Source organism: Nerophis ophidion, linkage group LG16, assembly GCF_033978795.1.
Source record: "Nerophis ophidion isolate RoL-2023_Sa linkage group LG16, RoL_Noph_v1.0, whole genome shotgun sequence".
In the NCBI taxonomy this organism is placed as follows: Eukaryota; Metazoa; Chordata; class Actinopteri; order Syngnathiformes; family Syngnathidae; genus Nerophis; species Nerophis ophidion.
Window position 1 is genome coordinate 8,971,172 of NC_084626.1, and position 72,089 is coordinate 9,043,260.

General features: G+C 40.5%; 1 protein-coding gene and 1 long non-coding RNA gene across 2 annotated transcripts in view; one reads left to right on the plus strand and one right to left on the minus strand.

Annotated features, from left to right (window-relative positions):
- Positions 1 to 982: 982 nt before the first annotated feature.
- Positions 983 to 29,186, minus strand: oxtra (oxytocin receptor a). The gene is made up of 2 exons (XM_061922694.1): positions 28,033 to 29,186; positions 983 to 1,659 (listed from the first exon to the last, which is right to left on the minus strand). The coding sequence occupies exons 1-2, from the start codon at positions 29,003 to 29,005 to the stop codon at positions 1,406 to 1,408; spliced, it is 1,227 nt and encodes a 408-aa protein (XP_061778678.1). The 5' UTR covers positions 29,006 to 29,186; the 3' UTR covers positions 983 to 1,405.
- A 28,597-nt stretch (positions 29,187 to 57,783) lies between these two features.
- LOC133535636 (uncharacterized) overlaps positions 57,784 to 72,089 on the plus strand; it is a 15,838-nt gene continuing 1,532 nt past the window's right edge. Inside the window, exons 1-3 of the long non-coding RNA XR_009802267.1 lie at positions 57,784 to 57,835; positions 57,931 to 58,085; positions 62,312 to 62,405. This is a non-coding gene — a long non-coding RNA (uncharacterized LOC133535636). The remainder of the gene's footprint in view (positions 57,836 to 57,930; positions 58,086 to 62,311; positions 62,406 to 72,089) is intronic.

The window sequence follows — 72,089 nt, forward strand, 5'->3', positions numbered from 1 at the left end:
TCCGTCCCAATGCAATCACGTTTTTTTTTTAACTTGATTTTTTTTTTTTTTTTTTTCCTAGTCCGTCGCTATCAATATCCTCAAACACGAATCTTTCATCCTCGCTCGAATTAATGGGGAAATTGTCGTTTTCTCGGTCCGAAAAGCTCGTTTTGTTGGAGGCTCCCATTAAAAACAATGTGAGGATGTGAGGAGTCCTCAACGGGTGACGTCATCGTCTGCGACTTCCGGTAGAGGCAGGGCATTTCTCTTAGCGACCAAAAGTTGCGAACTTTATCATAGATGTTCTCTACTAAATCCTTTCAGCAAAAATATGGCAATATCGCAAAATGATCAAGTATGACACATAGAATGGACCAGCAATCCCCGTTTAAATAAGAAAATCTCATTTCAGTAGGTCTTTAATGAGCTCTAAGGTGTGGTGGGTGGGTGATTAGTTGTGGGGTCAAGGTGGACTTTTTTAAGGTAAACTGACAACTCTTTGAGAGTCATAATTATTGCTGATTCACATGTGTGCAAATACTTATGAACCCCAGTAACATACAACTAAATCATTAAAAAAATCATACAATGTTATTTCCGGATTATTCTTAGATGACGTCTCTAACAGTGGAAATACATCTATGATGAACATATATATATATATATATATATATATATATATATATATATATATATATATATATATATATATATATACATATGTATATATATATATATATATATATATATATATACATATGTATATATATATATATATATATATATTTATATATATATATATATATATATATACATATGTACACAAATATGTGTGTGTATACATATATATATACTGTACACATATATACATATATATGTATATATATTCTTAAGATAATCTTTTTCCCCGATCATCATTGCAGCTTCCCTTAGATTGCCTGTGTGGCTTATATCTAATAGCTGTAGCAGTTATTTGTAGACTGGATGTTTCTGCTCAGCCTTATGTGGTCAAACAACCTGAGATGCACTTTATTGTCTTCATCATATTTTCCATTGCCAGTGACAGACTTCATATGTTTACATATATACAGTACAGTATATGTATGTTTACATGGTTGCAAGAAAGCACTTGAGAGGCGATGATCACACATAAACAATTACCTTACAACGGAATAAGCAATGTCATGAAATTACTTAATTTACCCAAGGATGTTTTATGATGCCAAAGTGATGCATCCAATTATTACATCCAATAAGGATAAAAATGTGTGCAGCTGTACCTAATGTTGTGTCTGTATACACTTTGTACATCAAAGATCAGGAAAAATCATCAAGAGAAATGCTGGCTCGGTCCACAGTTACTTAGAAAATACCTATTACTGTACATGCCATCATTGTGTCCAATGTGCAGCCTCAGAGGAAGTCATGTGCTGGACGTCTGTGTGATGCTCCTCTGGCTGCTCGTGCTCTTGATGACAAAGGTAGACGAGTTGCTCTTGTGACTGGAGTCCAAGTCGTGCTCGCAGCGGCACCGCGAGGACTTGAGGTAGCGCGCAGAGCAGCAGAAGAAGTTCTGCCTAAAGTCTTGAAAGAGGTGACCCGCGAAGCACATGTAGATCCAAGGGTTGCAGCAGCTGTTGAGGCTGGCCAGCAGCATGGAGATGATGAACGGCATGGCTGTGGGACGACACAGGTCGGATAAGTTTAAAGGGGAACATTATCACCAAACCTATGCAAGCGTCAATATATACCTTGATGTTGCAGAAAAAAGACCATGTATTTTTTTAACCGATTTCCGAACCCTAAATGGGTGAATTTTGGCAAATTAAACGCCTTTCTGTTTATCGGTCTTTTAGCGATGACGTCAGAATGTGACGTCACCGAGGTAACACACCCGCCATATTCATTTTCACATTACAAACACCGGGTCTCAGCTCTGTTATTTTCCGTTTTTTCAACTATTTTTTGGAACCTTGGAGACATCATGCCTCGTCGGTGTGTTGTCGGAGGGTGTAACAACACTAACAGGGAGGGATTCAAGTTGCACCACTGGCAAGAAATCTGCCGCCAGACCCCCATTTAATGTGCCAGAGTGTCTTCACATTTGACCGGCGATGCTAAAACAGACATGGCACAGAGATGTATGGATAACCTGCAGATGCATTTGCAACGATAAAGTCAACAAAATCACAAAGGTGAGTTTTGTTGATGTTGTTGATTTATGTGCTAATCAGACATATTTGGTCACGGCATGACTGCCAGCTAATCGATGCTAACATACTACGCTAATCGATGCTAACATGCTATTTACGCTAGCTGTATGTACATTTGAAACTAGATACCCACATTTAATGCGAAACAAACACTTACCAATCGACGGATTTAAGTTGCTCCAGTGTCACAAGATGCGAAAGTCCTGATCGTTTGGTCTGCACATTTTACCGGCGATGCTAATAAGGCAGCCATGCTATGGGCCACTTTATTAGGTACACCCACGCTATGGCCGAATAGCGTCAATAGCTACTCGCACAATAGCTTCAATTTCTTCTTCAATTTCGTTTTCGCTATCTGCCTCCATACTCCGACCCTCTGTTTCAATACATGCGTAATCTGTTGAATCGCTTAAGCCGCTAAAATCCGAGTCTGAATCCGAGCTAATCTCGCTATATCTTGCTGTGGTAACCGCCATGTTGTTTGTATTGGCAGCACTGTATGACGTCACAGGGAAATGGATAGTGGTTTCGAAGATAGCGAAAACAAGGCACTTAAAAGCTTTATTTCGGGATATTCCGGGACCGGTAAAATTTTGAAAGAAAATTCAAAAAATACAACAAGCCACTGGGAACTGATTTTTATTGTTTTTAACCCTTTTGAAATTGTGATAATGTTCCCCTTTAACTATAAGACGTGTTTACAAAACTTGGAGAAGAAAAATTGTCATTAAAAAATACCATTGGGAATAATGAGAGGTGATCTGTTCCAGGTTTAAACTGTGGCTGTCATCAAGCACTTTGACTTTTCACATGACGCTATTTGTGTATCAAGAACCAAGTGGGTAAAAAATTCAACAAATATTTAAAACATTTTAAAAATGTATCATTAGTCAATTCAATGGATAATAATGAAAGCACTAATTAATTCAATTGTGAAATAATACAATTTTGAAATAATTAATGAAGTAATGCAAAGTGTAATTACCGTATTTCCTTGAATTGCCGCCAGGGCGATCAATTAATTTAAAACCTCTTCTCAATCCTGCGTTTACCAAAGGCATGCGGTAAAAGTAAGCATGCGCTAATTATTCTAAAACCTCTTCTCACTCCTGCGCTTACCAAAGGCCTGCAGTAAAAGTAAGCATGCGCTAATTAATTTAAAACCTCTTCTCACTCCGGCACTTACCAAAGGCGTGTAGTAAAAAATTGAGTGTGATGTAAGCTTGGACCTTAAATCCTACTGAATAGCTCTTAGTCTTCTTCCTTTTATGCGATTTCAAATTACCAGTATTGAAATCAGACTCCTCCATTTTGAAAATGATGACAGGGGAAGTGTCACTCGTGACATCACGAGTTTGACCAGGCGGTAATACTGAGCATGCGCTAATTATTTTGCGAAGCGAGTTTGACCCGGCAGTAATTCAAGGCAGGCGCATACTATATGCCCTGCGGCAATTCAAGGAGATATGGTAATATTATTTAAATTATGACATTTTTAACTCATTTAATGACACATTTAATTACACATTTATGTATTTCATTCCAATTATAATGCATTAATGACAGAAAGTAAATAAAATACTTAAATACCTAAGTAAGTATAGTTTAAATGTATTTTTTTTTTAATTTGTCCAGTTTGGCCGTCCATTTTTTGAAAGAAGTGTGACAAAACAATGATAATGATAATAACAAATGTAATAATACTAATGATAATGATGTATCTGTGTTCTGTCTGTCTATATGCAATGGCGGAAATTCAAAATATTTGACTATTAAGGCTCAACGTTTAGAATAAACTATATATTTTTTAATCCATACCATAACCATTTTTGGGGAAACCTGAACAATTCAGAGGTCGCCCAGTATCCTGGAATGAGTTACATTCCTTATATGTGAAGACTCTTCTTCGGCATTGTAATGCCGGTGTGGTTTTCCCGTGGATGCGTCGAAGCAGAACACAGCATAGGTAAGATAAAGGGTATTTAATAACAAAAGTCTATGAACAAAAATACTGGTGTAAAGAGAAAAAGTAAACAAAAGACGCTAGCGTGAAAGCTAGGATAAAACAAGGAAAACTAGAACTTGGTACGAGGACACAAAAGAGTAAACAAAACATTTAGCATGAAAGCTAGACAATAAAGTGGCTTGGCGTGAGAGCTAGCGAGAAAATACATACGAATGATGAGAGTCGTCACTGATGCGCGTGGGCAAATTAGGATCCGAGAATGAGTGAACAGAAAAGGTGAGCTTAAATAGGAGGGTGATAATTATTAGCAGGTGTGCGGGGCGAGACTAGCAGGTGGACTGATGTGTAACCATAGTGATGGATAAAAACAGGAAATAAACGGGTCAGACAGAGAATGAAAAAACAAACACGTGAAGATCTGAGCAGCAGATCGCAACAGTATTCCCCCCCAACAAAAGACAGATACCAGATGTCTTAAAAAACAAACAAAACTTGAACCCCCTCCCCAAAACCAGAAAGTTCACAAACGAAGGGAGGGCGGAGGGAGGCCACGGTGGAGGGTCGCCAGATCGCATGTCCCCGAATCCACCGAGGACACATCATGTGGCGGCGGCGGGTGGAACGCTGCTGCCGAAAAAGTTTTGGCGGGCGACCTCGAAAAGGCCACATTAGTGGCCGCCTCGCAGGATGAGGTGCCCGGCGAGGCGGACGACCCGGGCACGGCCACATCCGTGGCCGACATGGAGGAGGGAGTATCTGGCGAGGAGGATGACCTCGCAGAGGCCACGCCCGTGGTCGACGTGGTGGACGACGCCTCAGCACCGAAATCCCAGCAGGCGAGGGTACGGGGACTGCAGCCAAAGCAGGCCCGAGTGCAGCTGGCGAGGATGATGCGGGTGCTGCAGCCGAAGAAGGCGTCGGAGGCGGCCTGGGAGCCGCAGGAGTCGTCGGAGGCGGCCTGGGAGCCGCAGGAGTCGTCGGAGGCGGCCTGGGAGCCGCAGGAGTCGTCGGAGGCGGCCTGGGAGCCGCAGGAGTCGTCGGAGGCGGCCTGGGAGCCGCAGGAGTCGTCGGTGGTGCTGGTGTGGGCTCCAGCCCCGTCGTCGACGCTGGTGTGGGCTCCAGCCCCGTCGTCGACGCTGGTGTGGGCTCCAGCCCCGTCGTCGGCGCTGGTGTGGGCTCCAGCCCCGCCGTCGGCGCTGGTGTGGGCTCCAGCCCCGCCGTCGGCGCTGGTGTGGGCTCCAGCCCCGCCGTCGGCGCTGGTGTGGGCTCCAGCCCCGTCGTCGGCGCTGGTGTGGGCTCCAGCCCCGTCGTCGGCGGTGCTTGGCGGCGCGGAGCTGGCACCGGTGCTTGGCGGCACGGAGCTGGCACCGGTACCTGTCGTGGTGCTGGTACCGGAGTGGGCTCCAGCTTAGGAACTGGTGCTGGCGTGAGAACCAGTTTAGAGTCTGAAACTGGCGTGAGAACAAGGCTAGAAACATTTTCTGGTGTGAAAACCAGGTCAGAGTCATGTGCTGGTGTGAGAACCAGACTGGGAGCAGGTGTCGGCTTCAGCCGAGGAGCAGGTGTCGGCTTCAGCCGAGGAGCAGGTGTCGGCTTCAGCCGAGGAGCAGGTGTCGGCTTCAGCCGAGGAGCAGGTGTCGGCTTCAGCCGAGGAGCAGGCACAGGGGTCTGCCGAGGAGAACTAGGGGACTGGCTGTGAGCAGGACTAGGACTATGATGAGTGATAAGACAAACACTAGGACTCGGGCAAGGACTTGAGAGAGGACCAGGACTTACAATCACACTAGTGCTTTGAGAAGGGCTTGGGCAACGACCAGGACTTACAGTCATACCAGGGCTTGGGCAAGAACTAGGACAAACGGTCAAACTAGGGCTTGGGCAAGGACTGGGACTAACAATCAAACTGGTGCTCGGGCAAGGACTAGGACAAAGACTAGGACTTACAGTAACACTGGGGCTCGGACAAGAACTTGGGTAAGGACTAGGGTTCGGACTAAGACCACGAGGGGAATCAGTACTAATATTACAAAGGCAAGAAACAAGACTCGGGACCGGACTCGAAACAGGACTCGGACTACGGATCAGTCTACGAGTGGAACTAGGACTACGACGACTACGAGAAAGACTAGGACTACAACTAGAATCAGAACGGAAACTCGGACCAGGACTTGGACTACGACTCAGTCTACAAGTCGGTCTACGAGTAGGACTAGAGCATGGGCTACGAAGAAGGCTGGGACTCGAACTCTGAGAGAGACTGTGACTAAAACTAGAACTAGGGCACGGACGGAACACAGGTGGAGGAGGTCTAAGAGGGCGTGACTTGACCGGGGAGAACACCGGTGGAGGAGGTCTAGGAGGCCGTAGTGGCTTAACAGGTTTAACAGGGGTGAACACCGGTGGTGGAGGTCTAGGAGGCTTAGTAGTAATACTGGCCCTCCCCTCGAGACCCGGATTCCAGACGGGGTCCCGTTGGATAGAGGCTGACCGTAAGGGCGGGCGGTGGGAGGTTTGGAGGAGGGCAGACTCCACCCCATTAGTCTGTATGAGGAGAGGATTGTTCTGAGCAGCAAGAAATTTCTCCTCCAGCTCCAGTTCAATCAAAACTCTCCTGTACCACTCGTCCATCCAGGCAGGACTATATTTTTCTAGGTCAGTTTCAAAATCAGGTGACGTAGGGGTAGGACGTGAAATAGGCTGAGATGTGGGCGGGGCCAAAGTAATGGGAGGCTGATCTTGACAATTAACAATATACTGAGGGTGACTAGAATCAATATAAATGTCCTGATACTGTGTGAAAGTATTATTACTGTCCAAGTTTTTGGAAAATGGCTGAGATATATCGTCCACAATAAAAAAATCTTCTGAAAAAATGTCATCAACAGAGGCCGGTGTTGCGTCACCGGTGGGCGTTCCCCAAATGACGTCATCGCTTGTGTCAGAAAAAGTGTCATGGCAGCTTAAGGAATGATTTGAAAAAAAACAAGCAGGATTACCGGTAATGACGGGTGAATCCTGGACGGGGTGAAACTTGCTGTGTCCATGGGGAGGAATAAGTGGTGCTGGAACATTACTGCCGCGCGGGGGACCTCTCCACTGGACCCCCCGCTTCTTCGGGGCAGCGCGAACGGCTTCGGAGGAGACTTCAGGCCCACAGTCGAGTCTTTCCTGCTCCCAAGCCACGAGCTCCAACCACAACCCTAAGTCGAAGGGTTCCTCCCGTGGTTTCGACGCGGAAAAACAACTTGATGCTCGGATCCTACTGTGAAGACTCTTCTTCGGCATTGTAATGCCGGTGTGGTTTTCCCGTGGATGCGTCGAAGCAGAACACAGCATAGGTAAGATAAAGGGTATTTAATAACAAAAGTCTATGAACAAAAATACTGGTGTAAAGAGAAAAAGTAAACAAAAGACGCTAGCGTGAAAGCTAGGATAAAACAAGGAAAACTAGAACTTGGTACGAGGACACAAAAGAGTAAACAAAACATTTAGCATGAAAGCTAGACAATAAAGTGGCTTGGCGTGAGAGCTAGCGAGAAAATACATACGAATGATGAGAGTCGTCACTGATGCGCGTGGGCAAATTAGGATCCGAGAATGAGTGAACAGAAAAGGTGAGCTTAAATAGGAGGGTGATAATTATTAGCAGGTGTGCGGGGCGAGACTAGCAGGTGGACTGATGTGTAACCATAGTGATGGATAAAAACAGGAAATAAACGGGTCAGACAGAGAATGAAAAAACAAACACGTGAAGATCTGAGCAGCAGATCGCAACATTATATTTAATACTGAGAAGTGACAATGCTTATTTTAAATAAATACCCTTCTTGAAAAAAATACAACGTATTTATTTTCCATATTTTTGGATTAAACAGTTCAAAGGTGAACCAGACTTTTGGCACTGGTCTAGTTGATCTTATATTTAATACAGAGCAGGGATTCCAATGCAAAATTAATGTGTATTAAAACACTTCTCATTGTACTTTTTTATTAATTATCTCAGTCACACAGGAACTTTTTTTTTTAATTCAAACCATTTTGAGGTCAACCATAACCAGTTTTATTAAACCTAAAATATGATACAGAGCAATGTTTCAAATCCACGATGATGTATGAGCACACTTCTCTTTTAATACTTAACTTGTTTTCATTTTGTCTCTCTTCCAGTTTCTGTCAGTTCTAGTTCGTCAATGGTTGAACAGTGTTGTGGGGGGGACCATTTATGCAAATATTTCCTGCTTGGCAACAAAGCGGTTGAGTAAATCTGAGAAGGAGAAAGCGAAGGAATGCTGCTTTTGCTGTATTATTTAATATGTAATTGTAGATTATTGCTAAGATGTATTTTCATTATGTCTGAATGAATTTGCATTGTCGTTTTCCTGAAATGTCAGATAAAAAACATAATAACAGCAAAGCATAATGGCATGTTTATCAAATACGTTTTGTGGATGCCAAGTAAACAGTTGTTGTTAGGTGATTATTGGGCTTTATTAGGGTTGTCTCAATACCAATATTTTGGTACCAGTACAGGTACCAAAATACAAAAAATGGCATTATTGGCTTTATTTTCACAAAAAAACACTTAACATAAGTTTCTTATTGCGTTTAAAGAACAATTCCGTCCTTAAAAAATAGTGGACATACAAGACAATTTCTCTTTTAATAGTAAGTAAGCAAAGAAAGGCTCCTAGTTAGTCTGCTGATGTATGCAGTAATATATGGTGCCATTTCTCATTCTATTATTTTGTCAAAATCCACTTGTTCATTTACTGTTAATATCTGGTAATTTTCTGTTTTAACATGTTCTATCTACACTTCTGTTAAAATGTAATAATCACTTATTCTTTGGATGTTTGGATACTTTTCATTAGTTTTAGATGACACCACAAATGTAGGTATCAATCCGATACCAATCAGTTACAGGATCACACATTGGTCATATTCAAAGTCCCCATGTGTCCTGGGACGTATTTACTGAGTTTATAAATATAACATGAATTTTAAAATAAGGAAAGAAGATTTTGGGACAATAAAAAATATTGATGTAATCATAGTAGTATCGAGTAGATATGCTACTGCACATTACACCTTTATTGTCAGTTTTAGCTCAAACTGCGTCCATCCTCACTTTTCTGTCTACAAACTGTGTCTGCTTGTAAGTACTCTGTAATTGTGCACTGCCGAACATGCTCCTCTGCACTTAAACCCGTCATAACGTGACGGACACCATCATGCCCGCTAAATAAATTAATAAATAAATCAACCGAGAACCGGTACTTTTCAAACGGATTATAGTACCGTTTTTGATTCATTAGTATCGCGATACTATACGAGTACCGGTATACCGTACAACTCTAATGCCTATTGAACACTGAATGCAGATCAATACCAGCCAGTTTGAGTCACCAGGCTCAGCAGGGGAATGTTTTTTCACACCTTGTGTTTCTGATAGCTTTCACTTCGTAGTCAAAGCGTCTAAATGTGAAATCCACGCTAAATGCGTCGATTTCGCCATGCAATTACTGCCATTAAAAATAATGATAATGATTTTGAAGACGACGATGATGGTGATGATCATAATGATGATAATGAGGATGATGAAGCCGAGCCAAAGAGCAAATGAGATGTTGCGCCAGAAAAGGGCAGAAGGAGGCCATTTTAACACTTGACAATTGGACAGGCTGGAGAAGGAAATTGCAAAAAGGGAGTCAAGTGGAGCTGTGTGAAGCATCGCTGAAAAAGAACATCCGCTTTGCCAAAGCTTGCATTTGTCATACTCAGTGGACACAAGTATCGGGATGCACGGCCGCACACAAAGTGAAAATGTGGATATTTCCTAAAACGTGGCTGATGGGGCGAACAGTTTTGAGTGCCCAAACTAAACTGCATGAGAACAATGCTGCAAGTTGGAACGAGAAAACTTTAGCCAGTAAGTTAACCTAGCTATCAACAGGAGGGATATCCTTTTTGTAGCCCATAAGAACATTGTTGGCATGAAAAGTTAATGTTTGCTTTATGTTTTTGGTAAAAACTTGACTAAAATAATGTTTTTTAATAATGTAATAATGTATGTCTTACACATGGGTGTCCCAATACAACTTTTCACTATACCGATACCGATAATTGAGCACATTGGGTATTGGCCAATACCAGGATTGATCCGATATCATATCAGCACACATCATGCATCCTTTTATTAGTTTGAAGATGAATGTTAGAATAGGCTTGAATTAATCAAACAGAAAACAATGGTAGGTATGAAAAACACTAACATATTTTTAGTAACAACCCTTGGCTACTTTGTATATGTAAGTAATTTGTATGTGTTAGTCATGTGTATGTGTAAGTAACTCTGTATGTGTAAGTAACTTTGCATGTGTAAGTAACTTGTATGTGTAAGTAATTTGTATGTTTAAATAATATCTATGTGCAATTAACTTGTATGTGTAAGTAATTTGTATGTGTAAGTGACTTGTATGTGGAAGTAAATTGAATGGGTAACTAACTTGTATGTGAAAGTAATTTGTATGGGTAAGTAACTTTGTATGTGTAAGTAACTTGTATGTGGAAGTAATTTGTATGTGTAAGTAACTTATATGTGGAAGTAACTTGTATGCGTATGTAATGTGTAGGTAAATAACTTTGTATGTGTAAGTAATTGTTATGAGTAAGTAATTTGTATGTGTAAATAACTATGTACAGTATGTGTAAGTAACCTCTATTTGTAAGTAATTTGTATGTGTAAGTAATTTGTATGTGTAAGTAATTTGTATATGTAAGTAACTTGTGTGCGTATGTAATGTGTAGGTAAGTAACTTTATATAGGTAAGTAACTTGTATGCGTATGTAATGTGTAGGTAAGTAACTTTGTATGTGTAAGTAATTGTTATGTGTAAGTAACTTGTATGTGTAAATAACTATGTATGTGTAAGTAACTTGTATGTGTAAGTAATTTGTATGTGTAAATAACTTCTATGTGCAATTAACCTGTATGTGTAAGTAATTGTTATGTGTAAGTAACTTGTACGTATAAATAACTATGTATGTGTAAGTAACTTGTATGTGTAAGTCATTTGTATGTGTAAGTAATTTGTATAGGTAAGTAACTTGTATGCGTATGTAATGTGTAGGAAAGTAACTTTGTATGTGTAAGTAACTTGTATGTGTAAGTAACGAGTATGTGTAAATAACTATGTATGTGTAAGTGAAGTGAAGTGAAGTGAAGTGAAGTATATTTATATAGCGCTTTTTCTCAAAGTGACTCAAAGCGCTTCACACAGTGAAACCCAATATCTAATTTTTACATTTAAACCAGTGTGGGTGTCACTGGGAGCAGGTGGGTAAAGTGTATTGCCCAAGGACACAACGGCAGTGACTAGGATTGTGCAAGCGGGGATCGAACCTACAACCCTCAAGTTGCTGGCACGACCGCTCTACCATTCGAGCTATACCCTGTATGTGTAAGTAATTTGTATGTGTAAATAATGTCTATGTGCAAGTAACCTGTACGTGTAAGTAATTTGTATGGGTAAGTAACTTGTACGCGTAAGTAACTTGTATGTGTAAGTAATTCTTATAGGTAAGTAACTTGAATGCTTATGTAATGCGTAGGTAAGTAATCTTGTATGTGTAAGTAACTTTTATGTGTAAGTAACTTGTATGTGTAAGTAATTTGTGTGTGTAAGTAACTTGTTTGTGTAACTGATGTGGAGGCGTAAGTAACTTTGTATGTGTAAGTAACTTGTATGTGTAAGTAATTTGTATGTGTAAGTAACTTTATGTGTAATTAATTTGTATGTGTAAATAACTTGTATGTGTAAGTAATTTGCATGTGTAAGTAATGTGTATGTGTAAGAAACTTGTATGTGTAAGTAATTTGTATGTGTAAATAACTTGTATGTGTAAGTAATTTGCATGTGTAAGTAATGTGTATGTGTAAGAAACTTGTATTTGTAAATAACATGTATGTGTAAGTAGGGCTGGGCAATATGGCCTTTTATTAATATCTCGAAATGTTTAGGCAATGTCACGATACAGGATATACATCTCGATATTTTGGCTTAGCCTTGAATGGACTCTTGATGCATATAATCACAGCAGTATGATGATTCTATGTGTCTACATTAAAACATTCTTGTTCATACTGCATTAATATATGCTCATTGTAAACTTTCATGCAGAGATGGAAATCACAACTAAGTCAATTGACCAAAACTGTATTTATTAAACAGTTATTAAGCAGTGGCACAGCAAACATTCATGTAATTTCAAAACAGAAAGTGCAAGATTGCCAAACATTTTAAAACAAGCTAATAGTGCACTTTTGTGCATGATGTCACTAAGATGACATATCAAAACTACACTAAATTAAGTGCACTTTTTTGTACAGAACGCCACTGCAATTGATTAAAACAAATAAAGTGCACTTTTCTGCATGATGTCACACAATATGTTTCAATAACTGTCAAATAAAAATGAGCTGCATAATAGGAAATCAAATTGTGTATGTCCTTCGCTATGTGGTAGGTTACTGCGGACGTTATCTCCTTCTGTTGTTGACTATTTGTTTCATACGGTGTTAATCTAGAAATGGGTGCTTGGGCATTTTGTTGGTGTGGCACAGGCCACAAATGATGACCTGCGGAGTTTCAAGCACTCTTCCTACTCTAGCGGGTGACTTTTCAAATAGAATAGAATAGAATAGAATAGAATAGAATAGAATAGAATAGAATAGAAAGTACTTTATTGATCCCTGTGATCAATAAAGTACTACTAATGATGCTGCATTAGTAGTAATGCTACTTTTTGTAGCCATAATACTTGACATATTACGGTTGTCTGTTCAACATCTTCCCAGTTGAAGCCAAACCACCGCCAGATGATGGACACCGTTCTGTTTTTCTTGGGAATTAATTATTCTTCCTTCATTTGTTACCAGATTCGCATTTTATTTCTCTCATATTACCACTAGGTAATAAGTCTTAGCATGGAGGCAAGCATAAACAGAACCATTACAGAAGTCGTTAGATGTTGTATCAAGACAAATTAGAAGCAGGGAACAAAAAACAGTAAGCTACAAACATCTAATGAAAATATAGCCTACCGCTACGCTGCAAAGATACGACACGACAGGTAGCAACGACAAGAGCGACATGTGGCAACGACAATAATCCAGCAACAGGCGGGAGGACAAAAACAGACTCAAATAGAAGTGGGCTGATTGACACCAGGTGTGGCCAGGTGCCAATCAGCCGCAGCTGAGGGGAAAACAGAACACATGGAGACAAAACGGAAGCCGAACCAAAATAAGAGTGCTGACAGGAACTAAGGACAGGAAATACTAAACACACAGAGGAAAAACTAAAACCCAAACAAACTGTCAGGGCCAAGCCTGACATAACACCTACGATATAGTCATTTTCTGTATCGCACAGACAAACCCGCTATTTATCGAATATATTCGATATACTCGATACATTTTCTTATGTATAAGTAATTTGCATTTGTAAGTAATGTGTATGTGTAAGTAATTTGTATGTATCTCCAAGTAACTTGTATGTGTAAGTAACCTATATCTATAAGTAACCTGTATGTGTAAGTTACTTGTATGTGACATGCTCAGTGGCCTCGTGGTTAGAGTGTCTGCCCTGAGGTCGTGAGTTCAAACCCCGGCGGAGTCATACCAAAGACTATAAAAATGGGACCTATTACCTCCCTGCTTGGTACTCAGCATCAGAGGTTGGAATTGGGGGTTAAATCCTCCACTTCCCAGGCGGTGAGGATGATGGGTCAAATGCAGAGGATAATTTCACCACATCTAGTGTGTGTGTGACAATCAATGGTACTTTAACTTTAACTTTAAGTATGTCTGCAAGCAACATGGGAAAATATTAACCGGCCCCTCAATTGCAACCTGGAAATATCAAATAATTTTTTTAAATTCGGATTTTTAGCACGGTGGAAGAGGGGATAGTGCGTCTGCCTCACAGTAAAAAGGTCTTGAGTAGTCCTGGGTTCAATCCCGGGCTCGGGATCTTTCCACTGAGGGACCTGTTTTTGTTTGTTTATTCATGGTGTGCACTTCTGCCCCATCCCCTTTTGTTACACTTTTTGGACTCTTTAAATTTTCCCTTTTTGTAATTCTACCTGGCCTCCCGTCTCTGCATCCTGGGGTCACCTCTTTGACCCTTTTCCTAAAATCTTTCACTTTTCAAATTGAACTACTAACAAAAATCAAGTAGTCTGCCTGACTGAGATGCACATGTATGAATTATTATGCCGAATAGACAGTTGTGTGCTAACAAATTATGAGTAACAAAACAAACAGGAACAGAGTCGGTGTGTGTCTGCTCTAGTTGACATTAGTGTGCGTCTAATGCATGCTGATCTCCGCACACAGGCGGCTCTCTGGTCTATTTATTTACACAAACAGCAGCACGTGTGTCTGACACTTGTGTGCATTTTCTGAGCGTCGTTCACGTGGACAAACGCCATCAGCCTCCTTCTTGCAATCGTGTAGAATAATGGTCAAATTAAATTAAAAGGCTGCCTAAAGACGTGGCGACACAGTCAAGAATGGCAGTCGCTCGCTCAGAAGCTTTCTGTGAAGAAGAGGATTTTCTACAATAAAGCTTGTTTGTTTACCACCACTGTGTTCTTCCTTTTGTTTTAACTCCATTCTATAGGTTCTTTTAGGCACAGGAAAATCAATTATTTAGAACACCATAAGCTTTTTGTGCTTCTAAAATACCCCTGACGCATAATTCAATGCCTTATTTTTGTTTGTTTTTTACTTTATAAAATGGATTTATTCAATGTTTGGCATAGCCAGACCGGAGCAGGAGGGGACAGAAAGATGAAAAACAAAGGGGGGAAATGCAAAAGCAAGAAGGGGATAAGACAGACAACAACAAAAACAAGAACAGAACAGTAAATTAAATCAGCAAATATGATGTATGATACGAAAAATGATAGCAAAGAACAAGTTAGTGAAGTAGACAGTAATACCACAGATTGACAATGAACTTCATTGCACTATAAATGGAACACGAAAAATACCAATAGAAATAAAAATATTGATAATTAGATATTTTTTGTCGATATCCGATATTCCGATACTGTCCATCTTAATTACCGATTCCGATATCAACCAATACCGATATATACTGTCGTAGAATTAACAAATTATTATTCCTAATTTTGTTGTGATGCCCCGCTGGATGCATTAAACAATGTGACAAGGTTTTCCAAAATAAATCAACTCAAGTTATGGAAAAAAATGCCAAATTGGCACTACCATATTTATTATTGCAGTCACAAAGTACATTATTTTTTTTGACATTGGTAAAAAAAGCAGCATGGAATTTGGGACATGCTGTCCCTGAGAGAGCATGAGGAGGTTGAGGTGTGCGGGGTTGGGAGGGGGCGGGGTTGAGGTGGGGGAAGAGGGGGCTTTCGGGGGTGTATATTGTAGCGCCCTGGAAGAGTTAGTGCTGCAAAGGGTTCTGGGTATTTGTTCTGTTGTGTTTATGTTGTGTTACAGTGTGGATGTTCTCCCAACATGTGTTTGTCATTGTTGTTTGGTGTGGCTTCACAGTGTGGCGCATATTAGTAACAGTGTTTAAGTTGTTTATACGGCCACTCTCAGTGTGACCTGTATGGCTGTTGACCAAGTATGATTTGCATTCACTTGTGTGTGTGAATAGCTGTAGATAGTATATGATTGGGCTGGCACGCAAAGGCAGTGCCTTTAAGGCTTATTAGCGCTCCGTTGTTCTCCCTACGTCCGTGTACCACTCCATACAGTGGCGTTTCAAAAAGTCATACATTTTACTTTTTGAAGCCGATACCGATAATTTCGGATATTACATTTTAAAGCATTTATCGGCCATTAATATCGGCAATCCGATATTATCGGACATTTTTATTGATACTGAATAATAATAATAACAATAATTACCTCAATTATCAACGATGCAATTGTTTCAAATTCAACAACACATAAATGTAATGCAAACTTGAAACACAAAAGAATCAGATAAATGGAGGGGGAGAAAGAGAAGCAGACCATATAAACCTCTTAGATTGTTATAGTAAAAATAGTATAAGCTTCATCAGTGTGCCGTGTTTTACCCGGTCTCCACTAGGGGAACAATGTTAATATGTTTGAAGAAACGTGATTGCAAGCAAAAGTGTATGTATGCCTACTGTATTTGCTTTTGTACGTGCAGTATATGTATATGTATATTTGTACCTTTAATGTGCGTGTGGATGTATGTACCGGGCTTCTTATTTAACTAGGAACTAAATATTAGAAACAGCCCATCTCGGTGAGATGCCACATTTTATAAGTCAATCAAAAGTCAATATTATTGTCTTTGACAGCATCTCTCTTTTATTGGACCTGATTTAATGTTCTTTTCAATTCATGAATGAGTGGAATTAAAGTACCGTATTTTTTGGAGTATAAGTCGCTCTGGAGTACAAGTCGCACCTGCCGAAAATGCATAATAAAGAAGGAAAAAACAATTATAAGTCGCACGAGTATAAGTCGCATTTTTGGGGGAATTTATTTGATAAAACCCAACACCAAGAATAGACATTTGAAAGGCAATTCCTAATCGCTAAATCCCATGAAATCTTATACGTGTAGTCTCTTACGTGAATGAGCTAAATAATATTATTTGATACATTATGATAATGTGTTAATAATTTCCCACATAAGTCGCTCCTGAGTATAAGTCGCACCCCTGGCCAAACTATGAAAAAACTGCAACTTATAGTCCGAAAAATATGGTATCTACTTATTTAATCACTAACCTCATTAAATAGACTTCCAAATGAAACAAGACAAAATGAGACAAAATAATACAAACGAAACAAAACAAAACCGAATAAAAGGAGACACAACAAAACAAAATGAAACAAAAAAAAACCCAAAGGAAACGAAACTCAACAAAAAACAAAAACAAACAAAACAAGACAAAAAAAAAAAACGGAAAAAAAAAAAACAACAACAAGGCAAACCAAAAGAAAATTGGACAAAACAAAAAAAGAATGACACAAACAAAACAAAAAACAAAACCAGACAAAACTAAACAAAAACAAACAAATGGGACAGCGTGTGTTTTGGTCACTGAAGGATTAGTAATCTTCATTTGTCAAAAATTACCAACTTTGTTGTCCGTTACCAAGTCTGACAATGACTAGAACACACTTGTATCTGTTTCCTGGAAGAAGTAACCAGAAGTCGGAATTGTGCTGTTTTGGAAACGGAAGTAAATACGCTGAGGAAAGAAGTTCCGCTAATGCATAAAATGACCAAAATACTGTAAATATTGTACATATTACATCTTGTTATGAATGTGTCTCCTACTGCACTTGCAGTGTGTATAAAACATTGATGGAGGTTTTTGAAGTTATTTTAGAGGGCTTTGAACGGTGACTCCCATTAGATGCATTTTGCAAGCCTTTTTTTTTATAATCTTTAGGATTCTAAAAAAACCATATGTGTCTTGTCTCTCAGAATGATTGTGAACGATAGGCAAAATTCCCCCCCAAAAATGCAGTTCCCCATTAAAATGCAAAAAAAAGAAAATAAAAGAAATAAAGCGTGTTTTTCGTCCTATTAGCTGACATTTACACTAAACCACAACGCCAGGTAGAGGGCCAGTAAACACGGGCCTGCGGGTCATGAGTTCAAGATCCCTGACGGTTTCGGACACCCCTGTCCTAAAGCATCCCAATTTAAGTAGGCATGGCCTATATGCGTGTCGGATACAGATCGACAACCATGAGGACGTACAGTTCACAATGTCCGTTTCTGCAGCTTTATTGCTGTTAAATGTCAACGAGGCACTCCATCGCGGCCCCGCGGGACACACATAAAGCTTTGTGGGCGCGTGGTGGCGCACACTAATTTGATTAATGATTAGCCGTATGACACCTTACAGTGTGACAAGGGACATAATAGAAGCTTGGGGAGCGCCTTGTGCATTTTAAAAGGGACAAGCTTTCCATTTGACATATTTAATATATGCACATTTTTGATGTATGTAAGGTATAATAGCTGTTTGACGGAGGCAGGATGCCTATGGTGGTGCTTCCAAACCACACTTAACCAAGCACGCCTATGGGACTTTCATGTCAAGGCAGAATTTTGTATCATTGGATCTAGAAAAAACAGTAGCTTTACTACTCTCTCCAGCAATAACCTTTATGAACAGTTCCAGTTCGGTTTTACGCCCTCACCTCAGTACAGAAACAGCTCTTGTCAAAATTACAAATGACCTTGTATTGGCAGCTGACTCGGGACTCAAATCCATTCTCATCCCCCTTGATCTGAGCGCCCTATTTGACACCATTTGTCATTCCATGGTGGAAGACGGGTTAGTGCGTCTGCCTCACTATACGAAAGTCCTGGGTTCGATCCTGCGCTCGGGATCTGTCTGTGTGGAGTTTGCATGTTCTCCCCGTGACTGCGTGGGTTCCCGCCGGGTACTCCAGCTTCCTCCCACCTCCAAAGAAATGCACCTGGGGATAGGTTGATTGGCAAGACTAAATTGGCCCTCGTGTGTTAATTTTTGTTTGTCTGTCTGTGTTGGCCCTGCGATAAGATAGCGGTTTGTCAAGGGTGTACACTGCCTTCCTCCCGAATGCAGCTGAGATAGGCTCTGCGTGTCCCGAACACGATAGAAAATGGATGGATGGATGGATTCCACCCTCCTTCACCGGCTAGGTTTATCAGACACACTCCTAGCCTGGTTTCCTATCTTTCTGAGTACGAATGTACTCAGTTCATCCAGTTAAAATCATTCTCATCTCATTCATCCCCCCTATCTCCAGATGTAACCTAGGGCTCGGCCCTATACTTTTCATCAACTACCTGCTTCTCCTTGGTCAGATCTCTCTCTGGGAATTCAATCGATCGCAACTGGACTGTTTGGCTTGTCTTAGGAAGACGTTTGGCCTCTCATTTGAGTAGGCTTCATCAGTTTATGCCCATTGGTCAGATCTAGTGTCAGACTTAGATTATTTCTAATATTTTGCTAAACTACCGGTAATAAAACACAATATTCATTCTTTACACATGCAAAGCTTTTCTTTTCGTCACTCACACCAGGCCATACAACATGCCTTGCTGCGATGACTCATACAGCCTTCCTGTTGATGGCACTCTAAGCCGCAGTTGCCACTTCCTTCTGAGAAGAGTCCAATTTTAATAAAATCCAGAAGAAATATTGGTCCATTAATACTTGGGAATTTAGTTGTCATGCGCTTTGTTAGAGAACATGAAGTTGTGTACAAACGGCAACATTGAACAGTTTGTCTTTCAAGAATTTAGAGACAGTAAAATGGCATTCACCTGCAAAAGGTAATTTTGCATTTCAGCTTCATCCTGCAATTATAGTTTTTAGCTGAAATTTCTTTAGTCAGTCTCTCCGGGATTTTACGACGCAATTTATGCAAACTCACCCAATCTTGCGGCTTTGCAACTTTGTTGAATTCCTGCAATTTCCTCTTATATTTGGCCAATCGAATTTATCCCAGCAGGACTCAAATGCAACACACCTGTCGAACCCAGTGCTTCTCAAATAGTGGTGAGGTGTCACGGCGGTAGCTTTACAGTATTAGCATATTTTTTATTCTTAAACACAAGCCTCCAGCTAGGTGACATCACTGCTTGAACTAATGAACAGACTCAACCAGGAAATGTATGAGTACACATATGACCCTTCAGTTTAGCATTAATGAGGTTATAAATCAATCAATCAATCAATGTTTATTTATATAGCCCTAAATCCAAGATGGCGCTGCTGTAGTGGCTGCTGTTGGCGGGAGCTCTGTGCTCTTGTGTCATCCTTTTTGTGTTTCCCTCTTGTTTTCATGTGTTATTATATTTTTTTGCCTTTTGGGACTGTGTGACAAGGGGGGGCACTTTCGTGACCTCTGTGGTGCTTTTTTGTGGACTTCTGGATCTGCCTCCCGGGAGCCTTTTGGCCATGGGACCAGCTGCTGGGTCTCTGCCACACCAGAGTCGATTTGGAGGGACTGGAGGAAATGCGGATGAGGGGACAGGGCTGCGGAGCTAGCACTGAGCGCTGGGACGGAGAGGCTTCTTGGTGTCTTGGCTGGGTGAGCAGGTGTCGGATACCTCAGTCACCTTGGACGTATCCTCGCTCATCCATTCGGACTTGACACTGGCCGAGAGTGGAGTCGGCTCTCTTGGTTGCTTTGTTGGGTCTGCTTCTGTCTCTGGCCATGCTCCCTCCACCCCAGCGGACGATGGTGTGGAACACCGCAGAGGCCACCACAGTCGATATGTTTCTTTTACTTTTTATTCATAGCTGTAGCATGTAGAAGTGTCTAGTTGTATCCGCTTTTTTAATGTCTTTAATGTCCTCTGTGTTCTTTGATGTTTGATGTTTCCCTCTTACATGTGTGTAAGAGGGATGTGTACTATGGCTATGAGTTGCTTTTTTCCCTTGGCCTCAGTCTGCACCCCTCTCCAGGGGCTCAGGCTTAGACCGATTTTTTAATTTTGTTTTAATCTTCTATTTTTTTTCTCCCCCCCCCTTTGTTTACCTTTATCGCACCTTTTTTGTAAGGGGCGCTGGAAGCCGGCAGACCCGTCAGCGATCCTGTTCTGTCTCCCTGTAATGTTTGTCTGATCTTGAATGGGATTGTGCTGAAAATTTAAATTTTCCTGAAGGAACTCTCCTGACGGAATAAATAAAGTACTATCTGATCTAATCTAATCACTAGTGTCTCAAAGGGCTGCACAAACCGCAACACAAACCACTACGACATCCTCGGTAGGCCCACATAAGGGCAAGGAAAACTCACACACAGTGGGACGTCGGTGACAATGATGACTAAAAGAACCTTGGAGAGGACCACATATGTGGGCAACCCCCCACCCCCTCTAGGGGACCGAAAACAATGGATGCCGAGCGGGTCTAACATGATACTGTGAAAGTTCAATCCATAGTGGATCCAACACAGCCGCGAAAGTCCCGTCCACAGCGGAGCCAGCAGGAAACCATCCTAAGCGGAGGCGGATCAGCAGCGCAGAGATGTTCCCAGCCGATACACAGGCGAGCGGTCAGTGATTAACCTGCGACAAAACTTGGTTCTCTGGTCCAATACCAGCAATGTGTCCTCATCGTTGAACTGACGGTCCGTTGGGAAATTGCCATTATTAAGGCATACGAAAAGAAAAGGCTTGCAAAGCAGAGGAGCTAGGCTGGAGCGTAAGGATGCGTCCAGTAGAGGTGGGCTTTAGAGGCTTTGTAGCCAGCTCCACTTCAGGGCTCCTAAAGGAGATGTGTATCAGAGATCAAGCCCAACAGAAGGCAATCAAAGGACTTGCCATTGTCACCAAAAGCAGCAGCTACTGGCTGTGGCTAAAATTTAAAGACACTGATACAAAATGACCGCATGGAGCCGCCGAACAACACATACCCAGGCCTGATCAACGTGTGGTGAGTCAGCCTCGGACAAGGGTGTATTGTGATAAAGGGCCAAAACACCAACTGATGGTGTGTTTGGCGACCCCTAGTGGTCAGTGCAAATCACACTCAAGAATATTTCCAACCCCCTTTAAGTAGTATTGTGCTGATTTCATCAAGCATCGTAGTCTTATCAAGCAATCAGTTCAGGGGGTGTGTGAACATACTTTTGTCTTCTCGCTAGGGCGTGATAGAAAATAATTGAGAACCACTGATTTACACGGAGGACAAGTAGTACACAGACTTTGATCCTGTACTAAAGTATTAAAGGTATATCAGGTGTTACGTATATATATATATATATATATATATATATATATATATATATATATATATATATATATATATATATATATTTGTATTTACACAAACATCATGATACAAAAATGGATAAGTATGTTTTGTTCCAAATAGGTTCCTATGTTAAGTTAACATTATATGGCTTTATCCTCTCGTAAAAATGCATTCTGTGGTGGCAGGGATTATTTTTCCCATGGCATGTGTGGTTCCCCTTATTGGTTGGGCTAAACATTATTGCATAAATTAAATACAGATATCTTTAAAGTTTAATCATTGGACCAACTTTTATAGTGGGGAGTTCATGATAAGGTGTCAGGGTGGGGCGTGAGAAAACACCACAAGTTTTCAGCTAGGTGGAATGTGAGTGCCAGCAACTACAAACCTTGTTTCCATATGAGTTGGGAAATTGTGTTAGATGTAAATATAAATGGAATACAATGATTTGAAAATCATTTTCAACCCATATTCAGTTGAATATGCTACAAATACAACATATTTTTTGTAAATAATCATCCATCCATCCATTCTCTACCGCTTATTCCCTTTTTAATCATTTACTTTAGAATTTGATGCCAGCAACACGTGACAAAGAAGTTGGGAAAGGTGGGAATAAATACTGATAAAGTTGAGGAATGCTCATCAAACACTTATTTGGAACATCCCACAGGTGTGCAGGCTAATTGGGAACAGGTGGGTGCTGATGGAGATAGATATATTTTTAAATCATAGTCATATTTTAGAACCGCTAAGTATTGGCCATGCATAGACCTTGAAGGTTGGAATGTAGCGAGAAGTCAAAACACTCTTCTTATCTCAAATGTCCCAGGCTTAGGAGGAGGGAGAGAGGAGAAGAAGTGGGGCGAGTGAGAGGGGGTAAGAGGCGAAACTTCCGTAGTATGGTCAGATCAACTAGGGCGATGTGAATTGAATGTGTCGTGCATAGATTTGGTCTCCCAAAGCTTTGGTAATAAAATATCAAGATAAGTTACTCTGTTTCAGGGTTAATTTAAAACCATCTTATGTCTCATCTAACGAATGTGGGGGGTGACCGGCAGAAGACCGGATCAAAACACAACAGTGCCATGATTGGGTATAAAAACAGCTTCCCAAAAAAATGCTCAGTCTTTCACAAGAAAGGATGGGGCAAGGTACAACCCTTTGTCCACAACTGCGTGAGCAAATAGTCAAAAAGTTTAAGAACAACATTTCTCAAAGTGAAATTGCAAGAAATTTAGGGATTTCGACATCTACATTCCATAATATCATCAAAATGTTCAGAGAATCTGTCCGGAAAACCAACATTGAATGACCGTGACCTTCGAGCCCTCAGATGGCACCGTATCAAAAACCGACATCAATCTCTAAAGGATATCACCACATGGGCTCAGAAACACTTCAGAAAACTACTGTCACTAAATACAGTTCATCACTACATCTGTAAGTGCAAGTTAAAGCACTACTATGCATTTATCAACAACATCCAGAAACGCCGCCGACTTCTCTGGGCCTGAGATCATCTAAGATGGACTGATGCAAAGTGGAAAAGTGCTCTGTGGTCTGACAAGTCCACATTTCAAATTGCTTTTGGAAATATTCGACATCGTGTCAACCGGATCAAAGGGGAAGCGAACCATCCAGACTGTTATTGACGCAAAGTTCAAAAGCCAGCTCCTGTGATGGTATGGGGGTGCTTTTCCCAACTCATATGGAAACAGGGTTTGTATAGATAAATATATAAATATTTTCAGGTTCTTAATTATATTACAATTTAGTGGGACGTGAAAAAAGTTGTGTACCCAGAATAATAACTAAGAGGCACTGGTCTAACCAATCAATTGTCGCCCTGCATCTTCACTTCCTTGTTTACATTGACAGAGAGGCATTTGTTCACTCATTCATTACCGTATTTTTTTAGCTGTAAGGCGTACTTAAAAGCCTTTCATTTTCTCAAAACTCGACAGTGCGCCTTATATCCCGGTGCGCATAATGTACGGAATAATTTTGGTTATGCTTACCGACCTCGAAGCTATTTTATTTGGTACATGGTAAATGAAAAGTGTGACCAGTAGATGGCAGTCACTTTGGTTAGCATTTGGGAGAGTGACCGTGCCAGCAACCTGAGGGTTTCTGGTTCAATGCCCACCTTCTACCAACCTCGTCACGTTCGTTGTGTCCTTGAGCAAGATACTTCACCCTTGCTCCTGATACATTATTTTAATGGAATAAAATAATGTTGATCAGTAGTTGGGAAGCAGTAGGACAAACCAGCAGTAAAATTGATCATTTTTAACCAACTATTGGGTGAAGGAGCGCTAAATCGCACAACCCAATAGTTGGTTTAGGAATAACCCAACATAGTAGTGAGCATACCTCAGTTTTTGTGTTAAATAAAGTCAACCCAATGGTTGGGTTATGAACCAACCAACATGGAGTTACCATAACTCAACTTTTGGGTTAAATAATTGAAAGCAAAAGTTGGGTTGTAAAAATAACCCAAAATGTTGAGTTTAAATAACCCAAATAAGGGGTTTGTCCTTTTCTGAACCAGAAGTTAGGTTAAAATTGGGTTATTTTTTTAAACCAATATTTTTTACTATGCGCTTAATTTGTGGACCCCAATTTGTAAAAGGTATGTCTGGTTTGTGTGCTTAGATGTTGTGTTGTGCTAGCTCGTAGCATATAGCCTACCATGTTTACCTTTTTGTAAATGACTTCACTGAAGTAAAAAAAGACCAACCTTGTGTGCTTATTGGAGGACAGATGTTAACTAACTGTCCAAGTACACATGCTGCAGGACTGCTTGTATCAAAAGTGCTTTTATCAGAAATTTTAGATGCTAGACATTATATTCAGATACTTGTGTTTGCCAAAATCAGACAGATATCCAATACCAATACTGAATTGGGAAATCCTATTGACCTTGAGAAAAGTCAGTGTGAATATGATACATTTGCCAATCCACACTTTCGTGGGCCAAATCAAACGACTCGACGAGTCAAATTTGGCCCTCGCACCCTACTTTGGGCACCACTGAGATTGTGGATGATCCCTGCTGTACATAACATTCTATTCACTATTGTTTTACCTGTTTCACAGAAATATTACTATTTACTTCACGTGCAAATTTAAAATTTTCCTGAGGGAACTCTCCTGAAGGAAACAATAAAGTATACCTTTCTAGCTATCTTATCAACCTATCTATTTATCCATCTAAATTATGTTTTAATTAAAGCAAATATTTTTCATCGACAATTAAGAATTTTCCATAAAACAGATAATTTAACTTGCATCCAATAAAATGTGAATGTGAGTGTGAATGTTGTCTATCTGTGTTGGCCCTGTGATGAGGTGGCGCCTTGTCCAGGGTGTAAACTGCCTTCCGCCCGATTGTAGCTGAGATAGGCTCCAGCGCAATGGATGGATGGATGGACAATAAAACAATAGGGTGGAAAATACTTCAAGAATGCTTTATTTTATCTGAATGTTCAAAGTATAGGCCGGGGATTTGTGTTTATTTATGTATTTGTATTGTAGTATTAACGGTATTTTTTAGATCAAAATCGCAGTTTTTTTCATAGTTATTTGAATAACTTTTACCATAATAATGTTACGTTACCATACCAGGCACGTTCTCACATCGTTATTTATGTGTCATATAACGTATTCAGCCTGTTGTTCACTATTCTTTATTTCTTTTAAGTTGCCTTTCAAATGTCTATTCTTGGTGTTGGATTTTATCAAATAAATTTCCCCCAAAAATGCGACTTATACTCTAGTGCAGGGGTCGGCAACCCGCGGCTCTGGAGCCAAATGCGGCTCTTTAGCGCCGCCCTAGTGGCTCTCTGGAGCTTTTTCTAAAATATATATAAAAATTAAAATGATGAGGGGAAAAAAAACACATTTTTCGTTTTAATTTTGTTTCTGTTGGAGGACAAACATGACACACACCTTCCTAATTGCTATAAATCACACTGTTTATATTAAACATGCTTTACTGATTCGAGTAATTGGCGAGCACTGTTTTGTCCTACTCATTATGGCGGTCCTTGAACTCACCCTCGTTTGTTTGTATGCATAACTTTCTCCGACTTTCTAAGACGTGTTTAATGCCACTTCTTTTTCTGTCTAATTTTCTCCACCAAACTTATAACGTTGCGCATGAATGCACAAAGGTGAGTTTTGTTGATGTTATTGACTTGTGTGGAGTGTGCTAATCAGACATATTTGGTCACTGCATGACTGTAAGCTAATCGCTGCTAACATGCTATTTAGGCTAGCTATATGTCAGGGGTCGGGAACCTTTTTGGCTGAGAGAGCCATGCAAGCCAAATATTTCAAAATGTATATCCGTTAGAACCATACCATATTTTTTAACACTGAATACAAATGCGTGCGTTTTTTAAGTAAGACCAACATTTTTAGGGTATAATGACTCTGTAATTCTTTTTAATAACATTGATTTTTCTTGAACAGGTGTGGTAGAAAACGGATGGATGGATTAAAATGCAAGAGAATGTTTTATATTTTGAACATTATTTTTAACATCGTGACTACCAGTGGAATTATTCATTACTTATCGTGTTAACCAATCTCAGCTAAGATTTATCCGAGAGCCAGATGTAGCCATCAAAAGAGACACATCTGGCTCTAGAGCCATAGGTTCCCTACCCCTGCTATATGTACATATTGCATTACGATGCCTCATTTGTAGCTATATTTGAGCTCATTTAGTTTCCTTTAAGTCCTCATAATTCAATTTATATCTCATGACACACTATCTGTATGTAATATGGCTTTTTATTTTTTTGCGGCTCCAAACAGATTTGTTTTTGTACTTTTGGTCCAATATGGCTCTCAACATTTTGGGTTGCCGACCCCTGCTCTACTGCGACTTATGTTTTTTCTTCTTTATTATGCAGTTTGTGCGATTTATACTCCGGAGCGGTTTATAATCCGAAAAATACGGTAAACCAACACCTTTGTAAATGTTCTTCTTGTTAATTGGCTTTAAGTACTTTTCATGATTTGTAGTAAATCTAAAGCAGGGGTGTCAAACTCAAATACAAAGTGAGCCAAAATTTAAAACTGAACAAAGCCGCGGGCCGAGGTTGAACTATTAATCCTTTAATAGGGACCCAAACAAGTTTTGCATTGAATATTGACCAAGCGAGGCTTATATAACTTTATAGTGACATGCAAAATCGAGTTTTAAATAATAGTAATTAAAAAATATCAATGACATATCAAATAAAATAAAAATACAAATTGTATGCCTCTTTTCGGCGGCGGGTTTGAGTTGGGGCGGGGTTTGGTGGTAGCAGGGGCGTATATTGTAGCGTCCCGGAAGAGTTAATGATGCAAGGGGTTCTGGGTATTTGTTCAGTTGTTTTTATGTTGTGTTACGGTGCGGATGTTCTCCCGAAATGTGTTTGTCATTCTTGATTCCTGTTTGCTGTGGGTTCACAGTGTGGTGTATATTTGTAACAGTGTTAAAGTTATTAATACGGCCACCCTCAGTGTGACCTGTATGGCTGTTGACCAAGTATGCTTTGCAAACACTTGTGTGTGTGTATGAGCCGCATATATTATGTGAGTGGGCCGTGACGCTGTTTGTATGGAGGAAAAGCGGACGTGGCGACATGTAGAGAACGCCAAAGGCAGTGCTTTTACGGCCCGCCCCCAATATTATTGTCCGGGTAGAAATCGGGAGAAATTCGGGAGGGGCACTGAACTTCGGGAGTCTCCCGGGAAAAACGGGAGGGTTGACGAGTATGAGTATTAGTGGTGAATGCGGTGTTACAGCGGCGGGCCAGCTCTAATGTTCATTTGATATTGCCTCAAGGGCCAAATGAAATTACATGGCGGGCCAAATTTGGCCCGCGGGCCAGAGTTTGATACCCATGATCTAAAGGCAAATTAAACTTCTTCAAATTAATTGAAATTCTACATTCAGAAATGTGCACCGAGTTTCATGCCAAATCTGAAAGAAACAGACTTTCTCTTGATTGCAATTAAGTTTTGGGTGCGATGGCATGTACCTAATGAAGTGACTTGTTCTCACCTTCACGGGGGGCCGCGGGGTCCCAGGCGGACCACATCTGCACGGAGAAGAAGGGGGTCCAGCAGACGATGTAGGCCAGCACGATGACGAAGGTCATCTTGACGGTGGTCATCTTGGCCTTGGAGATGAGTTTGACGCTGCTGACGCGCGCCAACGTGGTGCCACTTTTCCCGCCTTTGGGCGCCAAGCTGATGCACTGCTCCCTCCTGGTCTTCAGCTTGAAGTTCTGCCAGATCTTGAAGCTGATCAGGCCGTAGCACACGCTGAGGACCGCCACCGGGATGATGTAGACGGTCAGGCTGATCCACGTGATGTACGCCTTGGCGCCCCACGGCACCACGAAGTCCCCCCAGCAGTCGTACACTCCGGAGCCGGCCGAGCCCACCTCTGTCAGGGAGAAGATGAACATCTGCGGCACGCTGAGGAGCATGCTGAGGATCCAGGAGAACACCACGTAGACGCGGTCCTTCCTGCGGTGCAAGGAGCGCAGAGGCTGGCAGATGGCGAGACACCTGTCCACGGACATGAGCACCAGCATGTAGGTGGAGGCGAACATGCCCACCACCTGCAGGTACTTGACCAGCCTGCACAGCAGGTCCGGGCCGTAGAAGCGGAAGGTGATGTCCCAGATGAGTTGGGGCAGCACCTGGAAGACGGCCACCACCAGGTCGGCGATGCTCAGGTGCTTCATGAAGTAGTACATGCGGGACTGGGAGTGTTTGACGCCGTGGATGGCCACCAGGACGCACAGGTTGCCCATCAGCGCCAAGAGGAGCACCAGGGCCAGCACGGTCACCTCCACCTTGGCCACCTCCTCGTTCCTCTTCAGGGGGTTCGTCTGGTTCGGCCCGCTGAGGACGCTCAGGTTGGACCAGGAGTCGTTGATCGCCTGCCACAAGTCGCTTTGGTTCAAAAGGCTCGTCATGGATGCGTCGGGGGCGCGCGCACCGCGGGCGAGAGCTCCTCCAAACATTCTGAGCGGGGTGTTCAAGATGCTTTCATCCTCAAAGAAAAATGACACAAAAAATAGATAATGAGTGATATATATCCGGTTTGTCAGCAAAAGTCCATAGAAAACTAAGAAAAACAGCAAGCAAAAACATCCAAACCCAAGTGAAAGTTGAAGGAAAAAGGAGCTCCTTCGTCCTCCCCTGCTAAGAATGGCAATGGGCAGCAAGACACAGCACAACAGCATAAAAGCTGCTGTCTTATCTACATATCAGTCAGGACGACACCCTCACGGCCGCGAGGAGGCGCTGTACACCCTCCTAATCTTTTTTTTTTTTTTTTTTGGAATGCATTGGTCTGACTTGCTGTGGAATGACAGCCGGAGGCAAGTGAGACAGAGAAGAAGCAGCAAAGATAGTGGAAACAACTGACAGATGCCCCGTCAATGCATCTGTGGTAAAAATAATAAAATAAAAACAAAAAATACAAATGTACAAATATATAAAGCGATGACACAATATGAAACATTCTGATGATTTTTTGACACATTTATGCAGAATATGTTATTAAATCAAGAGTGCTTGAAGGCAGCACATGCAAAACTGCTTTAAAAGTTTGGCAGATTTTACATAACAATCTTCAATTTTGATTGATGAGGTTTTTCTAAAATCTTGACTTTCACAAAGTATCATCAGGTGAGGTCACGCCAGAGACTTCAGCTTAGTCACCACTAAAGACATCCATCCATCCATCTTCTTATGCTTATCCAAGGTCGGGTCGCGGGGGCAGCAGCCTAAGCAGAGAAGCTCAGACTTCCGTCTCCCCAGCCACTTTGTCCAGCTCCTCTCGGGGGATCCCGAGGTGTTCCCAGGCCAGCCGGGAGGCATAGTCTTCACAACATGTCCTGACTAAATCAAGAGTGCTTGAAGGCAGCACATGCAAAACTGTTTTAAAAAATTGGCAGATTTTACATAACAATCTTCAATTTTGATTGATAAGGTTTTTCTAAAATCTTGACTTTCACAAAGTACCATCAGGTGAGGTCACGCCAGAGACTTCACCTTAGTCACCACTAAAAACATCCATCCATTTGCTTCCGCTCATCCAAGGTCGGGTCGCGGGGGCAGCAGCCTAAGCAGAAAAGCTCAGACTTCTGTCTCCCCCAGCCACATTTATTTATTTTTTGTTATTGTTTTAAGTTATGCACTAATTCTAATATTTTAATTTGATAACTGCAACAGAAAGCTGATATGTTCGCTGATTCTTCTTTAAATACAATATGATCCTATCAGGGTTATGCTGCCAATACTGATCATGCATGTGTGATATCAGCCAATACATGTAGTAACATTGCATTGTTCTATTTGTTTATTGTGAGTACTACATTACTTAAACTACTTCCTTAATCTATTTTATTACATGCAACTGTTTGATCAGAACAAAGGCAATACTACACAAGAACTAAACAAAACATACAATCTTTTACTCTTTTAAATCCCTTGGGCTTTACCCTGAAAGTCCTGCTGTTGCAAGGAAATTATACCCTGAATGTGTCAACATAAACAAAAACCCCAAAAAAATATTTTTCTGAAATTAGAATATCCACCTAGTCCCTTTAGAGCAAGGGTGTCAAAGTCAAGGACCACAGGCCAAATCCGGCCTGCAAATGAATTATCTATGGCCCCCAGGATGATATTTGATTAGTATTAGAACCGGCCCGCAGGCTACAGCCACCTTTTGCTGCATCAGTGTTGGTGTTAGGAATTTTCGAAATCCATCAAGTCATAAAATTGGGGTCCCACAGTAAATTTTTGGGGTGCCACTTTTTTGTAACCGTTTTTAAAAAAAATTATAAATGTATGCATTATCTCGTTATATCTCACCTTCAACAAACCCTACAAGTTGGGAAATTGTGTTAGATGTAAATATAAACAGAATACAATGATTTGCAAATCCTTTTCAACCCATATTCAATTAAATGCACTACAAAGACATGATATTTGATGTTCAAACTCGTAAACTTTATTGTTTTTTTTTGCAAATAATATTTAACTTAGAAATTCATGGCTGCAACACGTGCCAAAGTAGTTGGGAAAGGGCATGTTCACCACTGTGTTACATCACTTTTTTTTTAACAACACTCAATAAACGTTTGGGAACTGAGGAAACTAATTGTTGCAGCTTTGAAAGTGGAATTCTTTCCCATTTTTGTTTTATGTAGAGCTTCAGTCGTTCAAAGGTCCGGGGTCTCCGCTGTCGTATTTCACGCTTCATAATGCGCCACACATTTTCGTTGGGAGACAGGTCTGGATTGCAGGCGGGCCAGGAAAGTACCCGCACTCTTTTACTACGAAACCATGCAGTTGTAACACGTGGTGTGGCATTGTCTTGCTGAAATAGGCAGGGGCGTCCATGATAATGTTGCTTGGATGACAACATATGTTGTTCCAAAACCTGTATGGACCATTCAGCATTAATGGTGCCTTCACAGATGTGTAAGTTACCCATGCCTTGGGCACTAATACACCCCCATACCACCACAGATGCTGGCTTTTGAACTTTGTGCCTATAACAATCCGGATGGTTATTTTTCTCTTTGTTCTGGAGGACACCACATCCACATATTCCAAATATAATTTGACATGTGGACTCGTCAGACCACAGAATACATTTCCACTTTGCATCAGTCCATCTTAGATGAGCTCAGGCCCAGCGAAGCCAGCGGCATTCCTTGGTGTTGTTGATAAATGGGTTTTGCTTTGCATAGCAGTTTTAACTTGCACTAACAGATGTAGCAACCAACTGTAGTTACTGACAGTGGTTTTATGAAGTGTTCCTGAGCCCATGTGGTGATATCCTTTACACACCGAAGTCTGTTTTTGATGCGAAATGAGGGATCAACGGTCCATAATATTACTTACATGCAGTGATTTCTCCAGATTCTCTGAACCTTTTCATGATTTTACAGACCGTAGATGGTAAAATCCCTAAATTCCTTGCAGTAGCTCGTTGAGAAATATTGTTCTAAAACTGTTTGACAATTTGCTTACAAATCAGTGACCCTTGCCCCACCCTTGTTTGTGAATTACTTAGCATTTCATGGAAGCTGCTTTTATACCCAATCATGGCACCCACCTGTTTCAAATTAGCCTGCACACCTGTGGGATGTTCCAAATAAGTGTTTGATGAGAGTTTCTCAACTTTATCAGTATTTATTGCCACCTTTCCCAACTTCTTTGTCACGTGTTGCTGGCATCAAATTCTAAGGTTAATGATTATTTACAAAAACAAAAATGTTTATCAGTTTGAACATCAAATATGTTGTCTTTGTAGCATAGTCAACTGAATATGGGTTGAAAATGATTTTCAAACCATTGTATTCCGTTTATATTTACATCTAACACAATTTCCCAACTCATATGGAAACGGGGTTTGTACATCACCTTTTCTTTTAACAACACTCAATAAACGTTTGGGAACTGAGGAAACTAATTGTTGAAGCTTTGAAAGTGGAATTATTTCCCATTCTTGTTTTATGTAGAGCTTCAGTCGTTCAACAGTCTGGGGTCTCCGCTGTCGTATTTTACGCTTCATAATGCGCCACACACATTAGATGGGAGACAGGTCTGGACTGCAGGCGGGCCAGGAAAGTAGCCGCACTCTTTTTTTTACAAAGCCATGCTGTTGTAACACATGCTGAATGTGGCTTGGCATTGTCTTGTTGAAATCAGCAGGGGCGCCCATGAAAAAGACGGCGATTAGATGGCAACCTATGTTGTTCCAAAACCTGTATGTACCTTTCAGCATTAATGGTGCCTTCACAGATGTGTAAGTTACCCATGCCTTGGGCACTAAAGCACCCCCAAAACATCTCAGATGCGGGTTTTTTAACTTTGCGTCGATAACTGACTGGATAGTTCGCTTCCCCTTTGGTCCGGATGACAGGATGTCGAATATTTCCAAAAACAATTTGAAATGTGGACTCATCAGACCACGGAACACTTTTCCACTTTACGTCAGTCCATCTTCGATGATTTCGGGCCCAGAGTAGCCGGCGGTGTTTCTGGATGTTGTTAATAAATGACTTTCGCTTTTCATAGTACAGCTTTAACGTGCACGTACAGATGTAGCGACAAACTTTATTTAGTGAAAGTGGTTTTTTGAAGTGTTCCTAAGCCCATGTGGTGATATCCTTTAGAGATTGATGTCGGTTTTTGATACAGTGCCGTCTGAAGGATCGAAGGTCACGGTCATTCAATGTTGGTTTCTGGCTATGCCGCTTATGTGGAGTGATTTCTCCAGATTTTCTGAACCTTTTGATGATATTATGTACCGTAGATGTTAAAATCCCTAAATTTCTTGCAATTGCACTTTGAGAAACATTGTTCTTAAACCGTTTGACTATTTGCTCACGCAGTTGTGGACAAAGGGGTGTACCTCGCCACATATTTTCTTGTGAAAGACTGAGCATTTTTTGGGAAGCTGTTTTTATACCCAAACATGGCACCCACCTGTTCCCAATTAGCCTGCACACCTGTGGGATGTTCCAAATAAGTGTTTGATGAGCATTCCTCAACTTTATCAGTATTCATTTCCACCTTTCCCAACTTCTTGCCACGTGTTGCCGGCATCAGATTCTGAAGTGAATGATTATTTGCAAAATAAAAAAAATGTTTATCAGTTTGAACATCAAATTAGTTGTGTTTGTAGCATATTTAACTGAATGTGGGTTGAAAATGATTTGCAAATGATTGTATTCCTTTTATAATTACATCCAACACAATTTCCCAACTCATATGTAAACGGGGTTTGTATGTTGTGTTTTGGAAAAAGGTTGTCATAAATGTTACTTAATTCATTTTAAAAAATAATACAAAAGAAAACAATTCTTTATGCATATGTAAATTTATTCAGTTATAAACATCTGTCCATCCATCCATTCTTCTACCGTTTGTCCCGTTTGGTGTCACGGGGGGTCGCTGGAGCCTTTCTCAGCTGCATTCGGGCGTAAGGCGAGGTACACCCTGGACAAGTTGCCATTCATTGCAAAGCCAGTTATAAACATTCATTCACTTTCTTCTTTCCTTCATGGATCTAAACTTTACTTATTTTTTAAAATATTTTAATTGTAATATTTTCAGAATGTGTTTATTCCATTTTTCTCAGAAGTAAGACGGATGAAACAATCTGAAGTTGTCTTTATTTTTTAGTTTTAATGCCATGATTTTAATAGTCTGGAGCGCGTGTGCACAGATTTTCCTCCATGCGGCCCCTGAGCTAAAATTAGTTTGACACCCTTGCTTACAGAGTATCAATCGTATAAAGCTACTACTCTTGGTATTAACACTGCATTTGACACACTGTGTCAAATGTTTTCACAAAGATAAAATAAGTTATATTTTTGGTTTGTTTAATAGTTAAAACAAATTTACATTATTGCAATCAGTTGATAAAACATTGTCCTTTACAATTATAAAAGCTGAAATCCTATGTATTGAATGAATATAGAATAGTTTTGAATCGGAAAAATATCGTTTTTGAATCGAGAAACGAATTGAATCGAATCGAAAAAATCGATATTGAATCGAATTGTGGGACCCCAAAAGATTCGCAGCCCTAATTTATATATATATATATATATATATATATATATATATATATATATATATATATATATATATATATACATATTTATGTATCCATCCATCCATCCATTTCCTACCGCTTATTCCCTTTTGGGGCCTCGGGATATATATATATATATATATATATATATATATATATATATATATATATATATATATATATATATATATATGTGTGTGTAAACTGTTCAAATCTGCTGTACAGTATGTGTGCTTGGGTCCTCTTTTTAGGAACACTAATACAAACCCTTACAATAATGTTTTTTTTTTCTTTTACACATTCACTCGGTTTAACCCTGAGCTCGGGATCTGTCTGTGTAGAGTTTGCATGTTCCCCCCGTGACTGCGTGGGTTCCCTCCGGGTACTTTGGCTTCCTCCCACTGCCAAAAACAGGAACCTGGGGATAGGTTGATTGACAACACTAAAGTGTGTGAATGTGATTGTGAATGTTGTCTATCTGTGTTGGAAACACAGATAGACAAAGCTGAAATAGGCTTCAGCGACCCCAAAGGGAATAAGCGGTAGGAAATGGATGGATGGACAATAATGTCTGATTGAAAGCTAAAAACTTTTCTTTACTGAATGAGACACCCAGAATGTACATGAACATAAAAACTGTGGCAGTTACAATATTAACTATGAACGATAAAACACAGAATATTGACAACATATGAAAGTCACACCCCCCCTCCTTTGACATATTTTACAATCAAGCAAAACGCAACAAAAATGCAACAAACACAGCGAAATATGAACACAAAGGGTAAAAAAAACCCAACTACAATCTGATATATCTGATATATCACTAAGCTTTAGAACTTTGTTGTGAAAATCTCCTTCCGCGTTTGTCACTGACACCCGCATTTCTGTCCGGCCGCTCTGGAAACACTCTGTGGAAACGCTCCCCACCCTCACTGCTTTGTGCCTCGTCTGAGCTGCTGTGACCTACATTACCATAGTAACTAGTATATCATACAAAAGCACAGATTCCAACCATTTAAAAACAAGACTTACAGTCATTTAAAAACATCACTGCACATCATAATAGCAGCTACAGTTTCCACCTTAAAGATTTAAAAAATATATATTTTGGGAATGTCCGGCGGGCCAGATTGAAAAGCTTTGGCCCCCAGGCTTTAATTTGCCCAGGTCTGACTTACTATTATATTAGGAAAAATGAAAGTGTGATAATAACCATAGATCAGGAAATTCAAGTTATTGCAACTTAAAAAGGTGTGGCTTCTTAGTACATACGCACATTTCGTCAGTAACCGTCATAGCGAGTCAATTGCACAAATGGTCTTGGCTTAGTTTACCCGACACATAAACAAAAAATGCCGTTGAGAGAGTTAAATAAGTGCATGGTGCGTTTTATACTTATACTAAAATTAGAGAAAAAGTCACAACGTTGTGCTTTTTCTCCAGCGACATACATTTGCAGACCCCATCTGAAGGCCTAAGGTTCAGTTACAGTACGTGAGTCAACATGCCCCCCAACGCCCCGGCAAACCCTCTTTGTGGCTTAGAGTCTGGAAAATGGTGGATTGACTGGAGATGAAGAGGAGCTAACGTGAAGGCTGATGGTTATTTAGTGCTATCTGGAAAGTGAAAGGGCAAATGGAAAAAGAAGAGTAATGATTGATCGTATTTAATGAGTTACATACTTTTGGTCAGCCACACAAGATATATTATACTGCTATATATTGAATATTTGTCCTACCGGCTGTAAATTACATTAGTGACTCAAAATGCTCAGGAAGACATGCTAGCATATATGTATTAGATAAGTTGTATAAGCGCTTAATAATAATTAAAAGAATACTCCTACCTTATTTTCCGGACCATAGGGCGCTCCGGACTATAAGGCGCACTGCCGATGAATGGTCTATTTTCTATCTTTTTTAATAAATAAAGCGCACCGGATTACAGGGCGCATTAAGGGAGTCATATTATTATTATTTTTTTCTAAATTGAAAACACTTTCTGGTGGTCTACATAACATGTAATGGTGGTTCTTTGGTCAAAATGTTGCAAAGATTATGTTTTACAGATCATCTTAAAGCTGCTTTCTTGCTGACAGGATGCGCCATTTTGTGGGCCGTCTTATTTCAATCAATGAATGTTTATTTATATAGCCATAAATCACAAGTGTCTCAAAGGGCTGCACCAGCCACAACGACATCCTCGGTTCAGATCCCACATCAGGGCAAGGAAAAACTCAACCCATTGAGATGACAATGAGAGACCTTGGAGAGGACCGCAGTTGTGGGTGACACCCCCTGTCCCCCTAGGGCGACCAATGGAAGTTGAGTAGATCTAGCATAATATTGTAAAAGTCCAGTCCATAGTGGATCTAACATTATAGTCCGATTCCAGTCTATAAAGGGCCAGCAGGGGACCATCCCGAGCGGAGACAGGTCAGCACAGAGATGTCCCCAACCAATGCACATGCGAGCAGTCCACCCCGGGTCCCGACTCTGGACAGCCAGCACTTCATCTGTGGCCACCAAGCCTGTGCCCCCACCTCCACGAGGGAGAGGGGGGTAGAGCAGAAAAGAAAAGAAAATAAACAACAGATCACCTTCGACAGCGTCTTCTTCCCGTCATCTTTGTTGTAGCGGTGTAGCGTGCAAGGACGGGAGTGGAAGAAGTGTCAAAAGATGGAGCTAACAGTTTTAATGACATTCAGACTTTACTTAAATCAATAACGGAGCAGCATCTGCTCCTCCACCGGAAATGTGTCCCGTGAACAACCGTCCGACCGGAACTAAAGTTACTAAAGTAACTTGGGTGAATTGTGTAAACTCACTACACCGGTATGTTTTAGTGCTTTCATGGTGAGATAACTGACAGTTATAAGTAAGAACTTACTTTATATTAGAAATGGCAACAGCAGAGGATGAATGCCTCATAAGAAGAAGATAGAGAGAAAGAAGAAGCTCATCTACTACGGTATCGACACGGACTACAAAGGCGATCTCGCTCAAATTTTCCGGGACTTATGCGGATCCCAAATACAGATCAGCAGGTACCAGAAGGTAAAAAAAGCTGCCTTTGCATAATATTGCAAAACAAAACACCAGATAATATGACTTACATACACACCATAATAATACTCGCATGTTGAAGCACAGTACAATCCATCAGGCGGTGCAGCTTCAAAGCTTACCAAAGTTGTACTAAACATATTGATAGATTTTTGAGTGCCGTGTGTAATGTTCTATATTTTCAATGGAACATATACAATGTTGGTGTTGTTTACTTGAGTCATATTGCAGTCTAACTTATGTCTTGTGTGTGACTGGCAGTTAAAGACTTCCACGTCATATATTTCTGACCTGTTGCATGTCACCACGCCCTTTCATTCCCTAAGATCCTCATCATCCGTTCATCTCACTGTTTCGTTATATAGACTGTCCACTACGGGGCTCGAGTCTTTAGCCGCTTAGGCCTTCATCTTTGGCACTCCCCACCTCCAGACCTTCCTATTATGGATTTCCCTCTTCAAATCAAGGCTCAAATAACAACTATTCCTGACTGCTTATTCTGTATCCATCTTTGTTGTTTTGGTTTCTATCCTATTGATTTTATTGTTTTGTTTTTGTACAGTGTCATTGAGTGCCTAGAAAGGCGCCTTAGAAGTGAAATGTATTAATATTATTATTAGTAGTACCGTATTCGGCCCTTGGCCCTGCACTCTTCAGCATCATACGCAAATAAGGTGTTAGCTTTCACTGTTATGCTGACGACACCCAACTCTACATGCCCCTAAAGCTGACCAACACGCCGGATAGTAGTCAGCTGGAGGCGTGTCTTAATGAAATTAAACAATGGATGTCCGCTAACTTTTTGCAACTCAACTCCAAAAATACGGAAATGCTGATTATCGGTCCTGCTAGACACCGACCTCTATTTAATAACACAACTTTAACATTTGACAACCAAACAATTAAACAAGGCGACTCGGTAAAGAATCTGGGTATTATTTTCGACCCAACTCTCTCGTTTGAGTCACACATTAAAAGCGTTACTAAAACGGCCTTCTTTCATCTCCGTAATATCGCAAAAATGTGCTCTATTTTGTACACTAACGACGCTGAAATCATTATCCATCATTATCGTTTGTTACGTCTCGCCTTGATTACTGTAACATATCATTTTTGGGTCTCCCCATGTCTAGCAAAATTTAAATTTTCATGAAGGAACTCCCCTGAAGGAATAAATAAAGTATTATCTAATCTAATTAAAAGATTACAGTTGGCACAAAATGCGGCTGCTAGACTTTTGACAAGAACAAGAAAGTTGATCACATTACGCCTGTACTGGCTCACCTGCACTGGCTTCCTGTGCACTTAAGATGTGACTTTAAGGTTTTACTACTTACGTATAAAATACTATACGGTCTAGCTCCAGCCTATCTTGCCGATTGTATTGTACCATATGTCTCGGCAAGAAATCTGCGTTCAAAGGACTCCGGCTTATTAGTGATTGCTAAAGCCCAAAAAAAGTCTGTGGGCTATAGATCGTTTTCCATTCGGGCTCCAGTACTCTGGAATGCCCTCCCGGTAACAGTTCGAGATGCTACCTCAGTAGAAACATTTAAGTCTCACCTTAAAACTAATTTCTATACTCTAGCCTTTAAACAGACCCCCTTTTTAGACCAGTTGATCTGCCGTTTCTTTTCTTTTTCTCTTCTGTCCCACTCTCCCTTGTGGAGGTGGTCCGGTCCGATGGCCATGGTTGAAGTACTGCACTGCAAAAAGTCAGTGTTCAAAAACAAGAAAAACAAATAGAAAAATGAGGGGTATTTTACTTCAACTAAGCAAAATTATCTGCCAATAGAACAAGAAAATTTGGCTTGTCAAGACTTTCCAAAACAGGTAAAATTAGCTAAACTCAATGAACCCAAAAATACCTTCAAAAAGGAATATTCTCACTAATGACAAGTGCACTTTTCTTGGTAGAAAAAAAAGAAACCTTTTTGCTCAATATGTTAAAAAAATTTTTTTTAAATTAAGTAAATGCTAGTGCCATTATCTTGACATAATGATATGTGCTCGGCGTCATGATTTTTTGTTTCATGCTTGAAATAAGAAATTATTACTTTAAAAAAGTAGTTTTATACTTGTGAGTGTTTATGACACCGCTTTGCAACAGTTGATATTCTAGTTTCAAGCATGTTTCACTTAATATAGGTCAAAAAATCTTAGGAACAAGCTGTAATATATTACTGAGATCATTTAGGACCAAAACCCTTGAAACAAGTAAAAGACTCTAACATAAAATCTGCTTAGTGAGAAGAATTATCTTATCAGACAGAAAATAAGCAAATATCACCCTTATTTGATATATATAATCTTACTTAGATGTCAGTTTTTTCAGTGTGGCTGTTCAGAGTCGGGACCCAGGATGGACCGCTAGTCCAGAGTCGGGACCCAGGACGGACTGCTCGCCTGTGTATCGGCTGGGACATCTCTGCGCTGCTGATCCGCCTCCGCTTGGCATGGTTTTCTTGTTGGCTCCACTGTGGACGGGACTCTCGCTGCTGTGTTGGATTCGCTTTGGACTTGACTCTCGCGGCTGTGTTTGATCCACTATGGATTGAACTTTTACAGTATCATGTTAGACCCGCTCGACATCCATTGCTTTCGGTCCCCTAGAGAGGGGGTTGCCCACACATGCGGTCCTCTCCAAGGTTTCTCATAGTCATCATTGTCACCGACGTCCCACTGGGTGTGAGTTTTCCTTGCCCTTATGTGGGTCCTACCGAGGATGTCATAGTGGTTTGTGCAGCCCTTTGAGACACTAGTGATTTAGGGCTATATAAATAATCATTGATTGATTGATTGATTGATTTTCCGGACTAAAAAGCAACTTAAAAAAATGTTTTTTTCTCAAAACTTGACAGTGCATCTTATAACCCGATGCGCCTAATGTATGGACTAATTGTGGTCGAAACCATTTTATTTGGTACATGATAATATGATAAGTGTGACCAGTAGATTGCAGTCACCAGAGCTGTTGCCTCGAGTCACATGACTTGGACTCGAGTCACATGACTTGGACTCGAGTCATGAATTTGATGACTTTAGACTCGACTTGACAAAATGTAAAAAGACTTGTCAATGACTTGTGACTTCACTTAGACTTGAACCTTTTGACTTGACAAGACTTGCTACTTTCCCCAAAACCCAACGATTAAAAAGTTATTCAGGAGCGCTCCGTATCTTCCATTGTCCACGTATGTGTGTGACAGCATGTGCGCTACCTGTCAGTACAACAGCCAATCAAATTACATCCACGTTATTTTTGTCCCACAGCATTCATCCAATCAAATTGCAGGAAAACCAACAAAGAAGAGCTCTCAAACAACGCGCCAGTGAGGATAAAAGATGCCAAAAATAGTTTTGTTTGGGTATTCAAACTACGACTAGGTCAACAAAAAACAAATTGCCGTATGCAAAACATGCGGTTTGAAGATTACAGACGGAGACGCAACAACTTCCAACTTTGTTCGACATTTGAAGTTGCACAAAGTAAGTTTTGAATGTAAGCTAATGTTTATTGGCTGAGTAACGTAACTTTTATTGGCTGTGTAGTTAAATCAGTGAGGCTGTAAATTCACTGCTAACGATATATCCATAGACATCTTATAAGTAGACGCAGCATCGACCACTACTGCCTACTGGTGCTGACGCCATCTTGGAGTGGTGATCCACTCCACTCATGCAATTAATTTGGCAGGAGCAATGAACTGTCAGCGCATTTTATCTCTCTGAATACCACTGATTTTCACGCGCTTTTTTGTCATACGTGTAACTATAATAAAGGACACATGTTTCGGCGTGTTCGTAGTTTGCTTAACAGTAATAGAATATTCTTATATGCGACCAGACGCCATAGATTAAAAATAGGAATAATAATCCCAGAGAAGAGGGAAAAAACGGTCAGCTATTTTTAAATTGAAGAAACAATATGATTAGGTTATATGTGCATGTGTATATCCTACATAAACAATGTATGAATATATTAAATATCTTCCGGACCACTAGACTGTATCTCTGTTGCTGCAACAGCATAGAGTTTATTCTGTCTTGACACTTTGTATTGATATTTTGTATTACATTCTTCCCGTAAACGATCATGTTTACAGTGATTGTTTTATATGTATTTTTCATGTATGTTGCTTTGGATAAAAGTGTCTGCCAAATACTTAAACATATGTAAACACCTGAAAGTCTTTATATCAGCTAAAACCACCAATCTTTCACTGGATTCAGAATAAAACCAAGGTCTGTGTTACCCAACAACGTTAGTATTTGAATATTGTTACATGAAGACTTATTCCTGCTTACAATTATACTGTTAAGAGAGAATTGTCTTATATTTTGCATAAAATGAGAATGCATCATAATCAGAGGCGGCTGGCGAATTTTGTTTCAGGTGGGGCTGAAAGTTTGTAAACCAAATACCTGTAGGGGCGTCATCCTCCCCCAGAAGATTTTTTTGTGATTTTCACATACAAATATTGAAAACCTTTGCTCCTTATGAACTCTGTGGTAATATTCTTTTCACAAAATACAACCAATAGTATGTTAATGTTAAATCTTACTTGTGAAAAGTAATCCCCCGATTCCTATTTTCAACAGTCCGCTCATTTGTTTTCTACCTCTCAACTGTCAGTTAAGGCTGCTCGCCAGCTCCTCCTCACCACTTCTAGATGGCGGCCAAATTGCTCGCGTCACAGCAGCCAATGCTGGGTCTACTTATAAGATGTCTATGGTTATAACGTCATTGCAAACATTACAATTTGTTGCGTCCACTGCAGTTCGCTAGCTTATTCATACTTTTTGTCAAGTGATTTTTTTTTTATACGTGGTTGCATGAGGTTACGTTAGTCAATGCATCACACACAGTAATGTAACTTTAGATGGCGGTCAGCAGCACCGCGTATTTTAGCCACCTACAAAAAGACAAACATAGTCAAATAAAGGTCAGTTAAAATGTATACTATATTAAGAATACATGTACAAATTCCATAGGGCCCTGACATCTAAAAAGTACAACTCTGTTCATTGTAATGTTCATGTATTTATGTTTTTCATGTGTACGCACACATAAACACACATACATTATGTGATGAGATCAATGATATAAGGTAAGAACAGGATGGAAAGTGCTGTGAAACTACAAATCCCGTTTCCATATGAGTTGGGAAATTGTGTTAGATGTAAATATAAACGGAATACAATATGTTAAAAAGACAACATGTTTGAAGTTAAAACTGATAAATACATTTTTTTTCTTCAAATAATCATCAACTTTAGAATTTGATGCCAGCAACACGTGATAAAGAAGTTGGGAAAGGTGGCAAGAAATACTGATAAAATTGAGGAATGCTCATCAAACACTTATTTTGGAACATCCGACAGGTGTGCAGGCTAATTGGGAACAGGTGGGTGCCATGATTGGGTATAAAAGCAGCTTCCATGAAATGCTAAGTAATTCACAAACAAGGACGGGGCGAGGGTCATCAATTTGTAAGCAGATTGTCGAACAGTTTTAGAACAACATTTCTCAACAAGCTATTTCAAACAATTTAGGGATTTTACTATCTTCTGTCCGTAAAATCGTCAAAAGGTTCATAGAATCTGCAGAATCACTGCACGTAAGCGATGATATTACAGACCTTTGATCCCTCAGGCGGTACTGCATCAAAAAATGACATCAGTGTGTAAAGGATATCACCACATGGGCTCAGGAACACTTCATAAAACCACTGTCAGTAACTACAGTTGGTCGCTACATCTGTAAGTGCAAGTTAAAACTCTGCTATGCAAAGCAAAACCCATTTATCAACAACCCCCAGGAACGCCGCCGGCTTCGCTGGGCCCGAGCTCATCTAAGATGGACTGATGCAAAGTCGTAAAGTGTTTTGTGGTCTGAAGAGTCCACATTTCAAATTAGATTTGGAAACAGTGGCTGTGGTGTCCTCCGGAACAAAGAGGAAAACAACCATCCGGCTTGTTATAGGCGCAAAGTTAAAAAAAACAGCATTTGTGATGGTATGGGGGTGTATTAGTGCTCAAGGCATGGGTAACTTACACATCTGTGAAGGCACCATTATTGTTGAATGGCCCATACAGGTTTTGGAGCAACATATGTTGTCATCCAACCAACGTTATCATAGATGCCCCTGCTTATTTCAGCAAAACAATGCCAAGCCACATGTTACAATAGCGTGGCATTGTAGTAAAAGAGTGCGGGTACTTTCCTTGCCCGCCTGCAGTCCACACATGTCTCCCATCGAAAATATGTGGTGCATTATGAAGCGTAAAATACGACAGCGGGGACCCTGGACTGTTGAACGACTAAAGCTCAACATAAAACAAGAATGGTAAAGAATTCCACTTTCAAAGCTCAACAACTAGTTTCCTCAGTTCCCAAGCATTTATTGAGTGTTGTTAAAAGGAAAGGTGATGTAACACAGTGGTGAACATGCCCTTTCCCAACTACTTTGGCACGTGTTGCAGCCATGAAATTGTAGGTTAATTATTATTTGCAAAAAAAATAAAGTTTATGAGTTTTATCATCAAATATTGTCTGTGTAGTGCATTCAATTGAATATGGGTTGAAAATGATTTGCAAATCATTGTATTCTGTTTATATTTACATTTAAATGGAAACAGGGTTTGTAGTTACAATGCAATATGCAATGGAAATACAATGTTAACATTTTTGTGCAAATAAGTACAGTTGCACTTGTTTTGAGTTACATGTTTAAAATAACTGGTTAATAGTGCTATTATGAAGTGCCTTGTCAGCACTATTTTTTTAATAATAAGTACATCCAGGGTTTAAAAAGCATACACAATCCGTGTAAATATATTAGTCTGTGGTTAAAATGACTGGAAATGACTTGAAACTCAAAATGCAGGACTTGGGACTTGACTTGAGACATTCCAGTTTTGACTTTGGAGTTGACTCGGAACTTGCCTGTCTTGACTTGGGATTTGACTCAAGACTTGAAGGCAAATACTTGAGACTTACCTGTGACTTGCAAAACGATGATTTGGTCCCACCTCTGTCTAGCGGCAGCATGTAGATGCTGAAGAGTGCAGGGCCAAGGACAGAATACGGTATTACTAATAATAATATTAATACATTTCACTTCTAAGGCGCCTTTCTAGGTATACAATGACACTGTACAAAAAAAATTTATAAAATCAATAGGATAAAAACCAAAACAACAAAGATAGATACAATTTACAGTGAATAAGCAGTCAGGAATAGTTATGATTTAAACCTTGGTTTGAAGAGTGAAATCCACAATGGGAAGGTCTGGAGGTGGGGAGTGCCAAAGATGAGGGCCTAAGCGGCTAAAGACTCGGGCCCCCATAGTGGACAGTCTATATAATGAAACAGTGAGATGAATGGATGATGAGGATCTTAGGGAATGTAAGGGCGTGGTGACATGGAGCAGGTCAGAAATATATGACGTGGAAGGTTATGGATAGCTTTCAAAGTGAGGAGAATTATTTTATAATGGCTACGGTGTTTGATGGGTAGCCAGTGGAATTGTTGCAGAATAGGGGGGTTGTGTTGAATTGAAGGGGTTCCGGTGATTATCCGGGCAGAAGAGTTCTGGAGAAGCTGAAGTTTGTAGAGTGACTTGTGAGGCAGACCAAACCAGAGAGAGTTGCAGTAGTTCAGCCGAGAGGTGACGAGGCTATGGACCAGTACAGCAGAAGTTTGTGGGGTAAGGGATGGGCAGAGGTGATTAATATTGCAAAGATAAAAGTAAACAGACCAGGTAGTTGTTTATGTGGGCTTGAAAAGAGAGTGTGCTGTTGAGGATGACACCCAGACTCTTAACTTGGGAGGAGGGGGAGACGGAGGAATTGTTGGTTTTGGCTAGAAGGGATTTAGTACCTACAAGTAAGATTTCAGTTTTATTACTCTTGAGTTTGGAGGAAATTGGATGAGAACCACCGCTTGAGTTCTTTGAGGCAGTGTGTAAGGGAGGAAGGAGGAAGAGAGGCAGTGGGTTCATTAAAGCGGTAGAACTGGGTGTCATCCGCATAACAGCGAAAATCTATTTTAAATTTACCGAAAATATTGTAGACAGGGAAGCACGGTGGCAGAGGGGTTAGTGCGCTTGCCTCACAATGCAAAGGTCCTGAGTAGTCCTGGGTTCAATCCCGGGCTCTGGATTTTTCTGTGTGAAGTTTGCGTGTCCTCCCCGTGACTGTGTGTGTTCCCTCCGGGTACTCCGGCTTCCTCCCCCCGCCAAAGAAATGCACCTGGGGATAGGTTGATTGGCAACACTAAATTGGCACTAGTGTGTGAATGTGAGTGTGAATGTTGTCTGTCTATCTGTGTTGGCCCTGCGATTTGCCCGAATGAAGCTGAGATAGGCACCAGCGCCCCCCACAAACCTCAAAACGGAATAAGCGGTAGAAAATTAATGGATGGATATTGTAGACCAGAGGTGCCCACACTTCTTCTGCAGGCGAGCTACTTTTTCAATTGACCAAGCCGAGGGAATCTACCTCATTCATATATATCATTTATATGTTTTTATTTATGAAACATACATTTTTGTTAACATATTAAAGGTCTTTAATGATAATGCAATAATGTTTATCACATATAGAGTCCTTTCTTTCATGAAGACAAGAATATAAATTGGAGTAGTACCTGATTCGGATGACTTGCATTGATTGGAATCAGACAGAAGTGCGGATAACGTCGGCATTTTCAAATGGAGGAGAAAAAAATTCCTCCTTTCTGTCCAATACCACATGAAAGTGGTTGGGTTTTGACATCTTATTTGTCCAGCTTCCATACTCGTTTTTATACACTTTACAAGAAATCCAATAGCTCCGTAGCTTGCGAGTTTGTGCATGCCAGCTTTCTGAGACTCTTATTTTGTTAGCGCAGGCAAGAGGAAGCAGCGGTCTTTAGAGTTTTGACAGCAGGTACGGCGCGAATGTGTTGAAATAAAAAGTGTTTCTCATCTTCCTGTCTATCACTTTTTCTTAATAACGAGCTCGCAGCAGGCAGTGTCATCTCACAAGACCCTCAGGTGTCGTGAATGTCAATCAAGTGATGAAAGTGACGTCTTGGTGAAGATTGATGATCGCTAATTTTTAGGTCTATTTTTTTAAATGCCTGGCTGGCAATCGACTAACACATCCTCCACGATCGACTGGTAGCTCGCAATCGACGTAATGGGCACCCCTGTTGTAAACAATGAAAAAAACAGGAGAAGGAAAGGCACACCAGAAGAAAAGGGAGACGAGGGGATTTGGATGAACGGAGTTGAACAAACTGAGTCTGGTCGCAGAGTTTTGATCCTAATCACTGAAGAGGTGTGTTTTTGATGCCAATACTGTGCAATCTTTTGAGCAGGACAGTGTGTGAAATGGTATCAAAAGCTGCAGTAAGATCTAGAAAGAATAGGATAGAGACAAGACCAGAATCAGCTCCCAGGAGGAGATCGTTTGTGATTTTTACAAGTGTTGTTTCACTGCTGTGCACAAATGGTTAATGATTTACGGACGATTTGTTGCTAAGTCCTGCCATGTGTCCCTGCTATGACATTTTGCCTGATGGCGCCCATGTTTTTCAACCAAACTTGCTCAAATTTTACACACACCTGCTTGTATGTCCCCCAAAGGTGTCAGCGAAATTTCATCATGGTTCAACTCGATAACCTAAAGTTACAGCAGGTGGTTTGTAGAGCGCATTGAGCTGTTAGAAATGTCAAGTGTTTAGTAACAGTGCCACCACTGAGAAAATACATTTATTGGAGAGTAACTTGTAGCTTAGCGTGCTACATCCCTGTTAACATTTGACCCCAGGCCTTGAATAAAAGCACAGGCGACACAGTCCGGTGGCCATGGATGAAGTGCTGGCTGTCCAGAGTCGCAACCCAGGATGGACCGCTCGCCTGTGCATCGGTTGGGGACATCCCTGCGCTGCTGATTCGCCTCCGCTTGGGATGGTTTCCTGCTGGCTCCACTATGGACGGGACTCTCACTACTATATTGGATCCACAATGGACTGGACTCTCATTGTTATGTTTGATCCACTATGGACTGGACTTTCACAATATCATGTTAGACCCGCTCGACATCCATTGCTTTCGGTCTACCCTGGGGAGGGGTTGACCACATATGTGGTCCTCTCCAAGGTTTCTCATAGTCACTGTCACCGACGTCCCACTGGGGTAAGTTTTTCCTTGCCCTTATGTGGGCTCTGTATCGAGGATGTCGTTGTGGTTTGTGCAGCCCTTTGAAACACTTGTGATTTAGGGCCATATAAATAAACATTGATTGATTGATTGATAGTGCTATTTTGGTTTTACTTTTTGGATTTCTTGTTTTTCTGCATCTTCACTTTCAGTTTTGCTTACTGCCAGCACACCTCTTTTTGATTAGTTAATTTAGCCATTTTATTTTCACCTGTTGCTCTTTGGTCTTCTGTGCACTTCCACGCTGTAGTAGATTTATTCTGCCTTGCCTTGTTTTTTCAATAATAAAAAGGATTTTCCCTTGCTCAGCAACCTGTTTTCCAAATCAACTACAACAACAAAAGAGCTCAACATTTTCAACTGTACTGCATCATGCTGTCATGCAAATAGTATTGTGTCAAGTTGTGCATTTTAACTAAGTTACTGTCCACCATTGGCCACATTTACTAAGTTGTTCTCCAGCAATAGTCCCAGTCTTAGTAAAACCTGGCCAACATTTGGATAATCTTCATCTTTCCTTATCCATGACGTCACGCTCTGGCTACACAAAGCTTTAGTTGGTGCTTCACCATCAGTCACCTGGTAAAATGAGTCTTGCCCTTTGCATGTGTGTCGCCTTTTAAACACATGTTCTTGTTAAGATCGTGTGCTTAGAGGGCAGCCATAGGTAATTGTGTCAGCCGCAACACTTGTTGGTGTTAAAGGGGAACATTATCACAATTTCAGAAGGGTTAAAAGCACAAAAAATCAGTTCCCATTGGCTTATTTTATTTTTCAAAGTGTTTTTCAAAATTTCACCCATCATGGAATATCCCGAAAAAAGGCTTTAAAGGGCCTGATTTTCCCTATCTTTAAATCCATCGTCCATTTTCCTGTGACGTCATTTAGTGATGCCAACATGGCGGATAGCGCAGCAAGATATAGCGACATTAGCTCGGATTCGGAATCGGATTTCAGCAGCTTAAGCGATTCAACAGGAGTATGGAGGCAGATAGCGAAAACGAAATTGAAGAATAAACTGAAGCTATTGAGCGAATAGCTATTGAAGCTATTCAGCGATCGCCTTCCAACCAACGATTGAGTGTCGCAGGGTATCCATACATCTCTGTGCCGTGTCTGTCGTAGTATCGCCGGTAAAATGTGCAAGAGCAACTTAAATCGGTCAATTGGTAAGTGTTTGTCTGGCATTAAATGTGGGTGGAGTAAAAGGCGGGATGCAAATATAGCTACAAATGTACATACAGCTAGCTTAAATAGCATGTTAGCATCGATTAACTTGCAGTCATGCCGTGACCAAATATGTCTGATTACCACATAAGTAAATAACATCAACAAAACTCACCTTTGTGATTTCGTTGACTTTATCGTTGGAAATGCATCTGCTTTGAGTGTCGCGGGGTATCCATACATCTCTGTGCTATGTCTGTCGTAGCATCGCCGGTAAAATGTGCAGACGAGGGAATTTCGCATCTTTTGACCACTGGTACGGTGCAACTTGAATCCGTCGATTGGTAAGTGTTTGTTTGGCATTAAATGTGAGTGGAGGGAAAGGGTGGATGCACATATAGCTACAAATGAGGCATAACGATGCAATATGTATATACAGCTAGCCTAAATAACATGTCAGCATCGATTAGCATGCCGTGCTAATCGATGCACACTCCGCGTAAGTCAACTTGAATCCGTCCCTGATCGTGTTGTTACACCCTCCGACAACACACCGACAAGGCATGACGTCTCCAAGGTACGGAAAACAGTCAAAAACACGTAAAATAACAGAGCTGATTTGACTCGATGTTTGTAATGTGTTTGAGAAAATGGCGGATTGACTACTTAGGTCACAACGTCACGTCATCGCCCCGAAAGCGAATAATAGAAAGACGTTTAGTTCGCCAAAATTCACCCATTTAGAGTTCGGAAATCGGTTAAAAAAATATATGGTCCTTTTTCTGCAACATCAAGGTATATATTGACGCTTACATAGGTCTGGGGATAATGTTCCCCTTTAAGTAGTTGGCACACACAAACTGGATAAAAGGTGGGCCCATAAAAAACCCTGCACTCTTCATCATATTGCATTAAACATTACATTTCAGAGAGGTCCATTTTCAGCAAATACATTGGGCCTCTCAGGAAAAGTATTTTTTTCAGGTGTTTCAACAACACATTTCCAATCCAGGAGGTCAGGTCCTTGCAGGACCTCATATTAGCAGAAAATAGGACTTTTTTAGCGCAGGCCTGAGCAATTATTTTGCCTCGGGGGGGCAAATTTAGAGAAAAAAAATATGTCTGGGGGCTGTTATATCTATTTTTAGGAACACTAACACAAAACCTCACAATAATGACTGAATGCTAAAAACGTTATGACAGACCGCCTTAAAAAAACGTAATGGAATCTTTAATTTTTTTACTGAATGAGACACCCAGAATGTACATGAAATTAAAGTATGTGGGATTTACAATATTAACGAACGATAAAACAACGATAAAACACTGAATATTGACAACATACGAACGTCACACCCCCTCTCCATCAACATATTTTACAATCAAGCGAAACGCAACAAGAATGCAACAAACAGCGAAACTTGAATGCAAAGGGTAAAACAAAAAAAACACCTACCGTATTTTTCGGACTATAAGTCACAGTTTTTTTCATAGTTTGGAGCGACTTATGTGTGAAATTTTTAACACATTACCGTAAAATATCAAATAACATTATTTAGCTCATACACGTAAGAGACTAGACGTATAAGATTTCATGGGCTTTAGGGATTAGGAGTGACATATTGTTTGGTAAACGTATAGCATGTTCTATATGTTGTAGTTATTTGAATGACTCTTACCATAATATGTTATGTTAACATACCAGGCACCTTCTCAGTTGGTTATTTATGCGTCATATAACGTACACTTATTCAGCCTGTTGTTCACTATTCTTTATTTATTTTGAATTGCCTTTCAAATGTATATTCTTGGTGTTGGGTTTTATCAGATAAATTTACCCCAAAAATGCAACTTATGTTTTCTTCCTTCTTTATTATGCATTTTCGGTAGGTGTGACTTATACTTCGGAGCGATCTATACTCCGAAAAATACGGTACTATCCGATAAATCACTTAGTTTTAGAACTTTGTTGTAAAAATCTCCTTCCGCGTCTGTCCCTGCATTTAAGGCTGACACTCTGTGGAAACACTGCTTGGTGGCTTGTCTGAGCTGCTGTGACTTATCTTACTGTAGCAACTAATTAGATTACCATAATAACTAATTGGATTACCATATTAACTCATTAGATTACCATACTAGTATATCATGTGAAAGCGCAGATTCCAACCATTGAAATACTTTGTATAGTTCAAGACTTACGGTAATTTGAAAAGATCACTGCACATCATCATGGCAGCTACAGTTTCCATTTTAAAGATCTAAAGAAATTATTTGGGAATACCCGGTTGGCCAGATTGAAAAGCGTCAATTTTCCCAGGTCTGTTTTAGAGGGTTCCATTTTGTCTGGCTCAGTTGCAAAATCAGTTTATTTCCTAAATTGCTTCCATAGCATCTTTCTAGTCTGGGATGCAGAAAAAAAACATCCCGGACCCTAGTTTGGGTTCTGACAGGACACGAAAATAGCCACAAACCTCACTTTTCAGAGAGGTTTATTTTCAGCAAAATACGTCGGGCCTTGAGGAGTACAGTACACACATTTTTAAAGGTTGCCCCAACGGCCCTAATCCTGGCCCTCATTGGGAGTCTGAGCAGGACCTGAAATAAAAAAAAACAAAGGTAATGACACTTTTCAGAAGGGTCCATTTATTTTCTTCAGGTCTGATGTGAAATTTCTTTGAGTTTGTAACATCAGTAGGACCCAATAATCATCTTCATGGGTACTTTTTAGAAGGGTTCAATTTCAACAAATTACATCGGGCCTCTACTGAAATCTTTTTTTTCCGGGGTTGCTTCAACAGAATGTTTACAATATGGGAGGTCCTTGGGTAGGGGTGTCAAACTCAAATACAGAGTTGGCCAAAATTTAAAACTGAACAAAGTCGCAGGCCAAGGTTCAACAAATTAACCTTTTAATAGGGACCCAAACAAGTTTTGCATTGAATATTGAACAAGCAAGGCTTATATATCTTTATAGTGACATGCAAAATCGAGTTTCAAATAATAATATTAATAATAAAAAATATATCAATGGCATATCAAATACAATTTTAATAAAAATTGAATGCCTCTTTTCTATTTGCAGCCTTCTGAGGTAAATATCGAAATAAACTTTTTCCACAGGCTAACAATAAATTTGAAAATAAAATAACAATAATGAATGAATCAAACAGTCAAGCCTTGAAGTAGCAAGATAAAGTGCATGAATAAAATATTAATAATTGCTCAGTTTTCTACACTGATTTGCTTTAACACTGACAATGGAACAAGCAACGCTTATATAACTAAATAGTACAAAATCAACTTTCAAAAAACAAATTGGAAAAACATCAACGGTATATTAAATAAAATGTCAATAAAAAATGTAATGCCTCTTTTCTATTTGCAGCCTTCTGGGGTAAATATGAATATTAACTTTTTCCACAGGCTAATACATTGGAGGGGGGGTGTTTTGGTAGAGGGGGGGGGGGGTGTATTGTAGCATCCCGGAAGAGTTAGTGCTGCAAAGGGTTCTGGGTATTTGTTCTGTTGTGTTACGGTGCGGATGTTCTCCCGAAATGTGTTTGTCATTCTTGTTTCTGTGCGGGTTCACAGTGTGGCGCATATTTGTAACAGTGTTGAAGTTGTTTATAGGGCCACCCTCAGTGTGACCTGTATGGCTGTTGACCAAGTATGCTTGCATTCACTTATGTGAGTGTAGTAGCCGCATATATTATGTGACTGGACAAGCACGTTGTTTGTAAAGAGGAAAGGCAGATGTGATGACAGGTCGTAGAGGATGTTAAAAGCAGTACCTTTAAGGCACGCCTCCAATAGTATTGTCCGGGTGCAAATCGGGAGAAATTCAGGAGAATGATTGCCCCGGGAGATTTTCGGGAGGGGCACTGAAATTCGGTAGTCTCCCGGGAAAATCGTGAGGGCTGGCAAGTATGAGTATTGGCGGCACCGCCGCTGTAAAATACCGGTGGGCCAGCTCTAATGTTGATTTGATATTGCCTCAAGGACCAAATTAAATTACACGGCGGGCCATAACTGGCCCGCGGGCCAGAGTTTGACACCCAAGTCCTCTGGGGTCCCAGCAGACCCCAAATTGGAAGAGAGTCAATTTCCAGCAATTAACATTGGAGACTTGCCACACTTTTTTTTTCCTCAAGTGGTTTCAACAGCACTTCATGGGATCCAAAATATGGCAGAAAATGGCTGTCTTCAAAGGTGTCAATTTTCAGCAAATATTGAAAATGTCTTCAGGTTGCTTTTTGGACATGAGGAGTCGGATCACCTTTTTTTCCCTCACTGGGACGGGACAAGAGCCTTATACATCACATTTAAGAGTTCAATTTTCAGCAAACATATCTGGCCTCTAGGGAAATGTATTTTTTTCAGGGTCTTAAAAAAAAACATTTCAATCAATCAAAGTTTATTTATAAACCCCTAATCACAAGTGTCTCAGATGGCTGCACAAGCCACAACGACATCCCGCATCAGAGCAAGAAAAAACTCAACCCAGTGGGCACAATGACATTTTCCGGGCCGAGAGGTCATTGGGGATCTTTGCAGGACACCGAATTAAAAGAAAATTTTACTTTTCAGAGTCACAATTTTTTGAAAACCTCCATTACCACATTTGGAGATCACATCAGGATCCATCCATTTCTACCGCTTATTCCCTTTGGGGTCGCGGGGGGGGCGCTGGTGCCTATCTCAGCTACAAAAAAGATAATAGCAATCTTCAGAAGGGTCAATTTTGCAACTAATTTCTTTAAGGCCTGTAGTGAAATCTATTTTTCTTCCAGTTGCTTCAACCTAAAAACAACCTTAAACAGTATATTTCAGAAGGGTCCGTTTTCCGCAAATCCTGGCGCTGTTATGACGGCCTTTTTCCGAAGGGTAAGTCAGTATCTTGGGCCTTATCAAAGATATACCTCAAATGGCACCAAAACAATCGTACACCCAGCCGCATCGCCAGACAGATTTCACTGGGGCACGTGCCCCAGTATTGATCTGTAGTGCCCCAGTAAAAATGTCACCAATAAATAAAAAAAAACCCTTAGAGTTTTAAGTCTACATAACATAGACTACAGCGCACATACTACTTAGTATGGTAATTGATTGCCACTGTATTCACTCCACGTAACAATGAGCACATGGCTAATTAATATGGTAATTTATTCACGTTTGGAGACTTCAGTTGAGAGAGAGAGAGACAGAGAGAGAGAGAGAGGATGAGAATCACTGCGTGAGGTAGGTAACGTTAGCCAACAACAATTTGTTAATTATATTATTTTGATTTTGGTTTGACTCAAACTGTAATTCCTGGATGGATTTAAGAAAGTTATTCGCCTGCAAGAGGGAAGAAGCAGCGAGGAATGAGAAATGTAAGTGAAGTCCTAGCTAGCCAAGTAACATAATTGTCTTAAGTTCATGCTAAGTTAGCTAACGTTATTCCTTGTATCAAAACAAACATATTCATTTGCTGTATGAGCTGTCGGGTGAATTTCCAATGAACATGAAACATAATGTTGGTTATTGTCTGCTGGTTCTGCATCAATGATGATTTTGAGTAAGCAAGTATGAGTTGAGTGCTTCTCAAATGGTTTATCTTCAGGAAGAAAAACATTTTTCCATATCATCAAGTCGTGAGCCAAATTTTTAAACCATTCAAGTTTATTTCATAGAAAAATAGCACAGTAGACTTGTCTTGTTAATCGGTTTGTCTTTGACTAAAATAATCTTGTTTTGTCACCAGAAAAAATGGCTACAGCTAAAGCATCTGGTTTTGTTTCCAGAAAAAATAGTAACATTTCTGTATATTTTACCAGAAAGATGGCTGAAAATGTTGGGTTTTGTTGCCCCATTTAGATTAAAAAATATATATATTTCCATGTCTGTCCTGAGTCCTCCTCCAAATTGTTAGTCGGTTTGCCTTTTGCTAAAATACTCACTATTATTATTGTTTTGTTTATATTTTATAGTTTTGTGTATCTGAAATAGGATTAGCCACATTGCCATAAATGGAAATTGAATAATATAAAACAATCCAGAAATGTAGGGGTGCTTTATTTTTTTGTTTTACTTTTGTAGATGTTAAATTTGCAGACGATTACTGCAAATAAATATTTCAAAAAGATTAATTGCTCTTTCTTTTTGCTTTTACCAGTAACAGTTCAGAAGTCTGAAGTAAAAAAAAGTGCACAAGTAGGCCAAATGCATTAGTTAATTTCAGGTGGTTAATCAAAGATCCATACAACATAATCTGATATGATTTCAAAGTTTGAAGCACTATTTATGTATTTTTTATGATAAATAAGTGCTAAAAATATTTTTGCTTGCGCGCTTTGCACGCTCACATGAATTATTTGTGCCCGAGGTGTGCCCCAGTACAGTATTGGGTCTAGTGACGCCCCTGCGTACACCTAACCTGTAAGATCATGTGACCTGCAAAGGATCCTTCACACACCCATGTGAGCTGCGGTGCGGGAAGGAGACGATGAAAGGCATGAAGCGAGGGAGGAAGCTTTCTCGCTGCCGTGGAGAAAATGAAGTCAATGTGATAAATGTCCATCTTCTTTGTGGTCGAGATTAACTCTCATGGAAAAAAAATGAAATGTAGAAAAGATTACAGATGATGAGGGAAGGCGGGAACGATAATCTTTCAGCCTGTGATGGCGCAGGAGACTGTCTTCATTTGACACACTGACAGGTTCAGTTCATGCAAAGGCCATTTTTATTTACTATAAAAAATAGTAAAATAATTGATCTGTGTATCTAGAGAAGAAAAAGGCAAAAAAAGCCAAAAATGGGAAAAATGACAAGTATTGTCAAAAATATTCTTACCCTAAACCTGAGTTCCAAGAGTCCCGGGAAGACCCAAAATGACCAAAATGTCAAGGGAAGCCGGGAAGAAAAAGGCAAAACAGCCCAAAATGTAATTGGAGAAACTGTTCATTGCCGTTTTAAATGATGTTCCATTTGTACCTGCTGATGGCTGCTGGTCACACACTGCGGTGGTAGGGCATTGTATTCCTCCTGTACACAGGCTATCCACGGAATCTTAAAAAGCTTAAAAAGCACTAAATCCAACAATTCAAATTTAAGGCCTAAAAACTCAAAGAAGATCTTAAATATGATTTTGAAAGGTCTTAAAAATCTATTAACGCTACTTATTTAAAACATGCATGAACTTAAATCTTGTTTTTAAATGTTTCTACGCTATAACCTAACTACAAAACGGAACCTGTGCTGGCCGGTCAGAATTTATCAAGCACCACCAGCTAGTGTGTTGTTACAGTTTAGCATTGCAGCGGAGAAAACTTAACAAAAGCCCACAGCAAAGCCCAAAAAATTGGACTTGGATGGGTGGCTCCAGAATGTTCAATTGAATGTATTGTTGAAGGCGGTGGATGGAAACGTATAGTGTTATATTTGTAGTGTTATGTTATATCCAAGTGTTTTCACAGATGTCACAATTCGGGTTAGGACCCACATTTGGAACCATTAAGGAGGTTAAACATTTAAAAACATTGTGGTGAAAATAAATATAGAATGATCATGTAAAAGTAAAAAAATATCAGTGATTGATCCAATTGAAGATATTAAAAAGGCCTAAATACTTGCACAACAATGCAAGATTCAACTTAATATACAAACCCCGTTTCCAATGAGTTGGAAAATTGTGTTATAGGAAGTATAAACGGAATACAATGATTTGCAAATCCTTTTCAACCTATATTCAATTGAATGCAATACAAAGACAAGATATTTGATCTTCAAACTCAAACTTTTTTTTTTTTTCAAATAATGATTAACTTAGAATTTCATGGCTGCAACACGTGCCAAAGTAGATGGGAAAGGGCATGTTCACTACTGTGTTACATAACCTTTTCTTTTAACAACACTCAACAAATGTTTGGGAACTGAGGAACGTAATTTTTTGAAGCTTTGAAAGTGGAATTCTTTCCCATTCTTGTTTTATGCAGAGCTTCAGTCGTTCAACAGTCCAGGGTCTCCGCTGTCGTATTTTACGCTTCATAATGCGCCACACAATTTTCGATGGGAGACAGGTCTGGACTGCAGGCGGGCCAGGAAAGTACCCGCACGCTGTTGTAACACGTGCTGAATGTGTCTTGCTGAAATAAGCAGGGGCGTCCATGAAAAAGGCGGCGCTTAGATGGCAGCATATATTGTTCCAAAACCTGTATGTACCTCTCAGCATTAATGGTGCGTCACAGATGTGTAAGTTATCGATGCCTGGGGCACCCCGTACCATCACAGATGCTGGCTTTTTGTTAGAATAATCATGTATATATTATCATCATAACTTTATGCTTTAGGGCCGTTACTATAAAGTATTGTCAATTTGTGCTGAAGTGGTATTTCTGTATTTGTGCAGAGCTAGCAATCTGAGAGATTGATAGCCGTTTTTTATGAGTTTTTTGTCCAGACTCGGCCTGCTGACTGCCAAGGCTGAACATTGGGTACCGGGACCAGACAAAACAGAGACTGGGTGATGGCATCAGTACTCCGCCTGCTGACTACCAAGGCTGAACATTGTGTTCTGGGACCAGACCAAGCACAGACTGGGCAATAGCACCAAGTGACAACATAGTTGCATTTTTGTATAGTCATATATTGTGTCTAAGTGCAGTTGCCGAGTCTACCCCCTTTCCCTCAGTCACAGTGATGTAATAGGGACTTTCCTAATAAATAGAGGAGGCACGCTGGCTTTTTTTTTAGAACGTAGTTTGGATCTGTAACTAGAGTACAGGCCAAAACACGTGTCTCCTCGAGGTAAAGTGAACTCTGTTTCTGTATGTTTCCTTGCTTCTTGTCTGATTGTTAGATGTCATCAGTGTTTGAACCTGACATCTCCTTGGTCCTTCAAGCCGGATTCCAACACGTCTGACGATTCCAGCCGGGTGAGTAAAACCATAAGACCATGGCATACCATCCCCCATTGAGGAGCTGATTTTATTCACCCCGGGTTGGGATCCAAGGACTGACGGGGAACCAAGGACAAGAGGAAGGAAAGCAGATTTCAGTGAGTATGTTTTAAATTACAAAGGAAAAATAACGTGTGACTGAGGGTTACGACGTATAAAAAAAAAGTGTGTAACTAAGGGTTGCGAAGCATATAAAAAGCGTGTAACCAAGGGTTACGAAACATACAAAAAGTGTGTAACTAAGGGTTATGACGCATAGAAAAAGCGTGTGACTAAGGGTTACGCCGCATAGACAAACCCTGTGAATCCAAGGCTCTAACAGGTAAAGAGTCCAAAGAAAGACGACTTAGTCTGCGGAAACTGAAACTTCAGTAAAACGTGTGTGAAAGGTGTGAACGTGAGAGTGTGTGGGAGTGATTGCCACTAGGCGATCACTCCATACTAAAGTTGTGAGAAGTAATATTGGGTTATTGTTGACACACTAGGTAAGACACCTCCACTGGGGGATAAAACCTCCAGCTAAAGCGACGTGTACCACAATAATAAATTAAACCACTATCTTACAACATAGACAAAATAAATCCTTAAAAGTTCGGCTCTGTAGGGGACGACGGATTACTCCAAATTCTCATAATGGGAAAGGGGACAAGTAAACCAAAGGTTAGTCCAAAAGACAAGTTAAAATGTAAAGACTGGAAAGCAGTAGAAAAAGCAAATCCAGACTTACTGATATTTCTCAATGACTGGATCTCTAAACATGAATTTACCGGAAGCCTCAAAGTAAGTGATATAATAAAGCTGCGGGAATCAATAATACAAAAATGCGGAAAAAACACAAAAAAACTGGCCAGAATGGATGAAGATGAGGTTGGCTCAAAATAGAGAAAACGGGGAAAGAAAGAAAAGAAAGGAAAAACAGGAAGAAAGGGAAAGTAAAGGAAGAGAAGAGGAAAAAGAAAGGGCTAAGAAAGATGAACAGCTTATGTTTCATAGAGCAGAAGATTTAGAAACAGGCCCAGTTAGGAGAAGAAATAGGCAAGTTGTAAGGGAAGATAGTGAGGAAGAGTCAAGTGAGGAAGAAGTACAGACAGAAGCCGCCACACCCGGCGCTCCAGTAACAACCAAATGTAGCTCAGCATTATATCCAGACCTAAACAAATTACAAAATCCACCGCCATATAATGAAAATGTATCGGAACAACCAACAGTAAGATCAAAAAGAGACCCAAAAAACTCAGACCTGAAATGGTCCAAAAAGCAAGGGGTAGTGTTTTCGCCCAAACCTAAAACGCCAACTCAAGACGATAATTTTGACAATGGAGAATTATATCCATTAATTGAAGTAGCTAATCCACATGCAGGAGGAGAGAGACAAGCCCCAACACTTCTAGTACACAGAACATGGACTTTGGTAAATGTTAAAAAAGCATTAGAAGAGGTAACACCATACACCGAGGACGTAACACAGTTCCTCGAGGGAATGGAAAACCTCCGCAGATTCTATCACCTTAATGGGATAGAGACAAAGACAGCCTGGATGACAGCATTGGGCTCGAAATGGCACCAAGCAAGAGGCAATTGGGATCCCATGGGATTAGATATGCAAGACGGAAGAAGAATACCATTAGAGCATGACCATGACGACCTAAGTAATAGAGTGCGAGACCTAATGACACGAGTAGAACAAAGGTTTCAAAAGAGAGTGAATTACACTAAATTGGTAAGAAACAAAACAACAACATTAAGAAACATTTGAAGATTATTAACAAAGACTAGAAAAAGCATTTAAACAACACAGTGGACTAAATGAAAATGCTGATCCACAGGGACCTTACCAACAACAATTAAAAAACATTCTGCATGCAAACTCCAGACAAGCCATAAATGAGTGGGTGAACAAACATTACATCGGATTGCCCACAGGAACATTGGATGAATACATAACTCATGCATTACATGCAGAAAAAGTTACAAATAGAAAGAAGGCCAAAGCAGATACTGACACATTGTACTACAAGCAGGGAAATAGCGAAATATATAACAACCAAAATAGAGGGCGAGGTAAAGGACAGTTTAGAGGACGAAGACGACCAGGTTGAGGTGGATAGAACTTAGGAAGAGGACAACAATGACAACAACAGCAGTGGCACACTACTGCATGTTGGTGTTGTGGAAAAGAACGACATTTGGCACGAGACTGTCCTGACAAAAAAGACAACAATCAAGGTTTCTCAGCATGACTAGGTCAGGAGACAACGCCAAAAGACAAATAAAATGATCGGAGTGATCATGAGGACATACAAAGTTATGAGAACTTAAGTAAACAAACAACGAGTAAACCAGAAATAACAATTTAAATAAACGGCAAAGAAATCAAATTTTTGTGCGACACTGGAGCATGTAGAACTACATGTAGAGAACATTTTCCAGGAATAAAACTAAGTGGAAATACAATTTCTGCTAGAGCCTTACCAGACTATAGCAAACCGTTCATACAAATGGTAGACTGTAGAGGCCATTTTATGACATCTGTGTTGCTACAACAACATGGCGCTAAACAAAGGCATGTGGCCTACTTCTCATCTAAATTAGACAATGTAGCATGCGCACTTCCTCAGTGTGTGCGAGCTGTGGTGGCAGCATCTATGGCAGTTGATAGCAGTAGTCAAATTGTACTGTTCCACCCATTAACCCTAAAATTGCCTCATGCTGTGTCAGCACTGTTACTACAAACTAATCTAACGCTCTTATCACCAGCTAGACACTTATCCTGTATGGCAACGTTACTCTCTCAACCACATCTGACAATAGAAAGATGCACAACACTTAATCCAGCAACATTAATTCCTTATCCCAGTGACGGAGAACCACATGACTGTCAACAGTGAGCAGAACAAACATCTAAACCCAGACCTGACTTACAAGACAAACCTCTCACGGAGGGAGGGAGAAGTCTTGTTTGTAGATGGGTCTGCACAAAAAGGGGAAAATGGGAAAAATAGAACAGAATGTGCGGTTGTCACAGCAACTATAGTGTTGAAAGCTCTCAAATTACCTTTAAATTACTCAGCGCAAGCTGCAAAACTAGAGCCACTAACAGAAGCATGTAAATTAATGAAAGATCAAAAGGTTACAATACACACAGATAGCCAATATGCATTTTCAACAGTGCACACATTTGCACAACACTGGCAAAATAAAGGAATGATCACGTCAACAGGAAAACCTGTAACACATGGGGAGCTATTAAAATAATTATTAAAAGCAGTACAGTTGCCAGCTAAAATAGCAATATGCAAATGTGCGGCACACACAAACGGAACGGACGCAATATCACTAGGTACTGCCCTTGCGGATAAAACAGCAAAACAAGCAGCAGAAGAAGAAATACAAGTTTTTAAACTACAAACTAGCGAAATGAATAATGATATACTAGAAGACATGAAACAACAAAGTACTCTAAAAAAAAAAGATAAATGGATAAAAAACGGAGCCACGGTGAACAAAGAAGACATCTATGTATGTCCAGAAAATAAACCAATCTTACCAAAAAATCTGTATAAGTGGGCAGCAGTTTTGAGCCATGGTTGTACTCATGTCTCAACAGAATGGATGGTGAACCTTATACAGAAGTTCTATACTACCTACAGCTTTTATTATTATTCAAAAAATGTTTGTAGTTCATGCATGACCTGTGCGAAGCACAATCCACAAGGGAATATGCGCCCACAACGAGGCCAATTCCCCAAACCACAACACCCGTTCCAACATCTATGCATGGATTTTATTGAACTAAATAAGAGTGAAGGAAATTTGTATTGTCCGGTCATAGTAGATGCATTTTCAAAGTGAGTAAAAATGTTTCCTACAGGAAAAGCAGATGCGCTAACAGTAGCAAAAGCATTATGCAAAGATATAATACCAAGATATGGTACACCCGAAAAACTATACAATGACAATGGATCACATTTTGTAAATCAATTAATCAAGAATACAAGATCATTATTCCGCATTGATTTCAAAATCCAAGTGCAGTACTCGTGGAAAGGAAAAACGGAACAATTAAAAATAGACTAAAGAAATGTATGGAAGAAACAAAACGTCCATGGACAGAATGTATAGATTTTGTAAAAATGTACATGAACATTACAAGCACAACAGGACTCACACATATGAAATAATATTTGAAAGACCTTATCAGCTACCAAATTTCAAAAATCAATGGGAACCTAATAATGAACCAAATTTAGCAGATAATATGCGCAAGATGCTGGAGAAGCTAAAAGAGACAGAAAGTAACGATAAACCTGTTGTGTCTCCACAGATAACAGACCTAGTGGAACCAGGAGAGTGGGTTCTGACAAGAAGTTTTAAAAAGAAAACATTGGCATTCTCCAAGGTGGGAGGGACCGTACCAGGTACTGTTAACAACCCCGACAGCAGTAAAAATAGCGGAAAGACCAACCTGGGTACACATAGCACATTGTAAAAAGGTCATATCTGTTGAATCCTCTGATAAGGAAAGTGAAGCGAAGTCCAGTGATAGTGCAAACTCACACGACAACTAGAGTCAAGCAGACGCAAAAAACAGTGAAGTATTTTCAAACTACTGACCACAGTAGTGATTCAGCAGAGATGACACTTCGGTGACTTAGGTGGCCCATAGCATGTGGGTTAGCAATATTGGTACTGTTTGGCCCTGCCCTCCTAAAATGGTTCATTTGGGAATCTGCGGAGAATATAGAATTTAGAAAACAAAATAGAACCACACCAATGACAAACTCGACCGAGCTAAATATCCAGGGGGCCAACTATATTCACAAGTACAGCCGCATTAAACGCCAAACAGAAAATGCTAAGGCAAGAAAAACTGATTATGCCGTCTGTTCGATTGATCGGATCCTAAACCCAGGTCCAAATATAACAAGGTGTGTCCCTTCGATAGTTTTTTTTCAATGAAATTGTCAGTATAATTTTTTTATTCAAAAGCAAAAAAATGTGTTGGATTAATTCAGTGTCAAAAAGCTTTCGGTTTCATACAGTGAACTTTTTGTACGCTTTTTTTTATACTGAATTTTAAAACAGATTTTTTTTTTACATTAAATTTTTATACATTGAATTTAAAAGACTGCTTTTTTTTTACACTGAATTATTATACGCTGAATTTTAAAACACTGACTTTTGCAATACAATTGTCCGCATAATTTGTTTTAAAACAATTCAGTTACATAATTTCAGTGTCAAAAAAATCAATCTAAAGAAACTAAAGGCGCTAGCATGGGAGCTAGCGCCTTTAGAGTAGCGTGGAAGCTAACAAGAACAATAAATCGTATTTTTACCACAATTCGGAAACAGCGTTGTCACCTGTTGTACGGAACAAAAGCTAGAATGCGGGGATGAGTAACGGAAAAGGCAGGTTTATATAAGGATAGTAATTAGGAGGCAGGTGCGCATCAAAAACAAAAGACAGGTGACACTAATACGTGACTATGGCAACGGAAACAAACAGGAAGTGCCACCAGGAACTAAGGAAGACAAATACTAAACAGGATGTGATACAAAAACAGAACAAAAACAGAAAATGACATGATCCGAGCAGCGGATCATGACAAAGAGTCTAGTCCATAGTGGGGCCAGCAGGAGACCATCCCAAGTGGAGACAGGTCAGCAGCACAGAGATGTCCCCAACCGATGCACAGGCGAGCGGTCCACCCCGGGTCCCGACTCTGGACAGCCAACACTTCGTCCATGGCCTGTGTGCTTCAACTGAGGTAGCAGCTCTATCTGGTACCGTGAGGGCATTCCAGAGTACTGGAGCCCGAATAAAAAACGCTCTATAGCCCGCAGACTTTTTTGGGGCTCTGGGAATCACTAATAAGCTGGAGTTCTATGAATGCAGATTTCTTGTCAGGACATATGGTACAATACAATCGGCAAGATAGGATGGAGCTAGACCGTGTAGTATTTTATACGTAAGTAGTAAAACCCTAAAGTCACATCATAGGTGCACAGGTGGCCAGTGCAGGAGAGCCAGTATAGGTGTAATATGATCAAACTTTCTTGTTCTTGTCAAAAGTCTGGCAGCCGCATTTTGTACCAACTGTAATCTTTTAATGCTAGACGTAGGGAGACGAGAAGTAACGAACGCATGAATAATGATCTCAGCGTTGCTAGTGGACACAGTGGAACGAATTTTAGAGACATTACGGAGATGAAAGAAGGCCGTTTTAGTAACACTCTTAATGTGTGACTCAAACAAGAGAGTCGGGTCGAAGATAACACCCAGGTTTTTTTTTACCGCGTCGCCTTGTGTAATTGTTTGGTTGTCAAATGTTAAGGTGTTATTATTAAATAGATGTCGGTGTCTAGCAGGACCGATAATCAGCATTTCCGTTTTCTTGGCGTTGAGTTGCAAAAAGTTAGTGGACATCCGGCGTGTTGGTCAGCTTTAGGAGCATGTAGAGTTGGGTGTCATCAGCATAACAGTGAAAGCTAACACCGTATTTGCGTATGATGTCACCTAGCGTCAGCATGTAGATACTAAAAAAAACACCTTTTGTACTAAAGACACACAATAATCTCCATATTAGTTTCACCATTTTTTATTTATAATGTGAAAGAGCATTGAATGAAATCATATACTTGTAATTAATTCTGGCCCTCTGATTTTCCTTTGTCTTTCTACTTTTTTGTCTAAATGGATGTGAAATTCAATCAATCAATCAATGTTTATTTATATAGCCCCAAATCACAAATGTCTCAAAGGACTGTACAAATCATTACGACTACAACATCCTCGGAAGAACCCACAAAAGGGCAAGGAAAACTCACACCCAGTGGGCAGGGAGAATTCACATTCAGTGGGACGCCAGCGACAATGCTGACTATGAGAAACCTTGGAGAGGACCTCAGATGTGGGCAACCCCCCCCCTCTAAGGGACCGAAAGCAATGGATGTCGAGCGGGTCTAACATGATACTGTGAAAGTTCAATCCATAGTGGCTCCAAGACAGCAGTGAGAGTCCCGTCCACAGGAAACCATCTCAAGCGGATCAGCAGCGTAGAGATGTCCCCAACCAATACAGGCGAGCGGTCCATCCTGGGTCCCGACGAGCGGTCCATCCTGGGTCTCGACTCTGGACAGTCAGTACTTCATCCATGGTCATCGGACCGGACCCCCTCCACAAGGGAGGGGGGGACATAGGAGAAAGAAAAGAAGCGGCAGATCAACTGGTCTAAAAAGGAGGTCTATTTAAAGGCTAGAGTATACAGATGAGTTTTAAGATGAGACTTAAATGCTTCTACTGAGGTAGCATCTCGAACTGTTACCGGGAGGGCATTCCAGAGTACTGGAGCCCGAACGGAAAACGCTCTATAGCCCGCAGACTTTTTTTGAGCTCTAGGAATCACTAATAAGCCGGAGTCTTTTGAACGCAGATTTCTTGCCGGGACATACGGTACAATACAATCGGCAAGATAGGCTGGAGCTAGACCGTGTAGTATTTTATACGTAAGTAGTAAAACCTTAAAGTCACATCTTAAGTGCACAGGAAGCCAGTGCAGGTGAGCCAGTACAGGCGTAATATGATCAAACTTTCTTGTTCTTGTCAAAAGTCTAGCAGCCGCATTTTGTACCAACTGTAATCTTTTAATGCTAGACATTGGGAGACCCGAAAATAATACGTTACAGTAATCGAGACGAGACGTAACAAACGCATGGATAATGATCTCGGCGTCTTTAGTGGACAAAATGGAGCGAATTTTAGCGATATTACGGAGATGAAAGAAGGCCGTTTTAGTAACGCTTTTAATGTGTGACTCAAAGGAGAGAGTTGGGTCGAAGATAATACCCAGATTTTTTACAGAGTCACCTTGTTTTATTATTTGGTTGTCAAATGTTAAAGTTGTATTATTAAATAGAGGTCGGTGTCTAGCAGGACCGATAATCAGCATTTCCGTTTTTTTCGCATTAAGTTGCAAAAAGTTAGCGGACATCCATTGTTTAATTTCATTAAGACATGCTTCCAACTGACTACAGTCCGGCGTGTTGGTCAGCTTTAGGGGCATGTAAAGTTGGGTGTCATCAGCATAACAGTGAAAGCTAATACCGTATTTGCGTATGACGTCACCTAGCGGCAGCATGTAGATGCTGAAGAGTACAGGGCCAAGGACCGAACCCTGGGGAACTCCACACGTTACCTTAACATAGTCCGAGGTCACACTGTTATAGGAGACGCACTGCATCCTATCAGTAAGATAAGAGTTAAACCATGACAGGGCTTGTCTTTAGTTATTTTTATTATGGTCTTAAAAAAATATTTTAAAGTCTTTAATTTGACTTGCTGAAACCTGCAGAGACCCTTAAGGAAAATGTAGTCATTTACAGTGCATTTTTGTATTTTAACTTACTTATCAAATCTGATATTTCTCCTGTTGAGAAAAATGTGATAATTCCTCCCTTCCTTAAAATGTTTCCCTCGTAATATTATGAGTTTATTCGTTTTACCTGAAATCATGACTATTCTTGTACATTTCTATTCTTACAGTAGCAAATATATTCCTTCTCAGAGGACAAACTGTTCTCCAAAAACTATGACTCTATTCTAACAACAATTTTTAGAACTAAGACAATATTATGGTAAAGGTTAAATCGTTGCATTCTAGTAATATTTAAAAAAAAATATTATAATAACTATATGACTCTAATAGCTCTCTACCAGTCCTCCTCTGGACTGCCTTGCGCATGAGGTGAAGCAAGGAATTTCCATCTGGTCTGTCAACAGCTAATCCGGGGGCAGTCTTAAGGGACGGGCTCTTACTCCTGAGCTCTTTTGCTATAGTTTTTCTCCAGGTTTCTCCTGATCGGAATCGGTTTCTCTTCCCTCGAGGTGTCTCATTAAGAGATATTTTAAAACTCACTCTGAAATGTTAAAGCTAAAGTACCACTGAAAGTCCAACACACACTTGGTGTGGTGAAATTACCCTCTGCATTTTATCCATTCCCTTGTTCCACCTTCGGGGAGTTGAGGGGAGCAGTGAGCAGCAGCTGTGGCCGTGCTCGAGAATAATTTTGAATTATTTTTTCAATTATGAAGAATAATGTATGATGTATGTATGGATAATGTCGACTCATAGTTAGAAACAAACAATTTTCCCCTCAAAATTACAACTGTATTTTTGCACATTTTAAAAAAATCTAATGATGTCACACATTTTGTTGGGGAGGAGATCTTGCCCCAAGTGGAGGAGTTCAAGCACCTCGGAGTCTTGTTCAGGAGGGAGGGAAGAGTGGATCGGTGCGGGGTCTTCAGTAAAGCAGACGCTGTATCAATCCATTGTGGTGAAGAAGGAGCTGAGCCGGAAGGCAAAACCCTCAATTTACCGGTCGATCTACGTTCGCATCCTCACCTATAGTCATGAGCTTTGGGTTATGACCCAAAGGACAAGATCACGGGTATAAGCGGCTGAAATGAGCTTCCTCCGCCGCGTGGCAGGGCTCTCTGTTAGAGATAGGGTGAGAAGCTCTGTCATCCAGGAAGAGCTCAAAGTAAAACCGCTGCTCCTCCATATCGAGAGGAGCCTGATGAGGTGGTTCGGGCACGTCCAACCCGTAGGAGGCCACGGGGAAGACCCAGGAAACGTTGGGATGTAGTTGGACGAAGTGGTTGGGGAGAGGGAAGTCTGTGCTTCCCTGCCTGGGCTGCTGCCACAGTGACCCGACTTCCGATAAGCGAAAGATGATGATTGGAATTGATGGATCACACATTTTTGTCATATAATGATGATTGGTAAGATTTTAATATGGGTTACACGTATTCACCATTTTTTAGTTGCTAATTAACATGCAAATTAACAACATATTGGCTCTTGATTTGTCATTATTAAGTACTTATTGATGCCTTATTCTGCATGGCCTTATTACAAAACCAGTAAGCCATTTACTAGGAGTCTTCCCTCAATAACCTCAGAATTATTGCTTAATAGTAACCCTAATCCTAACCCTTATATGTTCCTCTAGTGTCCATCCATCCATCCATTTTCTACCGCTTATTCCCTTTCGGGGCCGCGGGGGGCGCTGGCACCTATCTCAGCTACAATCGGGCGGAAGGCAGGGTACACCCTGGACAAGTCTTCACCTCATCGCAGGGCCAACACAGATAGACAGACAACATTCACACTCACATTCACACACTAGGGCCAATTTAGTGTTGCCAATCAACCTATCCCCAGGTGCATGTCTTTGGAGGTGGGAGGAAGCCGGAGTACCCGGAGGGAACCCACGCATTCACGGGGAGAACATGCAAACTCCACACAGAAAGATCCCGAGCCTGGATTTGAACCCAGGACTGCAGGAACTTCGTATTGTGAGGCAGACGCACTAACCCCTCTGCCACCGTGAAGCCCCCTCTAGTGTCCAAATAACTCTAAATTAAGTGCTCCATCCATCCATTTACTACCGTTTGTCCCTTTTGGGGAGGTGGGGGGGTCGCTGGAGCCTATCTAGGTTGCATTCGGGCGGTATCCCTGGACAAGTCGCTGCGTCATCACATAAATTAAGCAATTGTTACTTTAATAAGCAACTAATTAATGGTAAATAAGTTCCCCATACTAAAGTGTTACCTGATTATTTTATCCGTGCTAACAGCATTAGTTATTCAGTCTACAAACCCCGTTTCCAAATGAGTTGGGACAACATATTTGATATTCAAACTGATAAACATTTTTTTTTTGCAAATAATCATTAACTTTAGAATTTGATGCCATCAACACGCGACAAAGAAGTTGGGAAAGGTGGCAATAAATACTGATAAAGTTGGGGAATGCTCATCAAACACTTATTTTGAACATCCCACAGGTGTGCAGGCTAATTGGGAACAGGTGGAAGCCATGATCGGGTATAAAAACAGCTTCCTAAAAATGCTCAGTCTTTCACAAGAAAGGATGGGGCGAGGTACACCCCTTTGTCCACAGCTGCGTGAGCAAATAGTCAAACAGTTTAAGAACAACGTTTCTCAAAACGCAATTGCAAGAAATTTAGGGATTTCAACATCTACGGTCCATAATATCATCAAAAGGTTCAGAGAATCTGGTGAAATCACTCCACGTAAGCGGCATAACCGGAAACAAACATTGAATGACCGTGATCTTCGATCCCTCAGATGGCACTGTATCAAAAACCGACATCAATCTCTAAAGGATATCACCACATGGGCTCAGGAACACTTCAGAAAACCACTGTCACTAAAAAAAGTTGGTCGCTGCATCTGTAAGCTCTAAAATCCAAAGCGAAAGCCATTTATCAACAACATCCAGATACGCCGCCGGCTTCTCTGGGCCCGAGATCATCTAAGATGGACTGATGCAAAGTGGAAAACTGTTCTGTGGTCTGACGAGTCCACATTCCAAATTGTTTTTGGAAATATTCGACATTGTGTCATCCGGACCAAAGGGGAAGCAAACCATCCAGACCGTTATCAACGCAAAGTTCAAAACCCAGCATCTGTGATGGTATGGAGGTGCATTAGTGCCCAAGGCATGGGTAACTTACACATCTGTGGAGGCACTGTTAATGCTGAAAGGTACATACAGCAACATATGCTGCCATCTAAGCGCCGTCTTTTTCATGGACACCCCTGCTTATTTCAGCAAGACAATGCCAAGACACATTCAGCACGTGATACAACAGTGTGGCTTCGTAAAAAAAGAGTGCAGGTACTTTCCTGGCCCGCCTGCAGTCCAGACCTGTCTCCCATCGAAAATGTGTGGCTCATTATGAAGCGTAAAATACGACAGCGGAGACCCCGGACTGTTGAACAAGAATTGGGGAAAATTCCACTTTCAAAGCTTCAACAATTAGTTTCCTCATTTTCCAAACGTTTATTGAGTGTTGTTAAAAGAAAAGGTGATGTAACACAGTGGTGAACATGCCCTTTGCCAACTATTTTGGCACGTGTTGCAGCCATGAAGTTGTAAGTTAATTATTATTTGCAAAAAAAAAAATAAGTTTATGAGTTTGAACATCAAATATCTTGTCTTTTGTAGTGCATTCAACTGAATATGGGTTGAAAAGGATTTGCAAATCAGTGTATTCCGTTTATATTTACATCTAACGCAATTTCCCAACTCATATGGAAACAGGGTTTGTCCTAACCTCCCACATATTTTGAGTCATTGAGTTGACGGATGCATTTAGAGACAAGGTTCAGTCCTAAGCCCCCCAATGAAGTGCAGAACAAGAGATCTGCACGCTTATTTAATCACATACTGCAAATATGCCATGATATCATTCCACCATTTCCTTCTTGTGTACATAAAAAGTGGCACAATACACAAAACGGCCAAGCTGCCAGTTGGAGCTCAGCGGGCGCCGCGTGCTGCAAACAAAGGTCAAACATTCCCACCAGAGAGGAGGATGATAGGAAAGAGTGGAAAGAAGAATTTAAGGCGCACATCGCAGCAGCTCGACACATACCTCGCCTTCGCTTTGAGCCACAAGGCCTGACTTGGCCAATATCTCATTCTCCTCTGACTTCTTCAGGTGGGCCTCACTTCTCTGAGAGGCTTCAGCGCCAGCTTCCTGAACTTTTTTTTTTTTTTTTTCATCTCCAGGCATGTGGTTCCAAAACAATAACAGGAAAATACCTCCTGTGGTGCAGCGAAAAATGGCTCGAATAACACTGAAGCACACAGGAGAAAAGTGGCAGCAAAGTGGCAATATTGTGTTCTCCGTAATACCGTCATTAGTGATTGTACAGTGTATGAGAAGATTAATACACTCTTCAGAATATACATGCTGCCGCTAGGTGACATCATACGCAAACATGGTGTTAGCTTTCACTGTTATGCTGATGACACCCAAAAGCTGACCAACACGCCGGATTGTAGTCAGCTGGAGGCGTGTCTTAATAGTATTAAACATTGGATGTCCGCTAACTTTTTGCTACTCAATGCCAAGGAAATGGAAATGCTGATTATCGGTCCTGCTCGACACCGACACCTATTTGATAATACCACCTTAACATTTGTCAACACAAACAATTACACAATGCGACTCGGTAAAGAATCTGGGTATTATCTTCGACCCAACTCTCTCGTTTCAGTCACACAATAATAGTGTTACTAAAACGGCCTTCGTTCATCATCTTAATATCGCTAAAATTTGCTCCATTTTGTCCACTAGTGACGCTGAGATCATTATTCATGCTTTCGTTACGTCTCATCTTGTTTACTGTAACATTTTATTTTTGGGTCTCCCTATGTCTGGCATTAAAAACTACAGTTGGTACAAAATGCGGCTGCTAGACTTTTGACAAGAACAAGAAAGTTTGCTCATATTACGCCTATACTGGCTCACCTGCACTGGCTTCCTGTGCACTTAAGATGTGACTTTAAGGCTTTACGACTTACGCATAAAATACTACACGGTCTAGCTCCATCCTATCCTGCCGATTGTATTGTACCATATGTCCTGGCAAGAAATCTGGGTTCAAAGGACTCCGGCTTATTAGTGATTACCAGAGCCCAAAAAAAGTCTGCGGGCTATAGGGCGTTTTTATTTTATTTTTATTTATTTTATTTTATTTGTTTGTCCTGTCCAGCTTCTCAGGCAAATCATATAGTTGATGTAGATGCCCAAATCAGCTGTTCAGGTTTACTTTACAAAAGAGAAGCGTAGGATACTTCTCTTGTTGCCTTATGTGAATTTGACTTTATTAAATGGTTTTATATTATCATTTGGTGCAGCCGAGCCAGAGCGGGAGGGGACAGAAAGAGAAAAAGGAAGACATAGGGGGAAATTGTGGGGATAAGAGGGGGATTAGATGGAGAGACAAAAACAACAACAGCAAACACAACAATAACAACAAAAACAACAATAGAACAACACCAGCATATACAATATGTACAAATATGAACGTAAAAATGATAGCAAAGAAGCAATCAGCAAAATAAATAATTATATCGAAATGACAATGAGCATTTTTACACTACAAGTGGAACAATACAAATAGTTTGTACCAATAGAAAAAGCGTATTGATCATGAACAATACCAATAGCTTACCTCTATTATCAACAATACAGTTTTTCAAATGTAACAATACATA

Bases quoted from the DNA above. Each gene is read 5' to 3' on its own strand.
- oxtra (XM_061922694.1), bottom strand. From the start codon at position 29,005: ATGTTTGGAGGAGCTCTCGCCCGCGGTGCGCGCGCCCCCGACGCATCC. The intron at 1,660-28,032 runs GTGAGAACAAGT...GTCGTCCCACAG, and splicing joins CCCCGCGGCCCCCCGTGAAG to CCATGCCGTTCATCATCTCC.